Source organism: Rhipicephalus sanguineus, chromosome 1, assembly GCF_013339695.2.
Source record: "Rhipicephalus sanguineus isolate Rsan-2018 chromosome 1, BIME_Rsan_1.4, whole genome shotgun sequence".
In the NCBI taxonomy this organism is placed as follows: Eukaryota; Metazoa; Arthropoda; class Arachnida; order Ixodida; family Ixodidae; genus Rhipicephalus; species Rhipicephalus sanguineus.
The window spans coordinates 170,012,975-170,085,063 of record NC_051176.1 but is presented as its reverse complement, the minus strand read 5'-3'; the positions used below and the strand labels follow the sequence as shown (position 1 = coordinate 170,085,063).

The following is a 72,089-nucleotide window of genomic DNA, read 5'->3' as shown; positions in this document are numbered from 1 at the left end:
GTGAGCACCATGAAAAACGGTATCTGAAAATAAGAACGTGATATGATGAGAAAATGAAATTGCAGTAAAGGTTTGCAAAACCTACACAATAAGTGGTTCACACAGACATAATAAAGGCTAACAACAAAACAACAAATGCAAACAGGCATGGTTAGGAACCAAGTTTTTTGACGTCGAGATCAGACATGTCATATGCTAGAATTACCGCACAAAGCCCCCACAATCACGCACACTCACTCGATTCTGTAATAACGCCCAACGTCATCGCAGTGTATGCAAATCACGAAAACAGCAAACCGAAACGAGGGAAGAGTGCACGGCCGCGGCCGCACCAACGCGCGCCGTCGAAAGTCTAGAGCTTTTTCACTTTACCGGTGAAGCGTGTCCAACTTGAATGACTACCGCGTACGTTCTGGAAGCACCGTACCATATCTGCACCTCAAACTACCGTCTTTAAGCCAACAAAGACCATTATATGTAGTGCGTCTGAGCGTTCTGTGCACAGGCATTTTTTTTTTTTTTTTCACGTTCCCACGCGCCGAAGCACGCTACACATTCAAGGTCGATGGAAATGTTATGAAGTAGACTAAAGTGCATCTCAAAACGACATCTTGCACATTCAGTAGCGCAGACACAACGTGCGATCAGCAAAAAATGACCCTTGATAATTGTTTGCATCGCTCACTATACGGGAGCTTGCACAGCAACGCGCATAGCGGTGGCAACTCGTTAACTGACAGCTTTAGTTGGGCATCCGCAACAGCCCTGCGGACACAGGCTGCTGTTGGAAATGGCTGGCAGATAACTTCCGCAGAGCTGCTGCAGACGCCCAGCTAAAGCTGTCTAATTAGCACCTACGAAAGCAGTACACTCACCGTTAACTGGCGCCCGTTGTTCCTGTCCGCAGCTCCAGGAATATTCCGTCCACCAAGCGTCACCGCGTCACTTCGTGCACGGAGCCGGCGTCAACACCAACACCACCGAAGACGCGCATGAACAGACACACAACCCGCGCAACCAACGCGCAACGCATTCCAAGAGACGAGGACATGACGAGGAGACCGAGAGGAAAACAGAAGCGGCACGCCACCCCGGCGCCGTTGTGGCGCGTTGCCTCGCCTCCGTCGTCGAGCCAACGCGCCACAACGGCGCCAAAGGGCAAGCGCGCGATATGTATGGCGTATACGGCGGCGCCGCCAATCGAAACGCGCTTCAGGAGAGTCCCGTGACTCCAGTCGAATTGCGAACTCTCTTTCTCTGCCTGTACCTTCCAAAAGGGGTCAAATGGACACCCGAAGAGATTCACGCGGCCGTGACCCTATTTTGACTCTTTTTTTTCTTAGAGTGTAGCCCATTAGTTTGTCCTTTTGAGTATTTCATTAGCCGTGTGGTTTCATCTGAATAATGCATGTTGTATTTGAATTTCCTTTTATCGCTTGTCCCTTAAGGATGTAGTAGTAGTAGTAATAGTAGTAGTAGTAGTAGTAGTAGTAGTAGTAGTAGTAGTAGTAGTAGTAGTAGTAGAAGCAAACTATTTTTGTCAGAAATGGGGCTTAGGGAGGAGGCGAGTGGGAGGCCCGTCCACTTCCTCAGGCGGTGGCCAGGCCTTGCGCTTTCGCAGTGTCTTCGGCCATCTCGACGACCCAGAGCTGGATATTAATTTCTAAGCTGATCAGTGTAGTCTCCCATGGCTCTAGGGTGGGGAAGGGACTCACAAAAACTCGGATAAGAAGCAGTCACTAACCTGGTACCTTTTACAGACTCACACTTTCCCAAGCCCAGTGATGTGCAGTCACCTAGCGCTCTATCCTTAACTTAAATGGAGGAATATTCCTTTTTCATTTCGCGTGTACGTGAACGTGGTTTTATATATTCCGATGCACCTGGGAAAATCTATTGTTTCACCGTGTTACCTAAGTTTATAATTCTGTTAGGAAAAGGCGTATGCGGTTAGTAAAAAAAATAAAGGCGTGTCTTGGTGGGTATTGTTTACAAAAAAAAATGTTGGTTATAGTGTATATTTTTGAAGTGCATGTTAGTGTGCCCTTAGCAATGTTTTTCAAAGTATATTTTGTATATCGAAGCACCCCTGTTTTGTTTAATGTATTGATGCATCAAAACAGCTTACAAACTGTCTCCTGCCAATTATTGTAAGGGCAAAAATCCTTTGTCAGGCCGATAAAACAGCGGCTTTTTGCTCCTGTCTCAGCATTTGTACTATTAAGTATCTATTCTAAAATAATGGAATTGAATGAAATTGAACGTGCCTTTAGGGTGAATTGATTTAGGCGCCAACACCCCTGTATGAAATTACTTACTTCTTATGTCAAATTTTCCGTCCAGCGATGTCGAAATCACAGTTTTGTTGGCGATGTCGCAAAGAACTTTCCTCCACGTTATGAATAGGCTTCCGCGCTGATATCCCATGGAGATCGCGTATTGTGAAAGAACACACGAGAGAAAGAGACGCTTAACTGTCACTATCTTAATACCTGGCTAGAAGTAGCGTTATGTTGAGTGAGCCCGCTCTTTTTTTACCTGTCTACCGTAATATCCCGAGTCATCGCCTATTCTCAGGTGCAGGCCGGAAAAAAAATTCATGCTCCTACGCAATTGAAGTGGCGTGGAACAGTTGGTGCTTTCATTCGAAAGGAGTCTATTTAAGGTGCAGTTTTGCTGACCGTATTCCCACTGTCTTCGTCGCTGCCAGCGGTGTTGCTACGCAGTCAAAAAGAAACTGGAGGACATGGAATGGTGTCTTGATGATGGCACGAACGTGCATTTGCACGACGTAAGTTGTGGATTTCACGGACAGCAAAACAGTGTTTTATGAGTCTTACAAGACGATAACTTCACATGGTAAAAGTTGAGTGTATCTGTTGTCAAGTCAAGGTTTATCTAAAGAAGAAATGCATAACCTCTAGTTTTTTTTTCATTCTTTTTTTTTTTTGGTATCCGACGTGGGAGCGGCCCGCTGCGCGCTAATCGCGCGTACCGAAGGACTAAAATAAAGTTGTTCATCCATCCATCCATCCATCCGAGACATCACCAACCTTACTTTTTGTATGAATTTCAGATGGCGGGAAGGTGGGCGATGACTCGGGATATTACGGTAGGTATACATGGTGCAGACTCCAGATGGGTTCTGCATATTCTAGTTTAAATCTGACTAGGGATTTATACGCGAGAAGTTTTATGTCATTTGGGGCGCGACGCAAATAAAGTTTTAAAAAACTGATAGATCTGCTCACTGATGCGCCCAGGTATTTGTAGGAGTTAACTTGTTCAATTGTGGCGTTAGAGATTACGTATAAAAAAAAAAGTCGTTACGCTGGCGCTGAAATGAAGCGAATTCGCATTTAGTGGGATTGAGCTTCATGAGCCAAAGATCGCACCACTGATGTACAAGTTTAAGGTCCTTTTGGAGTGCAGTTTGATCACAAAGGTTAATAATTGTGCGATAGATGACACAATCGTCGGCAAACAAACGGATATGAGAAGATACACGGATGGGTATATCGTTAATATACATTCCGAACAGAAGGGGTGCGAGTACAGATCCTTGGGGGACGCCTGATTTTATTGGGGAGGAGTCAGAACGGTTATTTTTAGACGAACTCAGAATGTTTCGAAACAAATTCTGAAAGCCATTCGAGAATGTTAGCGTGTGGGCTCAGCCGGGCTAGTTTTAGTAAGAAGCGTTTATGTGGTACTTTGTCGAATGCATTTGCGAAATCCAGGAAGATTGCATCAGTGTGAAGGTTACAGTCAAGGTTAGAATGTAAATCATTGATAAGCACTGCAAGTTGCGTTTCACAAGCTACAAATTTACGAAATATATCTGGGGATAATGATGATTAGCTCTGCGGTTTTACGAGCCAAAACCAATATATAATTATGAGGCTCGCCGTAGTGGAGGGCTCCGGAAATGTCGACCACCCTGGGATTTTTTAACGTGCACCTAATTTTAGGTACACCAGCCTCTAGCATTTCGCCTCCATTGAAAATGCGACCGCCGTTGCCGGATTGAACCCGCGTCTTTCGGGTCAGTAGCCTAGCGCCCAAACCCCTGTACCACCGCGGCGGCTCCATGTTGGGGGAAGAAAAAAGTTGTTAGTATGAAGGCATTATGTGAGATTATGGAATATATTCCATGGTTTTGCATGGGGCGCTTGTTAGTGAAATGGGGCTGTAATTTAAGGGTGATTGTTTGTTACCTGGTTTTTGGAGAATGACCTTTCCCACTTTCCAGTCGTCTGGTTGGTTTCCTGTTTCAAGTGAACTCCTGTTTCAAGTGACAGTGGAAACAACATTGAGAAATGACCTGCGATTAGCTTTGTTAGTATCTTTTTAACACTTTGGAGTTAACTTTGTCTAGGCCAGCCAATGATTAACGCTTAACTTTTTCGATGTGGCGTTAAAATGTCAGTGACAGAGAATGTCACTGGGGACATCATTTGTAATGTCGTAGTAGGTGGCGTAGAAAAAGGTACGTCCGCTTCTTTAGTAAACACCAATGACAACGTGATGTTAAACGTGTCGGCACAGTGGGCGTCGCTCACCTTCTCATCTTTATCGTTCATAAGTGTAATCGCACGTCTATTATATTTCGCAGTACGAAAGACGCGCTTTTCTTTGTGTGTTTTTGGGCTTTTTGAAAACCGCGTTTGTTTTGATTGGCAAGCTCATCTTGGGGAAGAATTCGTTAGTTATCTTAGCTATTTTGTCTTATTATTATTATTATTATTATTATTATTATTATTATTATTATTATTATTATTATTATTATTATTATTATTATTATTATTATTATTATTAGATTGAGCAGAGCTATCTGCTCAATAGATATTGTTATGTTGCCGTAAATGGCCAAACGTCTTCTTTGCATAAAGTGACTAGTGGGGTCCCTCAAGGGTCGGTATTAGGCCCACTCCTATTTTTAATTTACGTTAATGATGTTTCTTTTGCCATTCGTAATTCTTCTTTCCTCTTGTATGCCGATGACATCAAGATTTTTAAGGAAATTCATTCAGTTAACGACTGTCGCTTGCTGCAGTCAGACTTGCGCTCGTTTTCCGAATGGTGCGACGGTAATAACCTTTCTCTGAATACCTCGAAGACAAAATTCATGTCTATCACTCGCAAAACATCTAGCGTGTCATTTCAATACTCTGTCAATTCTGTGCCGTTTATGCAAGGTTATGAAATCAGTGATCTTGGTGTTGTTGTTGACAGCGCGTTAAACTTTTCTTCTCACGTTAAGCGTGCTGCTATGCGGGGCCTTCGTTCTCTCGGATGTGTTTGTAGAATATCTCGAGAATTCAGGTCTCCCATGGCCCTACACAAATTGTATGTCTTCCGCAACTTGAGTATGCGTCCGTGATATGGAATGGCATTGCTCAATCCAGCGGTAACACCATTGAACGAGTCCAGAAAAAATTCCTCAGCATATATAACCATCGCTTTGCTAAAAATGACTCTGGATCTCGTTCAAGTACTGCTGGATTAATATCACTGCCATCACTTCACTGCCGACGAAATCGCTCTGATCTCTTATTTCTTTACAAGCTAGTCCACGGTATCATATCCTGCCCTGTACTTCTCAATTGTGTAAATTTTCGAATTCCGCGTAAGTTAACCAGAGAGAACAGACCGTTTCATGTACCCGCCTGCTTCTTCCAACACTCTACCGTTCACAGAATACAAGTCCTCTATAATGTTATTTTCTTGATCTTGACGTTTGTCATAGCCCACAATCATTGTTTTTATCCGAGCTTTGCACTGTTTTGACATAGTGTGGCACAATGTACAAAGTCTTCCCTTCTCAGTCTTTCCACATAGTTGTATATATGCAATCTAATTTTTTATGCCCCGTCAATATTTCTCGTGTTGTCTTATTTTACTCCTCCCTTTTGTGTTCATTCTCTTGTCTACGTGTTTTTGCTCTTTTTATTTCTGAAAACTGTCTGTATTGTATTGTTTATATTTATTGTTTCTTTTTGCGTGCGCCTGTGCAAAGACCTCACGGTTGTTCCTGGGCACGTTAAATAAATCATTGATTGATTGATTATTATTATTATTATTATTATTACTATTGTTGATTGGATGCTTCTATTTACCGCCCAGCATTTCCCTGCCTCGTTTCACGATGTCATGTCTTCTATGAATTGTGATATCTTCTCATAGTGGGCACAGAATTATTGTTCTTGGGGATTTCAATGCACCTGGAATTGACTGGAGCACGCTTACCTTTTCTCATTACAATCATTTCACAGAGAAAAAGTGCAGCTGCTCTTGGACTTTCTGGGCGTTTAATTCCCTAGTGCAACATAATTCAGTCGTCAATTCCAGTGGCAACGTCTTAGACCTGTGTGTGTCAAACGATCAACCCCTTGAAGTTTCCCGCTCCAACATCTCTCTTGTACGTCCGGACAAATTCCACCCACCACTTAACGTAAGATTATCTGCATCAGCCGAAACAACGAGCTACAGCAGTTACGTAAACAAATCTCCAAGATTTGCGTTCAAGCGAGGTGATTACACAGGCCTCTATCATCACTTGTCCACCGTTGACTGGTCACAGGTTACTGACAAACCGAATGTTGATGACCAGGTTGATCAGTTTGCGGAGCTTGTACTGAGCAGCATGCGTAATTTTATTCCCCAATACACACATAAACAACGTAAATATCCCCACTGGTTCTCATCTGAACTTATCAGTGCACTGAAGCATAAAGATCGCGCACACAAGAAATCTAAATGTTCTCCATCGAGCGAGTGGAAGGAAGAGTTCAGCTTTTTTCGAACTCTCGCTAAACGCCTATATAAACGGGATCATAGTTCGTATATTGAATTCTTGGAAAAAAGCGCTTCTGACAGGCCAGCTGAGTTTTGGAAGTATGTACGTAAACGGTCCAGCAAAAGCGGAGAGTCTTTCAGACTACTAGACTCAAATGGGGTAGAAGTGCATGCCGTCGCTGACTGTTTTGCCGCACATTTCTCATCCGTTTTATAAGGCCTCAGACTCTAGCACTGATATCAGACAGCCTAAGGCAGTTCGCTCACCCAGTGCTTTGTCGCTGGATGAAAATCTTATCTGCGAATGCATTAAGTGCTTAAAACCATCCTTATCATGTGGCCCAGATGGCATCCCCTCCGCCATACTAAAAGCTTATAGTAGTATATTTGTCCCAGTACTGACTACGATATTTAATAACTGCCTGGACACTTCCACATTTCCTAGCATGTGGAAAACTGCTCGTGTTTTCCCAGTATTTAAGTCGGGCTCTAAAACAGATGTTTTATCGCCCGATTTCTCTACTATGTGCCACATCAAAGATCTTCGAGCTGGCTCTTCACAAAATATTGTCTTTTAGTGTTAAAAGCTCATTGATTCCTAATCAACATGGTTTTCTCGCTGGCCGCTCAACTACCACAAATCTTGCTAGTTTCATGACGCAGATCTCCACACCTATTTCTCAGAGAGGACAGGTTGACGTACTCTACTGTGACCTGAGCAAGGCTTTTGACGTAGTCAGCCACACACTGATTATGGTTAAACTTGCGCAATTTGATGCTGACTTGTCGGTTGTGAATCTCCTGCAGAGCTATCTGCTCAATAGATATTGTTATGTAGCGGTAAATGGCCAAACGTCTTCTTTGTATAAAATGACTAGTGGGGTCCCTCAAGGGTCAGTATTAGGCCCACTCCTATTTTTAATTTACGTTAATGATGTTTCTTTGCCATTCGTAATTCTTCTTTCCTCTTGTATGCCGATGACATCAAGATTTTTAAGGAAATTCATTCAGTTAACGACTGTCGCTTGCTGCAGTCAGATTTGCGCTCTTTTTCCGAATGGTGCAACGCTAATAACCTTTCTCTGAATGCCTCGAAGACAAAATTCATGTCTATCACTCGCAAACATCTAGCGTGTCATTTCAATACTCTGTCAATTCTGTGTCCTTATGCAAGGTTTATGAAATCAGTGATCTTGGTGTTGTTGTTGATAGCACGTTAAACTTTTCTGCTCACGCTAAGCGTGTTGCTTTGCGGGGTCTTCGCACCCTAGGCTGTGTTTGCAGATTGTCTAGAGAATTCCGTTCTCCTATGCCCTTCCGAAAATTGTACACCGCGCTATGTCTTCCTCAACTGGAGTATGCGTCCGTGATATGGAATGGCATTGCTCAATCCAGCGGTAACACCATTGAACGAGTCCAGAAAAAATTCCTTAGCATATATAACCATCGCTTTGCTAAAAATCTCGTTCAAATACTGCTGAATTATTATCATTGCCATCACTTCGCTGCCGACGAAATCGTTCTGATCTCTTGTTCTTTACAAGCTAGTCCACGGTATCATATCCTGCCCTGTACTTCTCAATTGTGTTAATTTTCCAATTCCGCGTAAGTTAACCAGAGAGAACAGACCGTTTCATGTACCCGCCTGCTTCTTCCACACTCTACCGTTCACAGAATACAAAGTCTCTATAATGTTAATTTTCTTGATCTTGACATTTTTCATAGTCCACAATCATTGTTTTTATCCGAGCTTTGTACTGTTTTGACATAGTATGGCACAATGTACAAAGTCTTCCCTTCTCCGCCTTTCCGCATAGTTGTATATATGCAATCTAATTTTCATTCCCCTTCAATATTTCTCGTGTTGTCTTATTTTACTCCTCCCCTTTTGTGTTCATTTCTCTTTGTCTACGTGTATTGCTCTTTTTATTTCTGAAGACTGTCTGTATTGTATAGTTTATTTTTATTGTTTTTTTTGCGTGCGCCTGCACAAAGACCTTACGGTTGTTCCTGGGCACGTTAAATAAATGATTTATTATTATTATTATTGTTATTATTGTTATTATTATTATTATATTATTATTATTATTATTATTATTATTATTATTATTATTATTATTATTATTATTATTATTATTATTATTTATTTCTAATAATCAACCTATCGAAGTATCACTCTCTCACATCTCTCTTGTTCGTCCTGACAAATTTCACCCACCACTCAAAACTAACACTCTGTATTTCACCAGAAAAACCAAGCTTTCCCAGAAAAATCGACAAAACGCCCAGATTTGCCTTCAAGCGAGGTGACTACGTTGGCTCTGTACCATGACTTGTCCACCACAGATTGGTCACTGGTAACTGACAAACCCAATGTTGATGATCAAGTCGATCAGTTTACGGAGCTTATCTTGACCAGATGCGCAAGTTCATTCCCCAGTATACACCTCATCATTGTAAATATCCCTCCTGGTTCTCATCAGAACTTATAAGTGCACTGAAACATAAGGTCGTGCACACAGGAAGTATAAACGTTCTGCATCAACTCATTTGAAGGAAGAATTCTGTCGTTTTCGTACTCTTTGTAAACGCCTTTATAAACGGGATCACAGTCTATATATTTCATTTTTAGAAAAAAGCGCGTCTGACAGGCCGGCTGAGTTTTGGAAGTATGTGCGCAAAACGGTCGAGCAAAAGTGGCGAGTCCTTCAGGATACTGGACCCACATGGAGTAGAAGTTCAAGCCGTTGCTGACTGTTTTGCCATGCATTTTTCATCTGTCTATAAGTCTCCAGCCTCTGTAGCTAGTAACGGTCGACAGGTTAAGGCAGTTGGCACAGCTGATGCTGTGTCGCTAGATGAAGATTCCATTTCAGAATGCATTAAGCGCTTGAAACATCCTTTTCAGCTGGCCCCAGATGGCATCCCCTCTGCCATACTAAAAGCCTATGGCAGTATACTTGTCCCAGTATGACTGCCATATTTAATAAGTGTCTGCATGCTTCAACGTTTCCTAGCATGTGGAAAACTGCTCGTGTTTTCCCAGTGTTTAAGGTCTGGCTGTAAAAGTGACGTCTCGAACTACCCGCCCCTATTTCCCTTCTTTGTGCCGCATCCAACATCTTTGAGCTTGCTCTTCACAAAATATCGTCTTTTGATGTAAAAACTTCATTGATTGTGAATCAGCATGGGTTTCTTGCTGGCCGCTCAACTGTCACTAATCTTGCAGTTTCATGATGCAAGTCTCCACGCCTATTTCGCAGAGAGGACAGGTTGACGCTATTTACTGTGACCTTAGCAAAGCTTTTGATGTTGTCAGCCATTCGCTGCTTGTGGATAAACTTGCACACTTTGATGTTGATTCTTCAATTGTGGATCTCCTCCATAGCTATCTTCTGGATAGATTATGTTACGTTGGCGTTAATGGCCAAACGTCCTCTTTGTATAAAGCTACTAGTGGGGTTCCTCAAGGGTCGGTACTGGGCCCACTCCTCTTTTAATTTATGTTAATGATGTTTCTTCTGTCATTCGGAATTCTTCTTTCCTTTTGTATGCCGATGACATAAAGATATTTAAGGAAATTCATTCAGTTATCGATTGTCGCTTGCTGCAATCTGATTTGTGTTCTTTTTTCTGAATGGTGCAGGAGCAATAACCTCTCCCTAATATTTCAAAAAACCAAGGTAATGAGTTTCACTCGAAAAACATCTAGTGTGCCATTTTTATATTCTGTCAATTCTGTGTCGTTGTGTAAGGTATGTGAGATCAATGATCTAGGTGTTTTTTTTTGATAGCACCTTACACTTTTCTGCTCACGTTAAGCGTGTTGCTTTGCGGGGTCTTCGCACCCTAGGCTGTGTTTGCAGAATGTCTAGAGAATTCCGTTCTCCTGTGCCCTTCCGAAAATTGTACACCGCGCTATGTCTTCCTCAACTAGAGTATGCATCTGTGATCTGGAATGGCATTCCTAATTCCAGCAGCAACGCCATTGAGCGAGTCCAGAAAAAATTCCTAAGCATTTACAACCATCGTTTCGCTAGAAATGACTCTGGATCTCGTTCTAACGCTGCTGGATTATTATCATTGCCATCACTTTGCTGCCGACGAAATCGCGCTGATCTGTTATTTCTTTACAAGCTTGTGCATGGTATCATATCCTGCCCTGTACTGCTCAACTGTCTTAATTTCCGAATTCCACGTAAGCTGACCAGAGAGAATAGACCTTTTCCATGTAACCGCCTGCTTCTGTGAACATTCGACCATTGGCAGGATACAAGTCTTTACAATGCTTACTTTTTGGAGCTCGATGTTTTCACAGCTCCCAGTCGTTGTTCTGCTCCGAGCTTTGCACTGTACTTACATAGCCTTGTACACTGTTGATATTTTTTTTCTGCCTGCGCATAGTTGTATATGTGCAATTTTGTAACGTTTTTTATCCCTGATATTTTATTATGAATGTTTCCTTTGTTGTTTTTTTTTGTTTTTTTCGTGCGCCAGTACAAAGACCTTACGGTTGTTCCTGGGCACATTAAATAAACGTTTGATTTGATTAAATAAACGTTTGATTATAGATTAGCCAGTTGTCATTCAGAAATCGGGAACCGAGACTAGATTCGAACGCAGGTAGGAAATATCGCAGTGCATTACTAATTGTATCTCAACCAGCCTTACTGTGCGAGTGAAAGGTCTTGCGGAAGATGGGGCGTGTTTTTGGGGACGAAATAACGGTGTAGTATGAATGACTTTGTGATCACTGATTTTACTTAAGTACGAGATAGATTTTAAGTTTTAGGGGTCATTTGCAAGTATCACGTCTAGCATGTTTGCAGATTCACTATTGACGCATGTTCGCTGGTTATACATATCTCATACTCCTTCTTGGTGACGACACCAAGAAGGAGTATGACTAACTCATATATCCTTCTTGGTGACGACAACAGCTTATTTCGTCGGCAGTTGCATCATGGGTATTCGCGCAAGCTCATTCACTGTGCCACGTCTTTGGACTATGTAAGCATCGAAAGCAATGAAAGAAATGGAAGAGGCAGTGCAATTAGCGCTATGGAAAACTGCTTTCCTAGCACTCAAACCACGTATGCCCTTTCCATTCAAGTAACCGCGCGCAGTTCGCAGCGGCTGGAGGCGAGAATCTAAAAATAATAATAATAAACAAAAGATATCAGTGAGTTATTATCTCAACAGATAAGTCGAACAAACTATAATGTGCGTTGTTGGGCTAGTTGCAACATACCGCTCTCACCCATTATCTTTAAAGCCGGCATTCTGCTTCCGTGCACAATAGCGCGAGGTCTTTATCAGGACATGCCACGGTGTCCGCATTTCACTGGCACTCAAAAGCAAAATAGCTCGTATACTTAAATTTCGGTATGGTCACTGTGGTGCTAAGAAATATCTGGAGGCCTCCCCTACGCTGTCCGAGACCGATTATGGCGAATCAAACCACGTAATTTTATTTGAACTTCGAAAACGCTTGTCCATGCTTTTTGCGCGAATGAGACATGCCTCTTGACGATCACTTTGCCGCACCGCACCATTATTGGCTCTCGGTGCTCGCAACATACACCTGAAAGCAACAGTGTGCGCATTTTACAAGGAGTCACTTACCGTCGTCAGTCTTGCTATAATAGCGTACTTACACGGATAGTGCAGCACTTTAGATGGCTATAATGTTCGTACTCTGTCTCACAAAAAAGAAAAATATTAGCCCATTGACGTAACTAACAGACCCACTGCTGGCCATTTGGATTAATGTGGTAAAAAAAGAAATGAACTCTCATGGACATTTACACATTTATTTACAAAACAAGTTCAGTCTTTGAAAGAACAACATCATTTGCGTGTATGTATTTGTCCTGAGCCAAACTGTCGTAGCTGACAGTTAAAATGCGCTATTCCCGCTACTTTACATTTTCATTTATTGAATAAGACTGCAAGTGCATCGCGTGCTGCTTTTCACTTCGCCATGACATGCTTTTGTTCCCTCACCCCTAAGAAAACTTTCGCTTAGTTGCTTGTGTTTGTCAGCACATAGGGAATGAATTCAACCATTCAGACTATACGACATGGCTCTATCAATGACATCAAACACTTTAGCAAAACAAACATACATCGCATTGGAAACAAAAACAACCTCTAAGAAGCGTAATCCAGGTGACGACAGCGAAGATGAACATGTGTTACGCTATAATAATAATTCGTTTCTGCTTCATTTTCAACAGAGGGCAAAACAAGCAACATGCACATACAAAGGCGCATTGGCGCTAACCCCTGGGATTTTGGACCACCAGGTTTCTACTTGCACTATCCGGGGAGTTATGACAAGGTCATCACACACAAGGGCCGCACGGACAACGCCCTGCGGTGTCACCTTACGCATTCAGGTTCTTCACACGTTTGCGCACTGAAGTGAGTAGGTGGTGCGTCATTGCTTCGCGATCTTCGACAGTTCGTTCTGCTTATTCTGCCCACGCTGGCATGCAAGCATTCGAACAAAGCAGATAGATGACTGAAACTGGCCGTCGCTTTACTTGTGCTACATAACACCAGATAAATTAGACAGATGACATGTAACATCATAAAAAATGTTGTGCATCTAGCTTGTGTACGCAATACGAATGATCCGACGTTCGACCGCGACAGTGACATCAAAGTCAGTGTAAAGTTGTCAATTAATGAAGAAAAGTATGGAAGTGAGCGCAGTGTGAAGTCCGGGTGGTGTAACAGCCCCGTCGTAGCGCACTATCAGTATTCTGAGTAGCAATATACAAGCGGAAACCTTTGAATGTACAAGCCAGTTTCTTCCTCAGAGGCGCTGCCGAGTGTTTATGAGAGGCAGGTTGCAGAGGCTCCGCCGCGCCTGCTGTCATCGCGCGTCAGTCTACCGTTGACGGCTCTCAGAGCCTAGATGAGCTGTTCCGCTCGCCTCCCGCTGATCGCTTGTAGTCGTCGGGATAGTGGTGGCCGTTGATGACAAAGTCGACGGGAGGCGACTCGGGCGCGTATGCCGAGTTGGACAGACCGTTCCCTGAGCGGCCCTGCTTCTTGGGCGGGCCGGTAAAAGGCCGCAGGATGATCTTCTCTAGGTTAAGCATGGGCACTTCGAAGAGCAGTGTGCCGATGAAGGCCGCAGCATAGGAGAAGACCAGGTCCGACACCACGTTGTTAGCCTGAGAATGATAGCCAGTGGATGTCAACGGCAGCAGCAATGATCGTTTTACATTAATTCACCTCTAGCGATCCCCCCCCCCTTTTTTTTTTTCAAGTACGGAGTAGCGTTAAATGTACGCATTAAGACAGAGACATTGAGATTTGGAGCGACGGATTACCGCGTTCCCATTGCACTGGACACGCAGCAGTCACAACGCTCACAAAAGAACGAAAGCAGGAAAAAAGTGACTCGGAAAGTGTGCAGTTACTAATTCGAGCCGTAACGCCAATAGTAATTGATATAAGGTGTGCTTTCTAGTGTTTAAATAATTGCGAAAGCCCCATAGAGCGCATCTAGATGCGAGGTGTATAAGGTAGGTAGTTACACATAATAAACACCTTTAATCCTAATAACAATAGTATAGTTACAGAAAAAAAGCTAATCAACAAACAAACAAACAAGCTCGTATAGTTACAGAAAACAAACAAAATTAACTGTTGTTTCAAAAGCATATACAAAAAATGTTTGAAGGCACATCATTCACATTTCCTAGCGTTGGTATACGACAAACAGGGTTGCCAGGTTTGGCTAATTTCGGCCAATTTGGCTACTTTTTTTAGGTCGGTGGCGGCAGAAAAAAACGCTTTGGCTTGGCTACTTCTTGGCTACTTTCTCGTTCTCTCCCTTTTAAATTAATTGTGAATATCCTGCGATGTCGCAGCCGCTGGCTTTTGAGAATTCGGTGTCAAACAGGGCAGCTAAGGCGTGTTTCCAGCTCTCAGAACCCAACTTGCCACTTGCATCACACAAATTAAAGGTCCTTTGGATATATGGCGGTGACCACCTGCATGGCTGAATGCGACTTTAAACCGTAATTGCATGTGAACAAGACAATCAAAAGCGCTCCGCATCCACGACAATCGGCGCTCTTTGAAATTAAAAATCGTATATCTGACGAAATGCCTGTGTCATTTCTTAATATTAGGTACGGACTTCGACTCATGAATATCAACCGCTCGCACTTCAGCATCACGCAAGAAATGATTGCGAAAATGACTACAATTTATGCTTCAAACCCCGCCACTGTGATTTTGAGCACATTCACGTCTTACTCATTTTTATTGTCGCCACATGGCTGTTACTTCTAGTCCTTTTGAGAAAGGTCGCGTAAAACGCGTTAAGAGATTCTCGTTTTTGCAACAGCGTAAGAAACTTCGTCCTCCTGCACGAAATGGTCGCTAAAGTAAACAATTTAAGCTTGAATCTCAGAAATTCTGATTGTGACAGGTTCAGAGTGTATTTACTTACATTTTCGCCAGAAGGATTCTGCATTTAGACACTTAAATAATAACGTTGCAGTCGTTTTCCCACATGCGTGGCTACTTCTGGCTGCTTTTGCGGCCCTTGACTAAAACTGGCTGCTGTTTGGCTAGTTTTTCCAAACTATTGGCTATTTTTTGCTTTTTCGACCTGGCAACCCTGACGACAAACAATGTAAAGATTGACTCGGTACTAAGAACAACCCCGCAACCGAAGGCTTCTAGAGGCCCACAGGGTCCCACTTGGTCAAACATTATCGTTAACGTACATACGTTCCGCAAGAAAACGCCGATCTACGTCGAATGAGCTCAACGTTTCAATGACGACAAGCAGGGTACTTACCATCTCCGGAAAATGCCTGAGGAAGAAGCGCTCCCTCATTTGGCCCTGCTTATACCACATTACCACTGGGTGCAGGAGATACGTCATGAAGGTCAACCTGCTCAGTGGGATCAGTGCCTTCCACTGAAGAAACTGGCCAATCCAACCTGTGCAAGAAGTGCCCCGCGAGAAGCGTCTCAGTTTGGAATTTGCATGAAATATGAGTAAAGAGAGAGCACTCTAAAGGTTTGTCTTCAATGGGCTTCACATAAAACAGTTTGCTAAGAGGTTTTTCTTTAAGACCAAGGTGCCCTGGAGAAACAAGAACCCAGATTAAAAATTTTACGCAGTAACAAGGTGTAAACAGCAATAACATTGCAGACAACTCCTGTCTGTTGTACAGGAACGTACATCTAAGGTGAACACCACATTAGTATTCAAGCCCTCACAGAAGCAGTTGTTTAATATATTATTCGAAAAATTATTATTGTGTTTGTCGAGACCTCGATTACACGTCATATAACGCAAATTTCCCTCGTGAAGTAGATTAAACCATCTTGTTGCGTCGGCCTGAATACTAATGAGGTGTTCACCTTAGATGTTGTCTACCCTGTACATACTGGCCGGTAAAATGAACCTTAAAACTTAAAATGTCACTTTGTGGACAACTGAAACACATGAAAAACTGATTTTAGTGCCAAAAATGTCTTTCTATCTTTCTTTAGTAGGCTGCTCATCGTTAAAGACACTGCAAAGCTTCAATTCCAGGCTCAATACAGTTTGTACAAATACCCCTGTTCAATAAGAATGAGAGTTGGTATCAATGGGGTCTGCAAAAATACTGCTTGCAAGCTCAATCGCAGGTGATGTCGTGTGCGTTTATGTGCGCATATGTGCATGCGTGTTCGTGCGTGTGTGCATCTATTACCGATATAAAGAATAAGGAAGACCGTGATACCAACAGGTGAACAGATGCATGAAAATGTTGCAGATCCCACGCACTGTGGGAATCGGTGTACGTGAAGCTTTCCAGGAGCCAACAATACAGCATGGCGCATTGCTACATGACACAAACTCCGTACACGCATGATGTACGTGCCCCTCAACCACCACAGCAGCCCAGTAAAAGTAAAGCTCTTTTTTAACATGAAAACGTGTTGAATCACAAGAAACGACGTACTTGACCACATAGAAGGGCTACACGGCGCCAGAACACGGGGAAAGGCCGCTTCGCGAATTTCGGCGACGAACACGTTCCGTAACTTGTATGTAGGTATGTTCGTGTTTAGATCGAAAATGCGCGCGTTCACTTCTTATGAAGAAAATGTTATGCGACGCGGCTAACGCGTGAAGCGTCGCAAATGGCTATAGCTTTACGAGTGAAATTCGTTCAGGTGCTTTATTCCGACTTCTAAGCATGCTTCCGGGGCCTGATTCGCTTCTGTGCTGCAGGTCATGTTAGAAGTCATGTGCTGTGACAAATTATAATTGAGCGAAATGGATAACTGGGGTAACTTAGTTTGCATTCCCCTCCAGAACCTATTAAGCACAATAAATATTCGTAATTATCAGTAGTTTAAGTGAAGTCAAAATTGGTGTCATAAGTGACACCGCTGTAAACGAGGGTTTCTAACTAATTTCTTTAGCAACAATCAATATCTAACCACACGAGCGTAATTAATATACCGTACACACAGAAATGCGGTCACTCCGACAGGGAATCAACGCCGCGTCTTCGTGCTTAGCAACAAAACGCCATAGTCTCGGAGCCACCACGCGAGGCTTTCGGCAATTTCGTACCGGCCGTTACATATAGCAATTTTCTTCGCATCCTAAATCTGATAGTTGAGTGATAGTTGAGCGAGAGGAGCAATTGTCGCAGACCTCTTAAAAATGTAGTATGAATAGGCCTTCTAGCTATTACAAATGCAATCAAGCGTATAGTGCGGATCGCGCAAGTCGGTCAGGTTACTGCCGAGGAAGATTGTAAGCGCAGATAACATGCTCATGCTTGGAACGTTTTACGGTTCGTCGCGCAGCAGGCACGATGCGCAACTTGACGTACCTCCGAGGCCAAACTGCGAAGCGAACAGGATGTAGGCCACAGTGGCCGCCCAGGCTGTCCTGTGAGTGATGGCGAACACGTAGCCCACGATTCCCACTGTCTCGTAATGCTCGTGCCAGTCGCGGATCCCGTAAATCATGGCCAACTGAAGCGTGATGGCTGCCGCCCAGCCAAGGATGGCCAGCGCCTGCGAGACACCAAGATGGGGTTGTGACCACAGATCTAGGTGACAACAGCTGGTTCCCATTAGTCACCACGGTGGAGTCATCGCCAGGTTGACTTAAAGCGGATATTTTTTTATTTTATATTTTTATTTAGTACATACTGCAGTCCGTAGACCAAGCAGGAGGGGCGAAAAAAGTGAGCATAGCGAAAAAAATCGAACAAATTATACAGCAATTTAGAATACACACTACTACTGAAAAACAAGTCTTACTAACTAGGATGCTTAGTTATACATCTCTAGAAGAAAAGTGAACAAACTTCTAGAAACAGTTTCAAGCACAAAAAAGTAAAGCTACACGGCTGAAATAATAAGATGAGATAATGTAGCATTGCAATAACAGCAGTGTTGATTACACAAAAAGATGCATGTGTTTTTCAAAGTCGGGAATGCCACGTTCAGGAAAAACATTTGAAGGCAGTGTATTCCATTCGCTAATGGTTCTCGGAAAGAAGGAGTGTTTAAAAGGTTAGTAAGTGCAAAGTATGGCGTCAGATCATGATTGTGAGCATGTCTGGTTTTCCTGGAAGAAGAGGGAGAGATGTATTTGCTGAGATCGATATTAACTGCCGATTACGAAGCAGGAAAAGAAACTTGAGTCTGGCGATAGCTCTACGCTGTTTCAGGAGTGGAATGTTGTTCGTAGCCATAAGCTATGAAGGTGAATCAAGATTCTGATAGGCATTATAGATGAACCTTACCGCTCTCCTCTGGACCATTTCAAGTTTATGAACATCCTTTTTAAATTACGGGTCCCAGGCTACGCATACATACTCTAGACGGAGCCGAATAAATGTATTATATGCAAGAAGTTTGATCTGAGATGGCGCGTTTTTTTAGTTTGTGTCTAAGAAACCCTAGTTTTCTAGAGGCGGAGGAACAAGCGTCGTCAATATGTTTACTCCACGACAGTCGATTGGTAATATTGACTCCCAAGTATTTAAAACTGCTCACTTAGATCAACTGATTATTATTTAAGGTGTAGCGTGATGTAAAATGGGTAATTTTATTTGAGATACGCATAAAGACTGATTTACTAATGTTTAACTCCATCGACCAGGTATGGCACCAATCGGAGAGAGAATTTAGGTTGTTCTGCAGGCACTCTTGATCCCTTTCACTTTTAATTGGCTTATAAAGAATGCAGTAATCTGCAAAAAGCTTTAGGCTTATGGCGGAGGTGTCAACTGATGAAACGTTGTCATTGATAAAGATGAGAAACAAGACAGGGCCAAGGACACTTCCCTGTGGAACTTCCGAGGTTACAGGCAGAACCCCAGAGTTGTCACCCTCGACCTGGACAAACTGTTTCCGGTTGCTAAGGTAGGAGCGGATCCAATTAATTACATTAATGGGTAAACCAATATTTGAAAGTTTGGTGAGTAGTTTACCATGACAGACACAGTCGAAAGTTTTTGTAAAATATAAGAAGATGGCGTCTATTTTGTGGCCCTTATCAAGTGCTATTGCGAAGTCGTGAATTGTGGTGACAAGTTGAGTGGTAGTTGAGAGGCCTTTCCTAAAACCATGCTTGAAAGGAGTCAAAATATTGTTTTCTTCAGGAAATGACTTTATGTAATGCGTGATGATGTGCTCAAGAAGTTTACAAGGACCGGAAGATAATGATATTGGCCGGTAGTTTTCAACATTTAGGCGATCACCTTTTTAAAATACGGGAATAACACGTGCCGTACGCCAATCATCGGGAAGAATTGAATTATGAAACCAAAGACGAAAAAGATGGGTGAGGACACGCGCGATAGGTTCGGCGTAACGTTGCAGAAATGCGTTAGGTATACCGTCTGGACCATCGGAAGATTTAGTCTTAACATTCAGTAACAGCGAAAGGACACCTTCGACAGTTATGAAATCGGCAGATATAGTAGAAAGATGTCTTCAGAAGATGGCGGACATTACATGGCATAATTGTCACGAACAACGCAAGTTTATACACGAACAACGCAAGCTTATGAAATATCCGGAAGGAAAGAACTTGCATTCGGATCACTCAATCGCAGCTAAGCTTGACGAAACCGCGAAGCTATTGGTACTAAACGTTAGATTCATGGCTGCAGGGAAAGATGCTGTCCATTCAATGTCGTTACTTGACTATGTCCGCGAAGTTAGTGTTAACTGGGTAAGCATTCACAACAGTTAAGTGTTCTCACGACCTTGCCACAAAGCCAGGAATTCAGATATGTATGCAGATAATTGTACGCAGTATGCGCTTCTTTTCTTAGATTTTAGTTTCTTTGTTTTTTTCTGATTCGGTGCTCTGAAAACGATTGGTAAATCTGCACTAAGCATTTGCTGAGCATAACATTTCTATCGTGTCTTCTATAGCGCTGTTGCCTAGTCTTCTCCGTCGGTTCACTTGTGCCTTCGGGCATGTAATGTCGACGGGTGATACACCGAGTAGACCAGCGGGAGCCGCATGGCGTGTCGCTTGCACCCAGAATCCACTAATACTAAAAGCGTCGACATAGCGATGGAGAAGAACGTCCCTATAGTCGTCGAGTTGGGTGATTAAGGTTTAGCGTCCGTTAACGTCAGTGTCGCCGTGCTCAGAAGCAATTAAATTGAGCCACTGAGAGTGGAGTGGAGACAACGCTAAGAAATTTCCATAACTGCGGCCGTTCTTATGCGTTACAGAAAACGTACACCCAACCTCAAAAGTTTACGGACAACGCGAGCGCGTGCTAAACTGCCTGTCCGCGCACACCAAGCGGTGCGCCACCTATACCATCGACCGCATTCACAAGGATGGAAATGGGTCTTTTTTTTATTCACAGGCACATCAATTTGTACTGCTGTGCAGCGCATTTGTAGTTCGTTTTTTTGCAAGCAAAGCGCCCATCTGCAGTAAGGCCGTCACACTTCTACTTTGATAGCAGAATCTTGGCAATCACAGCGCGTGTCGAATGGTGTGCCGTTGAATTATCTTTGTATACTTATCTATACTGCTCTCGGAGACACAAGCATACGTAGCCATTACTGCCAAAAAGTGTGTCGCGCTAAAAAGACAAAGACAGGCAATATTCTTGCCCAGTGACAAAATAGACAGACCATAGAAACCCTTTCAGACGCCACCTATAAAGAACTGTCTCTAAATGTGTCAAATCGATACAACGTTATTTCAAGGCACTCGGTTTTCTATTGCAACAAAAATAATGTCAGAATATGTTCATTTATGTGTGTCATAGCAACTAATCCTAATTAAGTTGTTTTAAATATCTACTTATCTTGAAGTCATTGATACTGTGTTTTCACATAACTAGAATGAAATCTCAGGCTAGAAATATTGTGCAAGTTCATTTTTGGTTATGTCCATTTTGAGCAAAGAAAAATGAAACTTTTCACATGACTCGCAGGAAGCGGCACGTCGAACGACTCGTCGATCGTGGTAGTGCCTTCAGCAAAGTGATCATATGCATCAGTAGACTGCAAAATTAAGTTAAATGCAGACAAATTTATTATGTCGGAGGTTTAATTTATCCAAAGCTCGATATATCTTGCTCTTTCTTAGCCCCTAGTTGATACAAATAGCAAAAACAAGTGTTGTACACAAGTGTGTGCATATCTTGTCAGAGGGTTAAGGAAGGGATGCGTCTAGGCGTAGCGCTGCGGTCCGTCGCCGCTGACGTAGCGGAAATGTCGCGAAGTGGCTGTTAGCGCTCGCGCGGTCCGCAGACTTTCGCGATTGACTGTACATTGAAAAGCACACGCGATTACTACGAACTTTCTCACATAACCGGGTTAGGCAGCAAACTCTACTTCGCTCTGTGGAGAAGGCTCGAGTGACAACACGCTGACCGAGTCCCCACGATTAAAAACCTGCCGTTAAAGGTCGGAGAGGATGTAATTGGTGCGAAGGGGCAGTAGTGTAGAATATAAAATGAAAAAAAAAAATGAATACTCGCGAAATTTAAGAAAATGGAGGCTACTCTTTCAAAAGAATCACGTGAAGAAAAAACATTTCTGAGAGACCTTCACAAGCACAGATATGGGAGAAATCGCGTGCAAAGAGTGTAGGGAGTAGTAAAAACTACCAACGATAATATTTGAAATAAGGGAGCCTTACGCCGACGGTTACTTGCGTATAATGGACTACGATATCTCCACGGCTGCGCTATAGTCTTGTAGCCAAAGCAAACATCGCCATTTCTGAGCACTTGTCTGTTGTCGTCAACGCTTTCCTCGTCTGCAAAGCACTCAAGCAAGCGAAATTCGCTCTGTGTGGTAATTTGAAGGAGTGAAGCGACGATGGGTTGCAATCACCGGAGTCAAGGTTCTTTCCTTGCTTTGTCTCCGACGCTCCAGAAGCAAGACCATTTACGGCCCTTTGGCCCCATTCTGTAACACCAGTTTCGGGTCTTCAGGGCATGTTCTCATTAAAGCCTTTAGCAGCTTTGCGAAAGTATGTCATGAGGAGGGCCTTAGCATATTGATCAATTGAACGTCACAAGGACAGCTAATGTGCAGTTCCTCTGGCCCCCTCCTCCCCACTTAAAACACGCGCAATGTATTGAGGGTATACAAGGCTTCGAAATGCGACACGTACCTTGCTGAAACGAATTTTCTGCTTCCTGAAGAAAATGAGGCCAAGGAACAGTCCAACAGCGTAAGGTCCGTAATGTGTGTAGGGCCTCCAATGAATATAGAACGCTTCCTTTTTGATGAGGCTGCAATCAAATACGTACAATTGTCATTCATTTTTTTTTTCGGCGACGTTCAGACGGCGCGGCACTTTTTTGTTTCCTGGAAACTCGACGCGGGTGACCGACATACGAGCCATCAAGGACGAGCAGAGGCCGATAGAGAACTACAGGGCAATTGTTACCTCCTAGAGCGATGTACACCTTAAGCTTGCGCCTCCATCCCGTTATACTCATTTGCAAGCGTAAACAATTTGTACGCCGACGTCGTGAGAGAAGCCAAACTAAAGATTCATGAATTTCTCGCTCTTAGAGCAGCCCAAAATTTTATCATGAAGTTTACAGTTAGCCAATCATTATATAATTTCACCTTTTTTTCTCACCTACAAAAGCAGTTGCATTCTTCCTGCCCTTATAGTATAGTGTCGCTACTCATTGAACGGCTCTTGATGCCTCTGAAATACTAACCTTGTTATCAGTTTGTTCTGTTGTACTTTTGCTTTAACTTAAAGGCAATCGTTCGAAATAGGTATGACGGTCATTTGGTAGATGCGCGTTCTTCGATTCTTATACGTGAGAAAAACAAGAATTGGTTTTGTTCTCAGTTTGTAAACGTAAGCAAGGGAAATAAAAAAACAACACAAAAACTGAAGCATGCCTGGCGCAAAGATACTTACTCGACGTCGGGGTGCAGGAAAATCATGATGGCAGGGAAATTATAATAAACTATGATGACCGCCATTATTATGAAGGACACGACGAGGAACATGAGGTTGATTAGACTTCCCAAGACGGGGTGCCTGCCACAAATAAAGAATAGGGACCCTCGTTAAAACGCAAAAAGTATTTTCCTCGCGTTCAACGTTTGCGTTCTGCTTTATTTTTGCTGTATATTTGGTCGTTAATTTATCAATAAGATGACGAAATATTGATGGATTATTTATGGATATACACGCGAAATACGGCCAAATAAAGAGACATATAATTTATGAAGCATCAAGGCTTAATATACCGCACCAAGTGAAACACAAGATGTGAGTTTACTAGAACTGCTTCATTAGAGGGATGAGTTTGATGTGACATTTTATTCAGATGGACCTATAATCTCAGTAACATTAAAATACAGTCTAATTGAAGTAACTTCACAATGAAATTCGTGATCTAGACAACCGCCAGAGTTTTCTTACTTGTACATTGGTAGAACGACCGCAAGAGCAAGAATGTAAAACTGCATGTCGCACTGAAGATACCACGTGGTCTCCAGACACTGCATGGGAGAAGAGCACGACGCAAAATAACTCGTCAGGGCCGCACTTAATAGCAACGAAAACGATATTCGTCAATCTCCTATAAATACGAGCGGCTTTATAAATTAACGTCCCCAGCTACGGCTAACTGACCCGTGTACTGCTTAAAAGCAACGACGTTTTGCCTGGCTACTAAACTCCGATTGCGTGCACGGGAGTGGGAGCACATCCACCAGAACTGCACATAACACACCAGATATAAAAGCAAACTTTTTTCCTGATAATTTACTTTTAAATATTACAGAAAATAGAATAGAACAACAGCTTTATTTCACTTTCTTTTTATAGAATGCCCTGCCAGACGACAAAGTTATTGAAGCTATCGCGCACAGTCTACACATCAGGCATATCTACAATGCTGCCTTGTCTTTTTTGTTGTGTTGTTGTTGTTGGTGGTGGTGGTGTTGTTGTTGTTCATTTACCGAGTCATGGCGCACTGAAAATGAAATATAAGGCACTCACTATCGAGTCGTAGGTGGTGACAAAGTTAGCAAAGAAAAGCAGGGTCTGCCACCAATTTTGCTCGCACTTGTTCGCCTGCACGTCCACAATTTCGTGCCACACGGGTCCCCGGCCAAACACGGGCAGCAGGATGATGAGGGCCAGAGTAAAGCCCAAGGGCGGCACAATCCTAGAAAAAGAAGGGTGACAGTGAAAACGTTGGCACGACGAGCTAGAGAACGCGACGGCGTTTCACAGAACGAAATCGAGAGGCAACCTCCAACGTCTACGAACACATAGTCGCTCGCGCTGCTCTTGTCCTCACAATCTTTAGTCCATGGCGCTGTATGTTTCTCAAGTATAAACGCAACGAGGTTGCTCTCGATCTACGTTTATTGCTTCACTGGTGGAAAACCTACGAAACAATGTATCGAGATGAAGTTAATGAAAACAACAGGAATGATTTAATACCTTAAAATGCGGTGGAAGAAGTAGATGAATATGTTGAGACGTCCTTTGTGTTCTGCCATATGCCGGAGAGTTGAGTAGGCAAGGGTTACTCCGCTGGAAAATTGAAGCAAAAATAATCAGGCAACAAATATACTTCATGTTTACCGGCAGCGCAGCCACACACACGGACAGAGAAAAGAAGCGAAACGGAAACACATTTGCGCTGCCGGTAAACATGAAGTACAACCAACTGGCCCAAGTTTCCGTTTTGTAACAAATATACTACTCGTGAAAAACAGTCCATCACGCGTGGAAAGATAATACATACCCGAGCATGAAAAATGTGTCCACAGCCAACCAACCATTCATCATAATTTGGAAGGGCCATGTGAATGGATCTTCGTGAATATTCTCCAGTGAGACTGGAAACGACAAAAAGTGATAAACCTCAGTTTATTCCTCGAAACACACTACAAAATCGTTCGACTGTCTAAATGGATTATATCGATTAATGTTCGATTCCCCATTTAAAACGTGTTAAGCCTGAAAAAGAAATAGACCCTGATACAAACTCTGTATTGAACACTTACAGGATACCGCGAGTCAGGCATTTCCACAGGGTCAGTAAAAACTGAAGAACCCGTTTGGGGAGCATTTCTTGAAGCCTGTTTATTATGGCACCTTGGATTGGCAGGTACTAGCCATCAGCATAATTAACACGAACGCTCCGCAGAGATGGTATGGACCGGTTTGGTCTGGCGCCTGCGCCGCGAAGTGTCAGTCGCCATGTTTGCGGCGGTTGACGATAGCTGGAACTATCGACAGTAAGCGCACTCTCCCCGCCGGTCAGACACACGCGAAAGAGAAGTCGACCAGTCAAATCGAGCTGCGCCCCAGCTGTCGTCAGACGCCGCAAACATACCGAGACACACTTCGCGGTACTGGTGTCAGTCCAAGCCGGTCCAGGACACGCTGGGGGCCGTTCGTATTAAGCGTGCTGACGGCTGTAGTACGTTGCACCAGCCTACAGAACACAACATTTTGCTACGTGGAAGTCTCCAATGAATAGAAATCTAAAACTGATAGGGAAGAGAGATGCAAAATTATATAAACGTACAAATGCTAACAAGGTCGAGCCCGGCTGGTTCTCATGCATTGAGAAATAGTAAAAAAAAAAAAGGACGCTACGCAGATTAGCATGAACTGGCGCTCTCAGTATACGTTTAGCTACAGCAGTTGCCTGTATGTGACAATTTTTATCTCTTCAAGTGCTTGTTTAAATATGAGTAGGTGGTCAAAGCGGTGAGCGGTCACAAACGCTGCGAATACTTTCATTCCCATCAGGCGTGTAGGATGTTTCTTTGGATCGAAGGTTTCAGAGTCGGCATAAAGCAGGATTCCTATCGCTTATTCCTGCTCCTTTCATAACGCGCCCGATGTCGGTATAAACGTATAGGCAGACTGGCGATCAGACTAATAACGAAGCGCGGAAGTAAAACGAATTGAAGCAGAAGTGTTAGATTATCATGGGGTCCAAGTTTCTCATTTCTTTGCATCGCGGTTCGCATATTTCCACAAGATTTATATTAATAGTAATGCGTGTCACGCAGTATTTCGAGGTTCAGTTGTGTAGTATCAAACTGCCCTAGTAGACAAAGCGCCAAGGAATAGACAGTACCGACTCGTTCAGGGTTCATGAAGATGTAGGAGTGGCACAGCACCACCCAGCACATGCTCAGGAACTTAATGCCGTGGATGGCGCCAAGCATTCCCTGGGATGACTTGGTGTTGAAGAGCTTCTGAGCGTTGTCGTAGAACGAGAAGCACTTCATGACGTCGAAAAACAAATCTACAAAACAAAGTTCAAAAGAAAACGCGTTCAATCAAATGCAACGTATTAAACGCCGCGAAAATCAATGCCGAACGACTCGCTCTGCATGGTTTACACAAGCACACTCCAATGAAAAAAAAAAATGTTCTGTAGTTTACCTAATTTCAATTGAACTTTGTATATTTTAGATCCTACTTCAGCGTATGCGGAATTTGCGGAAATAACTCACCTTAAGGTGCTGTGTGCCGGTCAAGCACCGGTGCTGCATGCAGGTGACGTCATTTTTCTACGGTTTCACGCGCATTACCCGTCGTACCACGACTACGTCTCAATATCGCGCTAAATTTTATTCGTTTAATACTTTTAGGATCACTTGCCAGCCCTCCGGATTCCCTCGGGAGATTTTGACGAGTGCACTACTTTCCGCAAATGTGTATAGATCTCATTTACTGCCCTGTCATGTTATCGAAGTTAAGTTATTACGTAGCTTTGCGTACTCAGTAGAAGTGAAAAGTTCACGAAACATGACAGGCGAGGAATGGACGATGTCTGGAATGGTACTACCAAAAAATCGCATAAAACGTTCTTTCGCGAAAACAGTTCTTAGAACTAATGGCTAATTATCAGTTGTTAAATAAAGCTTCTGCAGCGTGCCGCGATCTCACCAATGCAGAGTGTACTGGAATAACATCTAAATAGGCATATTATACACGTTTTTCTTAAGTGTTGCTCAATATTGTTGTGATAATTTATTGTCAAAGATATCGGAATTCAGCGGAAACGAATGTGAATAGATTTTTTCATTGAACCTTGTTCGGTGTATGTAAAATTGCTTAGATCAACTAGCACTAAAAAGTGCGAATCACAATAATAGCGCTTGGCAACGCAAATGTCTTGTCATTGCACACGCAGCGTGTTTGAGTAGCACACTGACTTGTGAGTTTAGCCGCGCAATGCACAGTGTACACGCGGGATGGTGTGCGCAATGACAATGTCAAGCTGTTGGAAAGTATCCAGGATACTCACTCGGTCTTAGGTTCTTTGGATCCTGTGAACACATCCGACGGCATGTAGTTAAAATGGTGCCCAGTACACACAGCACTACAACAATGCCCATGACGATGCTGCGTCAGAGAGCACAAAACACCAACAAAGGTTATGTTTCACTGCTATGCTGCACATTGAAGGATTACCCTAAAAATCTAATTTTCAGATATCCAGATGGGGTTAAAGAGCAACTCAAGCAGAAAGTCATTGTGTGCGACGCGAATGTGATATCAGTCGTCGAAACGCAACGCTCCATTGCTGCATGTCATATGCTTCAATATGACGAAATTCGTGGTGTTTTCAATGTGGTAGAGCTCAGTAGAGCTTGTTGATGCTCTAGCTGATACATGCTATACTCCGACTAAGAAAGAAGGCGAACAAGCTCCATAAGAGCAAACAATGACTTAACACGCGAAATAATGGAAACGTATCGCATTAGAGAAAAAAAAAAGGAAATCTGTGTCACTGATACGCCTACGTTTTCGCGTGGTAGTGAATGCGAATATTTTCGATGCTGCCGAATGAAAATCTTTCTAAGCGCGAACGTTTTTTGCGCATACTTGACAAGGCTTCATAGAACGCACTCTTTTTTCCCTTAGAATAAAGTTAGTTGCGAGTGACGACCTGTATTCCTGCCCGTTTCTGCTTTTGTTGCACGTCTTACTTGCTCGGAGTATAGCGTTAGCTCCTTACACCCCTCGCTGACACACTTCGTGCTCCGCGCTTCTCGGGAATCCTAAGAGCAGCTCATGAGAAATGTGCGTATGATGAAGAAAGAAGGCAATTATATGCAAGCAGGCAGTCAGAGGAGGGGCAGAGCAGCGAATGCAACAGCAGCAATGCAAACAGCAGCGAATGCAAACAGCAGTGAGTGTTGTTGCGCGAATGACTAAAAGATGAAGAAAGAACGCCAGGCCTGCACGGGACACACAGCACAGTCACAGCGAAAGCTGGAGGAGCGTTCTTTCTAGAGCCCGTTGTAAACTCTCTTGGGGTGACTACTACAAGTGCAGTTGCGAAGTACCAACTGAGCCATAAATCGTCATAATTTTGCGAAGTAGGGAAGCACCCACTATGCCATTATTCATTCTGTGGAGAAGCGAGGTACACACTACGCGTATTTAAGGCATTATGTGCATTTTGTTGATGCTGTGGCAGATGACGATGAGAAATTATGGCTGAGCACTTTGTAATGGGTGAGCAGCTTTGAACCGCCCAATCGTTACGCAGTTCACATTTTGTGACGCATGGTGTTATCTGACTTTTCTACCAAGCTGTATTACATATATTAACGCGATTTCGTGCCCGGCATGACGTCTGTATAGTCTTTTTGCGAAAGTGTTTCAAGCGGCAGCGTGGATCTGAGGTAGAATACTCGATTGCCGCGCAGAAGACGTGGGTTCAAATCCCGCTCGATTCTGGATATTTTTTTTTTTTTCATTGCTCGCGATAGCGGTTACAGACACCGGCAGCGGCGGCGGACTACTACGCCACCAAAATCGGCTGTTGTGATCTCACAACAGCTTTCGCTGTAATAAGCAAAGATAAGATGCTGACTCACATTATAGCCAAGTGGTTCTTCTTTATGGTGATTGGTCCGTCAACGTCGCAGTTGATCGCAGTAGCATTCCAGTCCATGGGTTTTAGAACTGCGCATAACGAAATGGTACTTAATGAACATATTACACTCCTACTTGCTTTTATTCCTGCAATCTTGTGCGACCTTGATAACCTCCCCCAGCTGTTCCTTCTGACGATGTCAGGCCTAACAAAAGACGCCGCAATTACCGCGGAAGTGCTTTGATATTTACATATGCACCGAATGATTTCGCCGGTTTGGCTACTCACAATGTCGAGCGCTTAACAGCGTCTGCACAGCAGTCGAAACGCTAAACTAAAACTGTCCAACTCGCGCTGCATCACGCGGTATCACTAGACGTATAGCGATAGATGAGTGCATCACCTGTCTTGTGATGGACGAGCGAGGTCATCGAGACGCTTAAATTAAAAGAGTCGCTTGCGCTGAGCCGTCCATGCAATTTGAACTAAACTCGAAGAAAAGATTTGCTACTGAATTAAGAAATAATACCTACGGCGTTTCGCATGTGAGTGCTTAGGCTATCTTCCAATGTGATTAGATAGCTGATTATTTAACGTTAGTTGTGTTTTTACAACGCATTCATAAGTTGATACTGTTGCTTCAGCGAAGCAGACCTCACCCGTCGTTGTGGTTTGTTCGCGGGCCCCGGTGGCTGCATTTCAATGGGAGCGAAATGCAAAAACACCCCTGTGCGCATAAATTTAGATGCACGTATAATAAACTCCAGATGATCAAGATTAACGTGGGATACTTCACTACAGCCTGCCTCATGATCGCATCTTGGTCTTGACACGTAAAACCCCAGAATTTACTTATTTTGTTTAGTTGAATTACACCTCGTAACAATATATTTCAGTACACCTCGTAACAAAATATTATTTGTCCCCGTTTCTTGTCGCGCACTTTTCGCCGTAATGGATCACCAACTCGCCCAGAGCTCAGTTCTTCTAAAATATTTCAGTAAATTCTAGCGCGGTCAGTATGTATCGCCGCACATTCTAGTAGCACGCTTCGGCTGTTGAGACCCATTCGCGCATGTGCGTCATGCCGTTTACACGCAGTTGTGCATGCTTTCTCACTACCATAAGAGCAGGGGGATCAACCAGACAACAGTTTCCGGTTCGCTACCCTGCAGCATTGGGGTGAGGAAAGTTGGTATCGTAAAAAGGGCACAGAGAGATCGACCATCGAAAGGGCACTTTCTGCAGCAGGCAAAAATATAGTTACCGACGTTGATGAGAGACTCGATGTCTTCCCCTGAACAGGCGGAAGGAATGCATATGCCCAGCTTTGGAGACAAGTGGTAGAAATAGGGCGCCCCTCTGGCCATGTCCTCAAGGAGCTGTGGAAGAAAGCGTGACTGCGATCGCAACGCTTTCGTGTGTATCCACGCATCACTCAGACAAGCCAGAGTTTAGGATATTTCATAGTGTATGAAGCCGAGCAGAAGAACGGGCTGAAGATGTGCCCCCATTGCGATGGCGGCACCCTTACCCCTCCTTCGTCCAGCGTGGCATTGAAGATGTTCTGGTGGTAGTTGAGGCGCTCCGGCTTGGGCGGCATCGGGGCGGCAAACTTGAGCGTGCAGTACTTGCCGCGGAAGTTCTCCTCACCCGTGTGCTCGTCCACCAGGCGGATCTTGAGGCACTCGTCGTAGTTGCCGAAGTCGGACAGCGTGCCCTCCAGGGTGCCGGCCGCCGGACGACCCGTTGAGTCGATCACTGCGTTAAGAGCGGCACGCTGTTACAGATGCATTGCGACGGGCACCGGATACTCTTATTTGGGCTACGCGTGAAGCTATGAAAGAAAGGAACGCGATCCAGCTGGTGCCAGCTTAGATACATGTGGCGTAAACGGGACAATTCAAAGGGGAACGAAAAAATTCCGAGAGTCTCTTACACTATATGGCTAAGACGGCTCGTAGGTGAAAGCCTTAGCGGCGATGCATTAAAGACTGAAACGTCACGTCAGAATCTGACAAGCCATTTGGCTCGTACCGTCTCATTTCGTGCTTGGCATTGCGCCTTTTCGGCGTACCACACTGTCCTCTAGGCCTTGATTCAGCGTCCTCCTTCATCGAGCGCCCTTTCCCGCGTTACTCCCTAGTCGTCGGTAGTTAAAGCCACGTGAACGCCACCTTTTTTATTATTTTTTTTTTTGATCACGCGAACGCCGCAAAGACGACGTGAACACGCAACTCACGCGCCTCGAACCACGAGGCGCGCGTGTGGCCATGCGACTTTTTGTACGATTTCGAGCAGACGCCGGCTTTTCGCTCATGGCGGCCTTCGCTTGAGACATATATAATGCTTTCACCTTAAAAATGAACGGCTGGCTGCCCAATTCAGGAGAAATGACATCGACGGAGGTTTTTAGCTAAAACGCGCAACAGGTGTCTGTAAGTAGCCGACATTAAAATGACGTTTTACGAACTCGGCATGTGCCTCGGAAACCTCAGCTATAATTAACAAATACTAAAACGGTTTGTCATCGCAAATATAGGTGACCGTGAGCGTTCATGGTTATGACGATTTCTTCTTTGTCATGAGAGATTACACGCTAGTATTCAACTTCACTTTCATTCTTTTCGATAAGCATCCCCAAGGAAACGTCAAATAGCTAAGCTTCCTTGAAGACTGCAATGATTGAATTCTATCTGGAAGCATAAGAAACGATAATGAGTGTTCCTTATTTTGTTAAGCATAAACCTCGCTGCAGCTGCACATGATTTTTTTTTCTTTTCGTGTGGGTGCCCCAGATGCGCAGTGTACTCATAAAACAGCATTCTAAAACTTCTGCGTTACGTTTTAGAATGCACCGGTATTCAAGTTTGAAAGATCGCCAAAGGACTTCTTTCAAGTTACGTAATATGCCATGTGTGAAAGCTGAAGGTACGAGTACTAAAGCAGTGGTCATTTTTCTGGAGCATTTTTATGGCTCCGTTGTTGTGCTTACTCCCCTTGAAGGTTTTCAGTAGCGTACAATGTGCCCCCGAAAGGTACGTTTCAATCCTTTTGGAAAACACACCGTTTTCGCCGAAGTTCTTGATAGAAACATATCGCGAACGTCTGAGGCCCCGAGGCTCAAGTTCAGGCACCGCCACATGCTCATTATTCAGCTGAATTCCTTCCTCTTTTTTTTTTCTTTCCGCTGCCGCCAGCGCAATGCGTGCACCTGTGCCAGCGAGTCAGCGGGGAGGAACGTGCCGCTCGACAACGGCCACAGCGGGAAGGAAGTGGTGCTGGCTGCTGAAAAGAGCCGAGTTACTTCCCCCACGAGACCAGCGGTCGCTTCCTCTTTGTGAAGCACGTTCTCAGCCGGCGAAGCGGCGGCATCTCGGGCACCGGGTGGTTGGCCGATTCTTGGCACGCGCGCCCCCTTCTGCGCCACCTAAGCCAGCGGCCGCACGTTTCAAGCTGCCCGGCCGGCAGGACAAGCTATAAACGGCTCGGCGGGAAATGGCCGGTACATATCTCAGTTGTTAATCGATGCCAGCCGCACGCCTCTGCTGGCGCAACGGAGGATTCCCGTTCTCTCATCTCGCTTGGAGAGGATGCGCTGCCGTCTTTCAATTACTGCGGATTCCCGTTATTCAACATTGGCGCCGAGGGGATATCACACAAAAAGCTCATGAATGTGGTTCTCATGTCGCGCGCACTAGACGCTTAATTTTATGTCTCAACTTGGTGACGGGAAGGTGCGTATGCATTCAAGACACGAATTCGCGCAAGCAAATATCATTCCTTTTTTTAGTTTATTCGACACTAAAATAAAAACAGCCTATCAAAGTGGGAAAGCAAGGACAAGACACACTGGCGAGTCACCCTGCTTCTCTCCGTACTCTCTCCCTCTCACTTCAATCTGAAGCCTCCAAATGTTTGTTGTTTGTCTGCTTAATTGTTTGTTTCCATGGCAGATTAAACAGTACTCACAGCTGAAATATCAACGGGATTTAAACATTATAAGAATCTTTGAACCAAGAAAGGAAGACAACCATGGCCAGAGGCAAGTCAGGCAGCCTAAGGTCTGTAATGGGCCGTGATTACGAGTTGTGGTCAAGTCATAAACATACATCGGCCGCGCGGTCAACGACCGTAAGCCGGGCAAAATGAGATGCGGTTATCGTTATTACAGATTCGCGAAATGATGGGCATAATCGAGCTCACGCTGTTCGCGGCCCGTGCGATTAACGCTTCTCCATGCAGAAGCCGGGCGGCGCAAGGAGTGCCCGCGCCGAAGAAGCAACTGAAATCGTTGCAGACTCTTCGCGCCGCGCACCCGCCAAGTGGCGCAGCTCGAACATCTCCGAAAAGAGTACACGCGGTGGCCTTCCCACTTCAAAAAGAAAATGGGGCCACTGCACAGGGCAGGGCGTGCTGCGGCGATTGTTCTTTATTTAGCGGGACTTGACCTTATCTCGCCCATTGTTCCCCGATCTCAGCTTGTGCATGCCTTCCAGCCTCGAAGGCGCGGGTGCCAGCAAGGTAACACGACGCATTCTTCAGTGTACGTGACACTGTCGCCACGAGAGTCCACGCGCCGCTGAGAAAATTGTGGACCCGCATGGTGTGTTATACAACCCGACGGCCACCGTTACTGCGCAACCCGGCGGAGAAAGAAAGAAAATAGTGAAGTACGGTCAGCACTTAAAGAGCGTGGTCACTGTACACTCGTCATATATAGCATTAGCACGTTAACGAGCGGCTTTCTTTTTTTCTCTTATTCTTCGTTTTTCTTGCGGTTCTGTCTTTCCTGAGATCGCGTGGCTCGTAGAATGAAATGTGAAGTTCGTGAAATAGGCGAAGTAACGCGAATTAGAAGATTGAAAAAAATGTTTGAAGTAGTTGTAATACTTCATGTGCGTCTGGGACCGCGTTCGCAAAAACAGAAGTGGTTACGCTAGAATGCTTCTTTGGAGCAGAAGCTAGCGAATTGTGGTACTTCATATATTTAGCGATATTGGCTGACGAATAATAAATAACACTTGCAAATTGGGAACTTTGTGAATGAGGCTCCTGAGGACTGCAACCGCGAGAAACAGCAATAAGACGTTCGATGGGTGAATGGGCTTTGTTTTGCCAAGTGTGGTAGCTTGAAGACCCCCGTCGGAAGAGGAGTGTTTCATATTCGAAATTTTATATTACCTATGATTCCTCGTTGGACTCTAAAAAAAAGTTTATTACCTACCTACCTATGCTTCTCACATTGAGATCGTAATAAAATACAGCTGCTGGGACCGAGCCTCGAGTTCTTTCTTTCTTTGTTAGGGTTGAATAAAAGCAATGGTCCCGATGGCTGAATAATCATGCCCAGTTCCCCTATCTGCTGGTGATGAAGGATAAGTTGCCCCCTTAATACAAGCAATGCTCTGATGCCGAGATGGACATATTTTTCATACTAACAACAGGCAAAAAATTATTCAGGCAGGGACAGGCGACAAGAACACCTCCGGTGGCGTTTACGAGAGTTTTTCTCATGTGTGCTGCGAAACAGATAGAATAAACGGCTCAATGTCGTTTTTTCGGCCGAGCTAGAGTGTACTAGGACAGGGGAGTGCTCGGAACGCCCGCAGCACCAATGAATAGAAAGTGAAGCCCAAACAGGGTCAATCCACCTGCGGCGCTGCGATCGGTAGTCGGAAACGTGTCGTCGTTTAAGAGTGGCGCGCGGCTCCGCCAAAGTGGTGCAGGGCTAGAATGGCCGCTTCCCACTCAAAAGGCCCGGGTTCGAATCGCAGCTGCAGATGGTGGGCTTTTACTCTTAGTGTAACGTTTTATAACTGTGCTGGTTTCCCTTTGTTTCATAAAACTAGCTTCTGTGGCTACGTATTGCTACAAAAAGTAACGTAAAATGTGAAATCTCGTTAATCTCGTATTCGCGAAAATCTCGGAGGCCATACTTTACGTTTTTGTTCAATCCAGGGCGGTGGTGCTGCAAATAACTGCACTCACTGTCAAATTTCTTTTATTTTACTTCACATTGTGCGTTACTTTTTGAACCAACACATAGCAACTGAAGCTAGTTTTAAGAAACAAAGGAAAACCAATACAGCTATAAAAGGTGACACTAAGAATAAAAACCCACCATCTACAGCTTTTGGAAGCTCGTTCCGGGCACTCCCCTGTTCTAGTACACTCTAGCCGAGCCATGCTCTGAACGACGATGACGATAACAACGGTGATGGCCGTCGAAGATGATGAAGGATGAACGCTGATTGTCAAAGTATTAGAAAATGATGTACTAAAAAACTCGGAGAAATCGCTGACAGTACAAAACAAGAATCAAGCGTCTTGACGTGATCCCACACTTTCGGTGCACTGTTACGTCGTACGTCTTGCACTTCGTAATTTTCCAAAGGCTTCCAGTTGCTCGTGCGCCAAATATACGGCTCACGCCTTCGGACATCACTGGCAGGGCGTTATAAAACGCAAATTTCGCGCAAAATGCTTTTCATAATTCCCAATCGCTCTTCGGTCGAGCTCAGCACTGGTCGTTTTTAATTAGTAAGACTCGTTAGACGACACTAATTACCAAGACACTTAGAATTAACGAGTACCATTTCCATTAACCGATTAATAAGTTTTAATCGTGATTGATTATTGTGTCTCACAGTTCAGTGGGTTTCACATGGGCGCAACGAGCCGTGCTGGCCTGCTTAAGGTTATAAGTTATTATAGATTCTGAGCTCCAGCCGAAGCTCTGAATAAACGGCTCTGCGAAGCGCCCATTCGAGACGATGGACATACCCCAGGCTTCGGCTTGGCGGCTCTGTAAATGACAAATTTGCATCGCTTTCCAATAATTGCCTAGGTATCCGTTACTTTCAATTTGCGACGATCAGTTTCTGTGCAAAACTGGTGTTTAAGATGTAGAACGACAGTCGCTATAACGTAAGTCCCATTAGATAAATTCTTTTATTCAGGAAAGGGAGTACCGAAGACCACTGATGAGGAGATGGGCAAAGAGGGAAACGCGATGTCCCACAGGGACTGATATGAACGGTGCAATCGTCCATTCGGCGGATTACGGTGAACGCATCCAGTCAATAACGCGTGCTGACCCGGTAAATCATTTCACTCGGTCTCACTCGACTCAAGCTCATTGTGCTATAATTTCGATAGGTGGGTTTGCACTGAAGTTTACGCCGCCCATGATGTAACTGCGAACAAGGCTAACTGCACTGCGTGCAGTTTTAAAGAGTTTGTGAAGCACCCGTTGCATTAGCCATTCCTTCAAAGAGCAATAGCATTCCCCTGAGGTCATTGGCGGGAGGTCATCTTTAGACTGTGCGTCGGCCACGTCAAAGACAGAAGGTGTTTTTGTTGATATCTGAAGAGCTATGGGAATAGTTTGGATGGAACGACACCCGCTCGAGTTTGTGTGCGTGCGCAGGTCTATTTTATCATGGTTTGTTAACGTAACGTCCTCCGCGACGGTATAGGTCGCTTGCTGCCACTTGGCCAACAGATTCACAGGGTTGGTCATCCAAACAAAACGATGCAGTGCTCCGGATGCTTCATTTCTCCATCTTCTCTTTTTATCGTCGTTACGTTTCTGTCCACTACTCTTGCGACCGGGTTGCGGAGATGAGGTGGCAACGGACCTTACCGTATCGTACATTTTCTGTGGGTTGTGCGTAGTCAACAAAACACAGTGCGAGAAAGCCAGCTTCCGGCCTTCGTGGCTGCCTCCAGCGGCGTGATAGGAAGCATTCGCCACTTGCTGATGCGTCGCCGTCGTCTTATCACCGACCGGGATTAAAGTTGCGCAACTGGGTCGGCCGGCTCGGTCACGCGCCGCCAAAGAAAGGGAACGCGAAAATCCCCTCGGTGTGGCCGACTAGTGTCTCCCAGCTGAAAAGCTGACTGCGTGCCGTGCGCTGATCAGGGGCGTGATAAACGAATGCGACGGGCCAATTTGTCGCTGCTCGAGGCATGTGTCAAGTTGTCTCTTTGCGTCCCGGTAGTCGGCAACCCCCTTTTTTGTTTCCTCCGACGCTCATATTTGCATTGCAAAAGTGAACGCTAGAAAGACCACGCACTTTTGTATGAACTATTTATTGAATGACGGATGATTTAACTCCGAACAAAACAAGCAATGAACGAGCGAAAGAAGCGCTTTATCAATGTAAAAAATTATGAATACTTTACCGACAGTCCTACGATGATCGGTTTACGCTTAACCGAGCGAGAACAAAAATGCCAGTAGGCGAAATGCGACGTAACGAACACGATTTAATGTACAGTTTAATCGTATGTATCATCGGTTTTTAAGAATTATTTTGCGTATGCGTGCTTACGTAACTCAATCTATAGCGGACTTGGGAGGTATTCAGAACTAACGCCGGCATAAGTGTGAGTGAATAACTTTATTCTGTTCCTGCAGGTTTCCGGGCTGGGTTCCCGCCTAGGAGCCGGCCGAGAGACCGTGTCTCTCAGCAGCTTGCTTGGCCTGCTGGATCGCCCAGAGTTGATTGTCTAGTCCTGAGCTGAGCAGCGCGGCCCACCAACGCACCCGAAGGTCCTCATTGGAGACCGCGTCCCTAGTTTTGCGAATTAGTGCTGGACACTCCCAGAGAATATGCGCTAGTGTGGCCCTATTGGTGTAATACTTACATGAGTTGGTTGTATACAAATCAGGTAAATGGGCTTCATAATTACGGATTAGTGTAGGTGGCTGTTTGTAATTTGCACCATTGAACAGACTGGTCCCGGCTAAGTTTGGGGTGGGGCGGGGGTATTCCCTTCGCTGTATTTTATAGTGTTGGGTAATATCGCTGAATTTGGTTAGTCTATCCCCCCCACTCCCATTCGTTCACAAGGGAGTCCTTGCAGGTATAGTGTCAACCGCAGACGCAGCTCGGAACGTGAGACCTCGAGCCACGTTGTGTGCCACCTCGTTAAGATTGACCTCCGTGCGGTTGACGGGTGCGTGTGCGGGAAACCAGAGGATGCATGCATGTTGTTCGTCAGAGCGGGTTTTGCCTTTAGTGAGGACTTGCAATGCCACTGAGGAGATCCTACCATTTGCAAAATTTCGTACTGCCGTTTGTGAGTCACTGATAATATATTGGGCATCGGTGTGAGCTATGGCCAGCGCGATAGCTACCTCCTCCGCTGTTTCCACGTGCCTTGTGTTGATCGAAACACTGGTCATGCATTTGTGCGTATGGTCTACAACCGCAACAGCAAAACGGCGACAGTCTCCATAGCGCGCTGCATCGACAAACACTGCCTCCTCATTGCGTAAAGCTTTGGAGCATAGCTCTGGCTCTACTGATTCTTCTGCCTTTGTTGTGTTCAGGATGCATGTTCTTTGACAATGGTGGTATTATGAGTTTAGTACGGATATCGCGTGGTATGTCGTGTTTGATACCGTGTTGTGTGTGATAAGAAATGCCAAGACTGTCGATAATGTGGCGGCCCGCTTTGGTATTGCTCAAGCGCTCGTACTGCGAGATCTATTGCGCTTCAATTATTTCTTCAAGCGTGTTATGAAGGCGTACTTTCTCTTTTCTACAAAATATCAACCGGACGACGCCAAATTTTTTAATGCTTTCCATAATGCTACAGGTACCTGGAATGTGACGTTAAACTTGCTGGTATAACATTTACCTAAAGTTTTAAAGAGCTATTATATCGAATGAGTGGAATTTGATGGCTAACTAACAAACTGTGTTATCTGCTAAGTGGGGCATCTTTATTGTTTGCCTGAAACAAGGTAAAACAGCATATATTTGAACATTTAGGTCCTTATATCAAGTTTCTCTTTTATTTTTTGCGTGTGCATAGCGTGAACTTTGAAAGGCTTCATCGACTACTAGGGCTTCATCAACACTCATGCGGTTGCTAGCTTTGAAACCGCTCTTACCTGCCTTTTTTTTTTTTCGCCTCACCTTCTACAAGCTTTCCACAGTGAATCCCATAATAAACGGATGACGAAACAAAGACAGATTCTGGACAGTGAAGAGAGACTTTACGGTGGCTAGAGTTTTGGCTCACAGAACGATGACAGTATACGTTTGAGTAGCCAAGTCTAAATTATCCACCCCGCCAAAGCTCCCCGTTCATAAGTATCTGGATACCTTTTCTTTCTTGTTCAGTTAGTTTACCTATAAACCAAATTCGCTGTCCCTTACCGCTTTTCGGTAAAAGACCTTCTCATATATTTAACCGTTGCGTCAGAGAAACACCAGGTCGCTTATAGGTTATACAACACTATAACACTCCAGAAATGTTAAGCTATGAATTTATAAAACGCTAAATGAATGAAGGGTGAAGAATGGCGAAGCTGAATGTTGCAGCTATACAGCAGTTCGCAGTAAAACGCGAAGCAGTCAAATGTAATGTAAAAAAGAAAACAAATACAGAACGTAATTAAATCTTATTGAAGAAATCGGCAAATATATCTATTCATTCCCCGAACTCTAGCCTGGGGACTGTTGAAAACGGTCTTCTATTGGCCACACAAATTTTATCGTCACCGGAAATGTCACAGCTGATTGTTTGGCACATGCAGCGCATCAAGATCACGATTTATCTCTATTACCTCTCGCGGCGATTGATGCACGATGTTTCTCGAACAAACTCTGTGGTCGATTGTCCAAAGAGACTTGGATCGCGAATGGAGCTCAAAACTCTCAATTATATACAATCGATCCTGGAATGGAGTTTCAAATTCCGATTAAAGTTAGCCGTTCTGTAGAAACAGTAATTCACAGACTTCGTCTAGGCACTGCCTACACTAATAGCTTCCTATATAGGATAAGAAAAACTAACTGCGCTACATGTACATGTGAAGAGGCAGAAGAAGACATAGAACACCTCCTTCTACACTGCAAAAATTATGCTGTTCGCCGTAAAAAATTCTTACAAAAACTAAACAGATTGGACAGACGGCCGCTATCATTAGCAAAAGTGTTGGGTCCATGGCCAACACAAACTCTTCAAAACATTTCTGCACGCACCCTAGCACAGTTTTTAGAAGAGTCGGGAATATCAAAAAGATATTGATTCACATTTGTAATTATTCTTCCCATTGAGATATATCTCAATGTGACCAGAAGTATACTTCTGGTCACATGTTTCGCGTTGCCTCTTGTGATTCAAGACAGCTGTGTTTAAAGTGCGGGCAATGCCCAGTGACTTTGGTGTGATGTGATCGCATTCTACAAAGGACTGTGAGATGAAGTCTTCGGCAAAGTGCGAACGGTTCTTGTGTGTCTTGTGTGTGAACATTGTTGTCATCACGTGGACATTATGCATGACGTGTGAACATTCCTTTTAAAAGGACATTGCCGTGAGTGAGTCTACTTTTATTTATAAGTTCGTGACGCTAATTAATAAGTAAGGGAAGAGGAGTAGCCGGAGCCATGTATAGGCACCAACCTCTCCTTAAACACATTTAATAAAAAAATCATAAGGACAAAGAATTCAGTTTTCGCACAATGTTGCAGCACCACGCAAAAAATATGGCACATCATTAAAGACCACCCAATACACAGGTAAAAGCAAAAGCGTAGCGTTGTTGCACAGTTTACGTTGAGAGGAACGACGTATAGAATTGCCGAATGGCGCCAGTGGTACGGATGTGCAGATCATGCGCATTACTGCGGAACAGCGCAAACACCACTGGCCCAGCTTACTCGCAACCCAACCCAACGAAACCCCCCAGCCCAACGGAACTACGCTCGTGCGCATTGAGAATCAGTTTATTGTGATAATTATAAAGATTACGGGGAGATAAAGAGCAACAGCTTTAATAAAATGGGGCTCACTCTGAGTGTAGCTCCTCTCCCAGGGCCCCACTGACTACTGCGTCTCGCCAGACCTGGTCAAGGGTCGCCAATTGGCTTCCCAAGTCCAGTTTGGAGAGTCGCGCCTCCCACTACCAATTGATGAGTCTGTCCTTAATTAACAGCAAGACGGCGTCTGCCAGACGCTCCGTGCACTGGTAGGTTGTGTGATCGAGTGTCGGGGTGTAGTCGCACCACGCACATAGGGAAATATTTTGTGAAGTCTATGTAAGCACAGGAAGGTGTTTGTGTTCGTGTATCGGTAGCAGTCCCTCGCCTGTTTGTGTTTCGTATGAGGTGGGACTTTTGTTCGCCCTGTTCTTTGTGCCTCGAGTGTGTCTCTCGGTGTGACGCCGGGTTTCGGAGAGGCGTCCGTTCGAGCGGTATGCATCGCGGATCGGCCAGTCATGCCTCGAGCCAGGCGGTCCGCCCTATCGGCGCCTTCCACTCCGGTGTGTGCCGGTTGGTGTGAAGGGATAGGGTTGGTGTTAGGGAAGGGGTTGGTGTGAGCCTGGTTATTGGGTGCATCTACAGCGTGCGGAGGCGGGTGTTACAAGTGGTGAGCTTGGACAGCACATTAGGCGCCGGAGGCCATACAGATGTACAGACGGGTCCACTGTTAAAGGGAACGCTTGCGCGGAGGGCATGTTTGAATTTCGCTCGCTTGCAAAAACATAGTGGCTTAGATTTGCAGAAGACTACTGGTGGTTGACAGTTCTGCCTCTTCTTGACAGACTCGCGCAGTGCATGAACAATGTTTCCCTGTCCACTTGCTGTTAGAGGGCTAGCAAAATGAAAGGTGCTCATTGGAGTGGTCCCTTTAACAGTGGACCGTACTGTACCTCGTATTACATGAAACGGTTATTGAAGAAAGAAAGTGGCGCTGACTGCGACAACGCTTGCGGGAGCACGGCTCATCTCGTTCGTTCGCTATCTTTCTTTGCGCCTTTTGCGAAATTCTTTCCTACGAAATAAGCAAATTAGCTACCATTACTATTTACATGCAGATACACTTACAATGGACAAATGCTGAACGAGCTCATGCCAATACAGTTAATGGTGAGATATGAAAGCCGACCACCAAACTTCAGGTGCCGGCGAGGCAGTGCAGATGCTGCGTTGTCGAGAAATCTGCTGAAGCGGGGGCTGCGACGCGTGCCGCACAAGTCCTACGCGCGCACAGGCCTTCTACGTTTTTACGTGGTGTACGAAACGTTTGAGAGCAGACCGCGAGAGGGCGGCCGCGTATCACTTTCCGCTCCACATTCTCCACGACCGCGCGCAGATAAATGGTCGAGCCAGCTGAATTTCCCTGACGTTTCTTTCTTGTTTCGTTCTACGGCACCACGCTCGGTGGGCGCGCTTTCATAGCGGCTCCGCATGCTGGAATCTTAGAGGAACCACGGCAATCTGCATTCGGCATCTAGCCACCCTCTGCCTGTACTTTCATTTTTTTTTAGCTCGCGAGCCTTGCAACAAACACATTTAGAAGACAACAAGCACACGCACAAGTGGAAACGTGGGGCAAACGAATAAGCGAGGCAGCGGATGGCGGAAGTCCGTGGCTGCGGTATCACGAGCGTACGCCCCTGAGAGCCCTTCGCGCTCGCTGCCCGGCGTGCGAACACGCACTGCCGTTTACGCTGTAATGGCTCCTAAAAATACGCGAGTTCCCTGGTGCCGAGCGTGTAACCATTGGTCGACGCTTCAAACTTCTCTTTGCGAGGCAAAAAAAAAAAAAAAGCAAGGCTGTAGATGTCACATATATCGGCTGGCGCATGCAGCATCGGCGGTCCGTCTCAGTGTCTAAAGTGCTTACACTATGTTTTACAGCCCATACTTACGACTGTGCAGCGCTCACACAAAAAAAAAAAAAAAACGAAGGATGAAAGAAGTGCACACGACGTACGCTGCAGTGTGCACTTATTTCGTCATTTGCTTTCTTTTTTTTTTGTGAGCGCTGCACAGTCGTAAGTATGAATCCATACCAACTAGCTCAGTTTACCATTTTAAGTCGATATGAGCTCACTGCAACAGCCGATTTTGGTGGCTATGTTGTGTGCCGCCGCCGACGCCGCTGCCGTTCTCCGTCGCACCTATAGTGTGTAATGCGCTATTTCACAAAACGATGATGAATTATGGCGTACACTGTAAACATTTTCACACGCATAAAGGTGTTTCGATCACTTAAACAACATTCGTACACCAATATTTCTGACAATTTTTTGTCAAAGGGTGTAAATACGACAAAAACGCCCCTTGCACAGCCTTATTTCAAATAAGGGCGCATGAAGGACATATGTTTAAATATAACACCCTAGTAACCTGTAGGGTGTGAGGGTGTTTCTTGAAATGTTACACCTATACATTTTGTGAAGAAGTTTCGGTATGCTACCCTGGAGAACGTTTTAAGCTGTTAAGCCTCAGTTACATTTTACAGCTGCGAGCAGCGACATACCTTCTTTTTTTTTCTCTCGATTCTGATCGTTGTGCGCGCACACCCACTGCTACAACATGTTACGATATGGCACGCATGCACGAAATAAGCACAGTTGCATCTGGTATTTTCCCATAGTGGGTGGGGAATTATAGCTATAGTTCTCCCCTGGAAGAACCAGCTATGGGATTTGCTTATAGTGCTTCAGAAGGAACGGAGGAAAGGGGTGCGGAGGGAGGGGGGGGGACGCTTTATTTATATTGCTACGATACTGGGGGAACGCGTGGAAGAAGAGGAGAACGACGCGGGGCACGAACTGTGATCTGCTTGATCCCTGGACTCTCGCATCCATCATCTCTTGTAAATAAACGCATCTCACCGTAACAATATTTTTTAAAAGGACCAGCCTCGGTGCTCTAATAGTTATGGTGCTCTACTGCTTACCCGAAGGTCGCGGGATCGAATCCCAGCCGCGGCGGCCGCATTTTAGACGGAGGCGAAAATGCTTGAGGCCCGTGTACAAAGGCGTATCTACCGGGGGTGCAAGGGGGGCGCTAGCACCCCCACTGAGAAAAGTTAGGGGGGCGGAGTACCCCCACTTTCGACAGTGGTCACTGCCGCCTGCACAGTGGGAAACCATGACCTGGGGCGAACTTTCACTTCTACACAGCAATCACTTAATTATATAATAAAATTTCTCCTGCGCTTCTGCTGTGGAGAATGTCTCCAGCGTCACACGACCACGCACTGTAAGTTCTCTGCGGTGCAAGCCGCCTGTGCGACGCTTTGCGCTACAGCATTACAGAGAAGGCTGACTAGGGGCTCTTAACGTTAGATAACTCTGTCATGATTTTATTCTGCTCTGCCTGGCCTGAAATTTACATAATCGACGACGCAAATACGGGGAAAAACAAGTAAACGTTTGATGGACCGATGAAACGCTCTTCCTGTTTCAGGAACTTCATTTTCTTTCATAGGAAAGGAATAGCATCACCGCTGCTCTATATCCAGTTTGCTGTGAGTCGATGAGTGTGTAGAACTGTTGAATGTTTTAACGCGATAGCATTAAAGAGCCCGTGTCGCAGAAATTACGGTGTTGGCTTTGGTTGTGAGCGAAAAATCGTCATTGTGCGTGACCAAAAAATCGCCATGGATGCAAATAATAAAAAAAAAATGATGTACCCGAGGTGGAATCAAACCTGGGCCTTCGGCGTGACAAAGGAGGCGTTCTAAAACAGAGCCACGCCACTGCTTGGAACTGCACAGAAAGTATACTTTCCTGCTTCACAAACCTACGCGTCCTGTTTATAGGCGTCACAGTACGAGATGTAATATCGCAGTGAAACGTGGTGCAAGCGTACATTTCCACCGGGCGTCACAGCATGTGCATTGCATAAAGAGTTGTTGATTTAAAGCCGGCCACCCATTACAAAAGGCACACACATTACGGCGCGTATTCGCTTATGAACACGTTACAAAGGGCGCACACATTAGTGCGCGCATTCTTTTAACCACACGTAGTGGGTACACTGCAGTCATAAAAGTGCTGTTGAAGATGGTGGAAACTTTTACGTTTACTATAAGTATGACGCGCGCGCCGCGCGCGTGTGTGTGTGCGTGGGGGGGGGGGGCGACTGAACACATTGACAAGCGAAACAGAGCGCGATGAGGACTGGGCCGAATATCGCGTTCAACCGTTAAAGGCGGAGCTTAAGCGTGCCCCATATTTTAGTTGGGCCGCATTGGGGAAGCTAAAGAATGTTCCCGCTTAAGTTTCCGATTAATCTGCTTCGCCTCGCCAACATATTTAGATTAATCTAAAAACACATAGGCGCGATGTGATGGCCGTGCGATGGCCCAGGGTCCTTAAAGGGCCCAAACTCACTCCCCCCAATAATGTTTTTCCTTCTGTGGCCTCCCTTATCATATGGTAGCTTGCAGTGATCGCGGCGGCTCGAAACAAGGCGAGGAATAAGGCAGTCGACTCGAGTACATTGGGCAGCCCATCTTTCGAGCTTGTCCCGCAACTTGATCTATATACCGACCAGGGAAATCCTCAAGGTCCACGGTTTTCTGGACTAATAATTGTTGGCATTTAACGTCCCAAAATCATGATATCATTATGAGACCCCGTAATGTAGGGCTCCGGATATTTTGACCACCTGGGGTTCTTTAACGTGCACCTAAATTTAAGCACACCCGCTTCAAACATTTTCGCCTCAATCGAAAGTGCGGCCGCCGCAGCCGGAATTCGATCCCGCGATCGGGGTTTCCAGGAGTAAGGAGACTGAAGTGACAGCCGGGCTGTTTGTCTTGAGTAATCTCGAATTGACTTGTACAAGGCAAAATAAAACTCGGAGGGCAAAGAAGCACACACGCGCAGCGCAGTTTCTCTCCCCCTCCTCCTCTCCCTCTCAGCAAGGATGAGTTCACAGAGTTATACACGTGCACGAACAGCTCAATATCGTTATACTACAACTGAAAATATTTATTATACTCATATGAATCCATCTCGCCAGCTGCTTTAAGGAGCCGCTTCCAATGTGATCGGCGGGCAGCCTTCTTGAATTACATTCAGAATGAGACACTGTCCGGCTATTCCAAAAAAAGGTTTAGGTATTGTTCAGCATAGTAATGCGCTGTTTAGTGTGCGCACGTCATTTTAACACCATGAGATTTCACAGATTTGTGACGTCGCGTAACAAGCACGCGATTTCAAGGCACACCGAAAATTTTTGACGAACGGCAAAAAACCATGCAATGACCAAAAATATGCGGTAGTGAAAATAGCCTACTTTCTTATTTTTTATGCAGTCGTGCTTGAGCGATGATTACCCAGCGGACAATGTTGGGGTCATTTGTTGCATCGCGTTACGAGCAGGTGCCATGTGTACGACCCAGAAAATTTCGGCCAATCATAAACAGCTAACGACCGATGCAGAAGGAAAAAATGCGAAGTATCTTTACGTTATAATCACCCATATTTGTTTCAAAGAAAATTTGTGCTTACACGGTTTGCATAGGCGTATTTACTTGGAAGGGCCGGAGGGCCTTCCAAGCAAAGTAGAAAACAGCTCAATACAACGAAGACAAAGACCAAACAGGACCAGCGCTGTTCGGCGCCGGTCCTGTTTGGTTTTTCTTGTCTTCTGTTATTGCGCTGTGTTCTACTATGAAGTGTGCACGCTCCAAGCAAAGTTCCAAATACAAATACGATTAGTATAAAGAATTTACTACGCCCCTAATACCACAAATTCTTGCTTAAAAAGAACTTGAGGTTGACACGTTAACATTTATAGTAATATAATAATAGTAATAATAATAACAATGCGCCAGAAACACTATTTCGACTAGGAGCAAACAAGGCAAAATATAAGATACGCAAACCTCTATATCTAAAAAAAGTGTAGTACTAAACACGGAAAAGAAAATGTTCGTCACTGTTGCCTACACTACAAAACACAATTATTAGTGAGCAGCTTGTGGATGTTAACGAAATTGCATTGAATGATACAAATCTATACGACAGGGGAGGCCGCCATCGGCATAATTGTATTTGTGCTAAAGTTCAATAAAACTTATGTTGGGCCTAGTTGGTATACATAGCTTTTTTTAAGATGAAAACTTCGCCGCACACCCGGACGGACCACAACGAATAGATGAGGCAAGCACAGCGCCAGTGCTTGTCTCATCTATTCTTTGTAGTCCGTCCTCGTTTGCGCTGAAGTTTCCAACAAGCGTAAGGTTATGTGGGTAATGTATAAAAAGTGTTGCTTGCAATACTATTACATGCATATCATGTATATGTATGGCTGTCCAAGTGTATGCTACGTAGAACTGACATTACTTTTCCTGTAATGTTATTGAACACTGCTAACCATAGGCCAGCCCCCCCGCTCGCGAACAAGTTGGTACGCCACGTTAAAGGACCCCAGGTGGTCGAAATTTCTGGAGCCATCCACTACGGCGTCTCTCATAATCATATCGTGGTTTTGGGACGTTAAACCCCAACAATTATTAGGCCTATTACTACTAAACGGAAATTAATGGTCAAATACACCGACTATGAAAACCATGCAGTATGTCATCCGCTGCTAGCGGCTGACCGCGCAGAAAAACCAGGTCTTTGTTTATCACGGCAGGCCAGAGCAGTGCAACACTCCCCTGTTCCACCAACACACTGAACTCCTTCCACGGGAGTCAGGCCAACGCGTTACGAATCGCCTCGTTGCAAAAGCGCCGTGAGCCACTCGCGCCAGCGTCCCGTGGAACGCGTAGTTACGTCAACCTAACGCTCGATTGCGTAGCCTCCTCTCAACCGCATCAACACGGGCGAAAAAAGAAAAAAAGGAAAGAAACAATCGATAGCTATCAGCTGTCCAGTCCCTATATCGATTGAAAACGAGCAGGCTGAGTGCCTGCCGAACGATGAGCACCGCGGCTAGCGCGCTTTCCCGGTTATAGAGGAACCGGACAGACTCCGCTGGCGTCGTGGCGGCCTTCGCCGGCGGCTTCCGGGTCGGCGCACGAGCACTACGAGGCAGCCCTCCGTCGGCGCACGAGGCTGCGCGTGTTTGAGGCCGCCGACATTGCGAGCGAGGGTCGCCGCTGTAGGCGCTTTGCACGAGATCGGCCGTTCGCGTTTCCCCCGACTGGCTTCGCCGATTTCACCGCGCGGCCCCGCGAGAAGCGGGCCAAGCCGTAAAGTCGACGCCTTCGCGCCCACTGGCAAGCGCCTGGTGGCGAAGATGACTAACTCACTGCCATCGTTTTCCTCTACCCTTTCTCTTCAGGCACGCGTGAGCTATCCGCGCTTCTTTTATAAGCTGCGATCTTTTCCGGTAGCTTTTTTTTTTTCATTCTTCTTCTTCTATTGCCCTCGTGTTTTTTTTTTTGTTTTTTTTTTAGAGTAAAAACCAGTGGATGAGCTCCTCACCTTGTTTCACTGCTATGCAAAGAGGAAGTAAAAATAATAAAACAGACTTGAGCATTCATGCATACCGAATAATTCAAACTTTGAGCATGTCCGTGAAACAAAAGTATTGCAGCTTTAGGAATACCACTGATGATGATGACGATGATTTTTCTTGTAATCCTCTTGGAAGTGGGTTGGTCGCCAATAGTTACCTAACCTGTGCGACATAATTAGCTGTGATTACATCCGTTATAGTCTACAGTCATGGCTGTATCGAGCATTTGCCTGCTAGCGCAATGGTACTGGTATAAAGACTTGCATACAATGGCTTACGTCTTCCCCAGTGTCCTGCCCCCTATCCCTTTTTTTTTTTCTTTTTTTCATGTAAGACACCCCATACTACACAAAAGCAGTCGTAGCCTGTTGTTAAATAAAGTTTCACGAGATGCAGCTCCATCAGTGTTCCGGTATTCAGCTAATGAGAGTTATATATACGGACAAAGCTTATCAAATGAGCTCACTTTGCTGCTCCGTCTGTTTATCTCTTACGGCAGTCCTGTAATCCTCTCTCATTAGCATTCCATACGCAACTTATCGTTGTAGATAACAAGAAAGGAAAAGAATGCGAAACTCTTTACGCCAGCGCGTGAGCGAGATGTGTACTGGCGATATCCGAGGGTGCGTTTGCGTGGCAGGCGCCGTGGTAGCGGAAGTATTTTTCGTGTCTCCAGCCTCCTAAGGCCCCGACTTCTTTCTTTCCTTCTGAACTACAAGCGCTGCTGCGCACGCAAGAGATCGGCTTTTCTTTCTTTTTTTATATTTTTTTTTTCTTCTTCTTTTGTCGGACTACTCTCGCTCGCGCCGGCAATTCTGAATATCCGCGCGACGCGTTAGAGACAGCTGCAGAAATAATCGATTTATTATGCTAAACTGCATCTTAAAACTGTTACCGCGAGTGTTAACATCTTCAATGAGTGTTCAGAATGTGTGTAGCGGGGCTAAGGCGGTGTCTTAAATCAATCAGGCTATAAAACAAAAAGCTTTTGATAATTGTTTTGCATGTACAGTGACGCAACAACTGGCATTTGGACCGGCTTAGTAGCGGCAAGTATAACAAAAAGAGAAAAAAGGAAGAATGTTGTGGGACTGGTTTATTTTTGTTTTGCGCACGAGATCACGTGACGCACCGATGCTTTTACAGCGCGAGTTTCGCCAGTTCGTAGTTGACTCATTAATTTGGATCATATCTTTGTTTACTTGTTTCCTTCCACAGGACAGGGGATGACTGCCCCCCATTAAAACGAAATCAGGTTAATATATTTCGATAATCAATCACGCTGTTACAATTCACGCGATCTTAATTGTTGCCATGATAGCTAGCAATCCTCGTATACGGTGGTAAATGCGGATGATGTATAGAGTTTTGCTACAGAAGGACAAGGGATGGCCAAGGAGCGCCAAACATGCAAGTGTTAGTTGGTACGCAGCATGAAAGACAGGCGCCATGTGGCAGCATGCAACCGTGCAGTCTTACAAACTTGCCTTATTCTTCTTATTCTCCAATATTGTTCTGAATAAATAAGCTTTTTTTCTCACTTGATCACTATTTATTCAATAACAGCAAATAAATTCTACTGCCACGGAAATCAACAAATTGGACGAAGAATACGCACGCCGATATAAATGTGCCGATATATAGCGTTACGGACGGTAGTAAATACATAAGAAGCAGCAGATCGAATAACTCGCCATGCCAACGTTTCAAGCCTCGTTAGATGGGAAGGGTATTGCTGGTTTCCAATCGCCGATACCAGGAACTATAGGCATGTTACCTCAAAGCAGGGGTACCAGTGTTAGGCTTCGTACGTAGAATACAAGATTTTTAAATGTACGAAGCCAAAGGCATGGTCGCTCAATGACATGTACTTTTCTTTTCTGTGGTTCACACTGACAGCCACAAAGAACATACAGGTTTGACCCTACTCTCGGCAGGATGTAAAAGTACTGAGCTTCGGGAACACCTTCCAACGTTGCGCGATGGCAGCGTTGTTCTTGGGGCGCGAATTGCGTCTTACGTTTACCGATCAAAGCTGAAGAAACAGAGTGAGCACCACAGCTACGACAGCAGATTAGTTCCGTTGCACGACCGAAAATATTACGGGACAGCGTTACGCGTGGTTGTCGCTCACGTAATCGAGAGCCGCAGACTTGGCTTCTCAAATGTGTCGTTAAAATAAGTGCCCACGACCTCCACTCTCGAGACATTGAAAGCTCGACTGCGTACAAGGCACCTTCGTTCATTCCTACGACTATATACCGTGGTGTAGTCGAAGGACAGCCCTTGGTGCGCTTGCGCGCGTAGAGGCTCGGGCCGTTCCGTCTTACAGGCCGGCAAGTTGCGCGTGCGTCGCAAACGAAGATTATTCGGCTACTGGTCAACGAACTGGTCAGAGAACTCCCGCTGCTCTTTGTCTGCCCCGAGACAAAGCACGGACGGCACGGGTCCGGCCGAGGTCAACAAACTCATTTGTCTGGCCTCCCAAGCACGGCTACGTACATCGTGGTCCGTTTTCACGCTTCAGATGGCCCAGCCGAGCGAACGGCTGCAGCTACTGCAGTGGCAACATTGGCGACGACGGTAAATGCGAAACTGTCCCGCAACCCGTCCCCGTTCTTTGATCTTGCGCCCCCCGGTACGCATTCTGCACGCCGGCTTGTAAGGCGCGCGTGGACGCCTTACGCAACGACCGCGACATGCGGGTCGACATGGCCGCGCAGCCGCGACGCGAATCGGCGTAATCATCTGCGGGCCTCGTGCGCGGCTCTCCGCGATCGGGCTTCACCTTGTGCGAAAGTTGTTTCTGCCGCAACACACTCACCGTGACCATCTTTTGAACTTAGTTGAGTGAAAGACGTAAAACAAAAATCACCAGAGCAGAGTGGTTTAACGAATGCGTGGGCCTTAAGTATACTTTGAATTTACCGCTGTTCTTGCTACAATTTCATACATACGGTTTATGACCATCCCCACTGATTGGTGAGCGTATGTAGTGAGCGTATGATGTTTTGTGCTCGTGAGCACGTAACCAGTATGGTGGTCAGCAGGTGTCGTTTATTTTTGCAGCTTTGAAAAATAAAGTATAAATAAAATCACGAGTGAAGAAGCAGTTTCATTCTCGTTTCACCTGTCACGGACGAAGCGCCCCGGTCTGCTCGCGGCACAGTGAGGCTGCACGCTACATGTGCCCTTATTGCTCGAAAATCTAATTCTTTTTTTTTTCTTTTTTTTTACCATTGTAACGCCCCGAATGAAAAACGGAGATGACTCAAATCCTCGAATGAGTGCTTTCAGTCCGACACTCACTGAACTTGTCCATCGGAGAGTGTTACCAGTCTGACCGTAAAAACGCTGAAGCCGTTCAGAAAGCCATGGGTCACAGGCGCCGCACGCGAATTGTCAGCGTTTCGTTGAGGAACGTCCCCAACTCAATCGAATTTTCCGTTTTGCCACGTCATCAGTTTACGTACGTGCTTGCTCTCCGACACTTCAGTATCGCCTCCTGCGAGACGTGAGCAACACAGTCCGGCCAGCTGCTCGTCAGACTTGAAGGGGCACTTCAGCTAAACAGCGCTCCCCGAAAACAGCGAACGGGGCTACGAAGTATCGTTGTCTCTGCAGCACCTTTTCGACGTCTACTAGTGGCGCGAAGCGAGAAACAAAGATTCACACGCCGATGCTATTCACGTCGGCCCACCGAAGGCGCAAACAAGGACACACGCAATTCAGGCTGACGGGTTTATATCATCGCGAAGTAGCCGCGTTGCGATCGGTTTTCGGTGAGAGCATAGAAAACTGACCGGCCCCGTCGCGAAAACAATGCGCACGAAAAAAAGCAGCGGCAGCAGCACCGCCCAGCAGAACGACCGCCGAGAAAAGAAAGCCGCCCACTGCCTCCCCCATGACCACGGCGAGCTCACGGTCTAAGGAGCGGCCGGGTTCTTCCTCGGCCAGCTCACTCGACGGTTCCTCGTGTTTAGCGGAGTCAAAGCCCGCTTGAAGGAAGTGTGTGGCGGCAGTGGCTGGCCCTTCGTTCCCGCTGCCGCCCGTGCTCGCCCGACATGCACGGCAGGTGCGCCGGACTGCCGGATGGACGAAGCGCCGGGGGGGCAACCGCTCTTGCGCCGCCCGCTCGCTAATAACAACTGCGCGTGACGCTTTTCCCGTTCGCGGAGGTGTCGGTCACCGGCGCCGCACGACCTGTTAGGGAGGTAAACACAGGCTGTGAGGTGGCGCCTACGGAGGCGTGCCTCACCTCTCGCTGCTTTAGCATCACGCTGCTGTAATTCCGCATGTTCGTGTATGCTGAGAGGCAAGCGCGCTAACGCACACCGAAAAGAAAGAAAGAATAATAACACCAACACCGGCTAAAACATGAAATGTGCTGCAACAAAACCGACATTTGGGCTAGTTGTACCCGCCACGGCGGTCTAGTGGTTATGGTGCTCGACTGCTGACCCGAAGGTCGCGGGATCGAATACCGGCCGCGGCGGCCGCATTTCGATGAAGGCGAAATGCTGGAGGCCCGTGTACTTAGATTTAAGTGCACGTTAAAGAACACCAGATGGTCAAAAATTTCCGCAGCCATCCACTACGGCGTCCCTCGTAGTTATACCATGGTTTTGGAACGTAAAACGCCAACAATTATATCGTATTATTGGGCTAGCTGTTATGTATTATACCAACTCGTCGTCGTTCCTTTCTTTGATGCGTGTGTGTTTGAGCGCATTTTCCACGAAGATGAAAACCTGGAAAACAACGCACAATGGCGGTAAATGTACGAAACTTCTCTGTGCATGTCCCAAGGGAGACAGCGCGTGCCCGTCATTTATGGGTACGCGAATATTTTTTTGTTAGCTTTATACGGGACTGACAATATCGCTGAGTCATTCGACAGCAATAGAAAGGAAGGGCAAGCTGCAAAAGCTGTGTGGCTAACTATATTCTAGGTATACTGAATTGTTTTAAAACTGATAGAGTAACTGTGTATCCTGAGTAAATGTGGCGTAAGTGATGTCACTTTTTTCGCAAAGAATTATTGGGACTCCTGGGCCAAACGTACGCGTTTCCGTAGCCAGCAGGCCCGTGAACTCTTTTTGCCCCGCTCTCACGGCACATTCTGTTCGCGGTACAAACTGTGTTTGTGGTTTGCAGTGTTGCGATCTTGAAAGTTGTGTTTTGGGTCTCTGAGCTGCGAGTGTGTTGCAAGCGAGCCATGCTTGCGACACCTGCTCTCATTCAATCAACACGAAATATGTATTATACATGCACTTTAAAACAAGATTATTAGAGGATGCAAAAGCCATGTTCGTTGTGCAGCGGATCGTTTTCTTTTTTAAGCCGCTCCTACGCAAAACGTTCGCATAAACTCTCCTAGCTATGACGTCACTGCGCGTTACCTAGCAACCACATAGCACATCTGCGCCTGGCTTCGCCGAGCTTCGAGCAGGTGTCTAACCATGACGTCACTAGTGCAACCCCTTCTCCTAGCTGTGCCTAGCCGTGTCGTCACTCCGCTTCTCCTAGGCGTGTCGCTCGCACCCAGCCGAGCTCCCGCAGCTGCGTATGCGAAGCAATAAGCGTGACGTCACTGCGCATTTGCTTCGTTCACGGCCGGCGTGGGCTTCGCCTAGCTGTGCCCAGCAGGTGCTTGGGTGCAGCTTAGCCATGACTTCACTCGGATGATATAGCTAAAGCTTTGCCATACTGGGATAAAATTTCTCATTACCTAGCTATGGACTTCGTAACGTCAGCAAAACTTAGTTGAACTTAGCAAAAGCTATAGACTCACAGCTACGCTGTTACCCCAGTTTTGCACCGCTAGTGCAAGCTGGCCACATTTTTTTTTTTTTAAGGCGATTGGAGTTCTCGAGATTGGTCGTACTTGTAAAGCATCAGAGGAGATGAAAAATGACTTAGTGCAAGAACCAACTAGGCCAACCAGTGCACCAACTAGGCCCTCAAAAAGTCCTATTACGCCAGAAGAGACTGTGTTAGCGAAGAATATGAAGCGCAGGAGCATCGCAAATATATAATGTTGACACTTGTTGGAAGGTCCTATGAAGCACGATCTTCCTTCCTTGTTGGAAGGAGGTATCTTAATTTTCCAATAATGCCGACTGCATATAATAATATCTGGGGTTTAACGGCCCAAAACCACGATATGATTATGAGAGACGCCGTAGTGGAGGGCTCCGGAAATTTCGATCACCTGGGGTTTTTTAGCGTGCACCTAAATCTAAGTACACGGGCCTCAAACATTTTCGCCTCCATCGAAAATGCAGCCGTCGTGGCCGGGATTCGATCCCGCGATCTTCGGGTCAGCAGTCGAGCGCCATAACCACTAGATCACCGTGGCGGGGCTGCCGACTGCATAGGTCAATTCAATGTGTATATCAGCATGCTCATTCCTGGAAATGTTTGGTGTTCTGAAAAAAATACATCCAGTTCTCTTGAATTCAACAATTTCTATACTTTCAAGCCCCATATATTCGTAGTAGTTTTTGCAAACTATCCTCTTCAGTTAATACAAGGTGGCTCTTGTTATCCTCTACTTTCCGCATGAATACATTTATCTTTTGTCCATATTTTCACGGCCAAGTCCATAGTGCGAAATATGGACTTCTTATTTGCGTGTTGCTTTAGCGTAGTCTCAGATGAGCCCCCAGAAAAAATTGATGTGCTGCTTGAATCTAATAAACAAATTTCGAAATTTTTGTGCATGCAGCGAAACCCTTATTGAATATCATTAGCGAAAAGGGGCCCAATCGTCTGTCTTATTGCATACGAGCTTTTATTTGAATTGTGAAAGATGTAACTGCATTATGCCAATGCACTGCGTACTGTGCATAAGACATAATTTTATTAATTTTTGGGCTAATTCACAAAGACCGCACGCATTTATTGAATTAGATCAAGGGCTTGTGAAAAATTTATGTAAATTCCAATCCCGATCCTTCTTCTTTTTTTGAAAATACATGAAATGAAATAAGATAACACGTATTGCCACATCGTAAACTGAACACACAGAAGTAATAAAAAACATCTAGAACGATGCGCGAAACAGTACGTAAAATTGCCTCTAATATTTCGAACACGTGTCCGCTCTAGTAACATAAAAATAGTGCTTTCCTGCACTCGAAGCTGTCTTTTTGGGGCTTCCACCTTATTTGTCTCAGACCGAAGGAACCGAAGAATACCGCGAAAGAAAGGGACTCGCATAAAAAATAAGGCAGCCTGCGCGGTTACTGTTTTCTATTTTTTATTATTATTTCTAGGCTGCAGAATGCAGCTTCACCATTTGCGTTATCGCTTGCCATTTGTGCAAAGCAGCGCCGCGACAGTTGCCAATCGCGAGTCGCCGACGGGAAAGACGGATCGCTACTTTTGGCCAGCGAGAACGGTTCATTTTTATTGTGACGCGCGAGTCGTGATCCGAGGATCGTGGCGCCCTTTAGGTGACCGCGAAGCTGACTCGTTCTGGAGCGCACTGTACCCGCGGCAAAGGGCGCCCGTTCACCCCAACTCCGCGACCAATTCCGATGCACCTCGTCTTCCTCGTGGTCCGCAAGGCTCGAGACTTTCGCACGAGAGAAGCCCGCGTCGCGCAGAATCATTTCGTTCTTTTTGTATGAGCCCGAGTTCCCTCTATTATTATCCCGACCTTAACGACGCTGTTGTCGTTAAGAGCTGCACTCCACGTCGTGGGCCAGCTCCGTATTTATATACATATGGAGGTCACCGGCGGCAGCGTTTCTCCCCGAAGTTTGCTGTTCGAGTCACATGTGCGCGCGCGTTGCTTTGTTCCTGTTTCCGCGAAGGATGTGACCTCGCTTTCGCTTTCGTTAGACCTATCGAAAGAGCGCGACATAGTCACGAATTCTCTCAGCGGCTATTCATTTTTCTTTCTTTCTTTCTTTCTTTCTTTCAGGTTCCGAAAACAGAACATTCTTAAGGTGTGAAATGATGCATCGTTAAACAACTACAGTAAAACCTCGGTGATACGATCACGGCTCGTACGAATTTCGGGGTGATACGAATTTTTCTGTGGTCCTGTGCAAAGCCCATTAGCCTGCAGTGTATTGGAGTACGGTTGTTGCCAACCGATTTGCACCCCGCGACGTTTGATACGAACGTACGCCAGCGCACATGTACGAAGAAGTGCTTCCCTGGCTGTCGCGGAAGACCCGGCAGTCACGCGCTGGCGCGGGCATGCGCACTGCGCAACCATCAACGGTGCGTCGTTGCCTCCGAGAGTGTGCGCCAATATTGGAGGCCTTTAGGCGCCTTCGCGTTTAGATTACAGATGACGTTGACGTTGCGCCTTTTTTTTCCGACGCGTTGACGCGTGTTCCTGTGCTCGAGGCAGCAGCGTCTTTCCACAGTGTTAACACGTGCCTGCCACGTCGATGCAAGCCATGTCCCCGCAACCAGACGTTCTATGAAATAAGACTGAAACTTCGTGTGCGGGTTCGCCATGAAGTCCCAATAAAGGTGGCGAAGACCCCAAGAGACGAAGCGGACGGTCTTGACGAGGGAGCTTGGCCTCTATCTATATCGTGTGCAAAGCGCTTCTTAAGTCACTTTCGCCGTAGTACCCTGGTGTCAAGCAGAAAAGCGTAGTAAGATTAGGAAGGGGGCTACTAGTGGTGATGGGGCACAACACATCTAGTTCATTAATTGCGCACGCGCGCATGCACAGTATATCTACGAGTACAAGTATGATCGTTGACGACTAAAAACTTTACTGGCAATCATTCAGAGCTGGTCATGACGTCGATACGGCCCTGAGAAACACTAAATCAAAACGTATGCCAACTTTCTTTTATCGTATACTAATTTTCCATGTTTTCTGGTGATACGAATTTCGGATGATACGAATATTTTTGGCAACCCCGCGAGATTCGTATCACCGAGGTTTTACTGTATTTTTAAAGCAGCATTTTAATGATGTCTTTTTTTCTCTCCACGCCTTTCGCGTGTTCACTCATTCCTTCCTTCCTTATCTTGGCAGCGTGACAGCTCAGGTGTTTATTAAGAGGCGATACACTTACGAAGGCTTAACGAATATATTATCAATATGCCTGCGTTTCTGTCCTGAATCAACGAAAAAACTTTGTGTCCGTCACGTAACACGATCGCCCCCGTAAAGAAAACAATGAACAAAACAAAATAAATTTTCTTGGTGGGGCTGAACCTGGGCAATACGCTCCGAAGGCGAGTGATTTAACCGCTGGGCTACACGCCCATGCTTGCAGCACGTGAATATATCTGTATCATACGAATGTGTTGTACCGGCGACGCAAAAAAAAAAGGAAAAATGAAGAAGAAGAAGAAGAGAAGCAGAACGTTTTCTATGGAAGCTTTGTTGAAATGTTTCGGATTGATCGAGCAAAAGACCTCTGTAGGACCCCGAGTAAAGTCGACAGGGAGTGTTTCAAATAGCCCGCAAATTCCGACTTTGAGAAAAATCTTAATTCCAAACACCGTTTCCACGATCGCGGGATGGTCCTTTCGTTGGGCCGTTTCAGACGCTGACGAACGATGGAAACAAGATGAAAAGACACCATGCCGATGCCGCCGGAAAACAGCGTTCTAGGCATAGCAGCTACCTACAATAAAAATTAACGCTTACGCATCACTAAGACAACTTCCAAAAAGATTCTGCGTGGAGTTTTTTTTTTCTTTTTGTAATATGTCAATCCTTTCTTTTCAACATCCACTTTAGGGCTTAATGTGCATTGGCACGTGCATAGTCACTGCTCGTAAACGCTCTAAGAAATTGTGGATAGCTGAGGAGGGTACGCAAGCGTGAAGTGCGATGCAGCTACGAAACGAAGGATGAAGGACAACATGCACTGAGTGGCAGACGCTCCTGGGCCACTGTAGTCACCACTTCTATTCATTAGTCCGGGCGTAATCCTGAAATCGTTTTCGCTGAAGACTTGTAGCTCGCCGTAGTTTTTGCGGTGTCGCCAGAAAACTCCTCAAGTGGGTATGCGCGACAGGAATTGGGCAAGCCCCACTACCGTGTACAGCAGGTGCGAGCGTCAAACGAAAACGAGCACGTGAAAAAGAGAGAGAGAGAGATAGAAAGAGGAAGGGAAAAATAGAGAGAAGCAAAGGGAATAAAGAATTTAAGAGATAGAGAGACAGAGAAAGACATAGAAAGATAGAGAAACATTTAGAAATAAACAGACAAGAAAAAGAGATTAAAAAAAAACAGAGAGCAAGGCAGAAGGAGAGAAATAAAGAGAAACTAAGAAAGAGAGAGAAAGAAGCAGAAAGAGAGAGACAAAGGGAAATACAGAGAAATAAAGACAGAAAGATCAAGAAATAGGGAAAGAAAGAGATACGAAAAAGGGATACAAGAAGCAGAGAGAAAGAGAAAGAAAGAAAAAAATGAAGAGAAACAGGGAAGTCCACACAGCTGCGCTCTTCCTTCAGGCTTGTCACCACTAGTGCACAGCTGCCATGGTTTTTAATTTGCTTCCGTGGATTAAGTTGTTTAATTAAAACTATCAACCACTGTCAAGCAAGTAGATGGATGACCAGTTTGTGGCACGTAAGCTATGTTTTTTTTTTTTATATGTGTTGAATAAATGTTGGATAAAAATCACCAACGACGTATTCTTGTCGGTATAACCTTAAGCAAAACTTATTTTCCTATTAGTACTAAATAGGTCTAGAAAAGGATGGTCGTGAGCAATGTCACCAACTCCTTTTCATTTTAATCAAACAATATAGTGATAACATTGGACGGCTTCAAGAAAATGTAATAAAAGCAAAGCAATGTTGAAACCGAGGCTTCGACGGACGCCCGTCTGGTCTGGAAGAATCATTGAATAAAAAAAGACGAAGACGCTGACCACAAGAGAATAAAAATGTAATGACGTTTCGGCACCCAGAACGGGAGTTGTGAACAAGGCTCCCGTTCTGGGTGCCGAAACGTCATTACATTTTTATTCTCTTGTGGTCGGCGTCTTCGTCTTTTTTTATTCAGTAAAGCAATGTTGTACCGCGCTTCACGTTGTTGACGAAGTTTAACCAGGAATCTTGCGCACTCTCGGTGTATTGTTGGTAGTGCTACTAATTACTGATTTAGAAAAAAAAAATAGACAAAAATAGCGTTATACTTATTCGTAAGAGCGAATTCTAGCAAATCCTAATACAGGACATTTGATTAAGAAACGTGGCCGGCCAATGACCCTATGCAGGCGTCATTCAGAGCGAAGAGTCACGTTCGCATACATAATATTGCGTGGCAGACGCCTATAGAATCGCACCAGGCGTCACACCACGTGAACTGAGTAAGGTAAGCTGTCCACACATTGCAAAGGGATCAGCTATAATTCATGATCATCATCAGCCACAGCATCAACACAGTGTGCAGCTACGCAGGTGCGCGTTTCGACTGCACACGCTGCACACGCGTAACGGGTACTTCGCCAATTCGCAAAATGGTGAACAATGTCGCAGCGGATACTTCGCAACTGAACTTGCAGTAGGCGCCCTAGGAGAGTTTACAGCGGCAAATGTCACGAGCACAGACGTTCCTTTCCTTTCCTCACATCACGGTTGGGGTATACGTCGAGAATCGAAGCATAGCGAGCGAATGAGAAGGCGATGCGAATGGAGCCCGAAGCGCTATCGCGTTCCACGCTGAAAAAGCTGAACTTAAGCGTCCTCTCACCATGAATACGTTTTACACCATGAAAAAACAAAAGCTGTGTTCTTCAGTGCGCGTCAAAGTTCACTTATTTCGGAACCAGCGATTCAGTTCGATAACTGCAACATCGAAATAGTTGATACTGTAAAAACGCTAGGAATACTTTTCAATAAACAGCTGGGGCCCGTCATGTTAGCTCAGTTATGTCTCGCCTAAATAGGTGTGTTGGTGTTCGAGCGAAATTTCGCGCATACCTTCCCGTATCCGTAAAATTGTTAATCTATGGCACACTCTTCTTATCACATCTCAACTACTGTTTCCTGGTTTGGGAAAATACCACATCATCTAACATTAACAAACTGTATGTGCTACAAAAGAAGGCATTACGTCATATCGCTTGTGCTGAATACAATGCACACACTGCTGAACTGTTCCGTCAGTTTAAAATTGTTCCCGTGCCCAAACATTACGAGTATTTTTTTATGCATATGCTACAAAAAATCTGTACATAACTGCGAGCATGTTTTTCTTAGCATATCATCTCTGAAAACCAATGCCATTGTATATCAATTTCGCAGCAAATAGCATTGGCACGTTCCATTTTGTCGTACTCAGCATGGGTGGCAAATGTTACATCATGCACTTGCAGTTCTGTTAAACAGACTAATTTTCCGAGACATTCATGTTGAAAAGTGCAGCATACGTAACACACGAGAGTATTTCATTCCATGATGTCACTACTTTTTTCCACTGCTATTAGTGTTTTTATGTATTTGTAATTATTGTCAAGATGTTCCTATTATATTACACTGTATAAGACTAGAGGTTGACCTGCAATGTTAAAGAGTTAAAATGTCTTGTTAGTGTATAGTTTGTAGCCCCTTTTGTGTGCCTCGTATATGGGGACTCGGGCGCTTATCAAGTGAATTGATTTTCACTTTTTGCCCGAGCATTCCCGCATTGTGATGATGCAAATAAACTTCAACTTCTCCTTTTTAGACAAGAGCATTCGGCTAGAGGAGTTCTCTCGTCCAGAAGTGCCTTCCTAAATCCTCAGAGATCAAGTATGCGTTAGGCGTTCTATGCAATTGGCAAAGCTTTTATGTGGAACGTCTAACTTCATATTTGCCATGCTGTCAGCTAATCTTAAGCATATCCAGGTTCTTATTATGGCTGGCATCCCTCGCATCTTTCTTGCTCATAGCGCTTCGAGCTTCGCCCTGGGCACATGCTGGAAATGATCTTGCTCTCTCGTAATAGCAAATTCGTTGTCCTTTTTTTTAAGTCTAAACTAGCTCTCGATCATGGGCTTACTCCTTTGGTCGTTTCGAATTCTGCCCGTGCCGTCGCTGGAATCCTAAAATGCTTTGCGAAGAAATTGCGAAGACAAACTCTCATTGTGCCGCGAGGATTCGAACTTATATGACCAAAGTATTAATCATCCACGATTCTACCTGTGAGCCACGTTCTTTTTTATCATTTTATTCGGGGTATTCATTGCGGCGAATTAACATCATTTGCAAACACTGCACATGCAAAGTACAACACAGTTCCCATCAGAAAGACTCAGTGATCACTATTTGTATAATGAATAACATACCAAGAAAACAAGCATATATTTTCCCCTAGAAGGTAGGCAATGCCAGACAAGGCTACCCATGAGAATTTACACCGGACTTTCAACGACTCTGCCGACTCTTCAACAGTGGAGAATACTTATCTCGGAGGGCAAGCAGCAATGACTGGCTAACTTCAGCTCAACATCTGTTAACTGGATAGCTCTGGCGTCCGCTCAATATTCGTGTCGTAGCAAGTAGCCTTTCCAACTGCATGCAAAAGCGCTTTTAAATTTCCTTCTTCTACACCTATTATAATGGCAGCGCCTGCATCGTCTTCACCAATCTTCTTCAAGCACTATATAGGCTTGACACCGAGTTGTTTTCTTCAAGGATAGTGTGCCATAAATTAATGTACTTACTCAAATATGAATTTTAGAAATGCTGAACGAATAAAGCATGTCAGCAGCTACAGAGATGGCTCTGGTAGGGGCTAAATCCGGGTAGGTAAGAGAAGCAACAAAAGCCGAGTCTTTCACTACCTGCAGTCGAACCTTACAAAAGAATAGGACTCGCACTTCTTTTGCTTCTCGAAAGGAGATCACCGCAACAAAAACTGCGCAAGGCAGTCTTGAGGCTTACCGAGCATTATAGTACAGTTCGCCAGATAGTATCGCGTCACTGCTTCGCGTTACGGCCGAAACTTTCTTTCTTCCTTCTTTTTTCTTGTTCACTCTATCTTGCATACGAATGACACAAAGTGCCTTAATATTGAAATACGCGTTTCGTGGCAACCGATCTATCAACGTGCACGGGTCGACATGAAAGAGCGCCTCCGGTGAAGCGGGAATCGCGCGGCAGAATCGCTTCCGCATCCAGTCGGCGTTTCTGCTGGCAAACACGAGATCCAGGGCACGAAGGAATGTCAACGCCACTTGTCAGGAACGCGTCAATGGCACGGTGCCGTGCCGCAGAAACAAGTGACCGCTATGTGCTCTGGCGTCCCGCTCTTTCGTGTTTACCTTAAACGGTTACCGAAATAGCGGCACCGGTTCGACATCTTCCCATGCGTTCCACTTCGCTAAGTCAAAACAGAGCAACTGCATGCAGCAACTCTCAGTTGGACGCTCCTTGCATGTGAACGCTACTTCAAGAGAGCGCCCTGAAAGAAAAATGCAACGAAGTAGGCAATAAGTAGGCGCTCTCGACATCTCCGGTTCTCTCTGGCAGCAAAGGGCATTTTGTTCCACTCGGTCCGGAACGCTGTCTTCTCGGCCGGCCTCATTTCCTCCCCGCTCTGTCAGCAGGGACAGAATGTACGCGGGAGCGACTTCAGTGGTTCGGACTCGTCGTGCCTAAGAACCGTCCCGGATCGCTTGCTCCACGCTCACGAAGAGCCGCCGACCCTGCTGCTCCCTGCACCGTGCTGGGCGCAACGTGTCCGCTTGTGTAGGAAGGAATTCACAACCAAATTACTGCAGTCCGGTCGAGGATTTTTTTTCTTTTACTCGTGTGTCGAAATGTTCTCGTGCGCGTGAAATGAGTTCCTGGCACTTAAGAATGCTGGGTCAGACTTTTAAAGCGCAGACAGTATATGTTGCGCAGTCTGCCTGTGTCTACGACCGTTGGGCTTGCCTTGCCTCAATATAGTTTATCGTGTACCACCAAGAAGCCCCCCCCCCCTTTTTTTTTTCTTTAAATTTTAAGTGGATTAACGCTAGACCCATCTTGCAACAAGCGCCACTTCGCTGCTGTCTAGGTATGCATATGCTTTACTATTATCCACTTCCATTTGTGTCCAGAATTTCAAGAACTTTCTCCACAAATACATGTGGACACACTATATTAAACACCCATTAAATGCCTATAATTGCAGGAACTTCTCGGGTATGCGCGTGGTATGTTTAGGAAATTTTAAGTGATTACGTTTGACTCAAACAGAACGTGCGTCTGGTCAACCTTCCTGTATTTCCTATCTTATTTCTCTCTCTCTCTCTCGGTCTGGACCACATTGTGTCGTTGTTGCGAGTCATCGAAATGTAGACGCATAATAAACTCGGCATTCTTGCGATTCTTTCATTTTAGAAGAAATCTCCTTGGTGCATTTGTCGCAATGCATGTGACCACGTACACTGTCACACTCCTGCAGCTACAGCAGATACTTCTAGAACATTGGTATCACTTGAAAGGTGAAACTATTCAAGAGTGACTACCTTTCTTTGGCTGAGTAGGCAATTAAAGTATTGAAACAGTCTTGATACGTGGTGGTTTTCCGTGAAATGATTATTGGAACGAAGAGTGGCGCATACACAGAAGCAAAAACTAGGGGCGACACTGTCGCGCAGCCATTTTTCTTGTCTCGCGCAGGCTGTTGAAAGAAAAAAGCGTCAAGTGCCCGGCGGCGCTGTCAGTGTTTAATTGCAGGCCGAGGCAAACGTTAAAAATGATGAATGACGGCCCCTTTCGCAGTCAGACGCACAACCCCTTGTCAACTTTAACGGAATACCAGCCGTCAGTCGAGTGGGTGAGCACGCAAAGAGAGAAGACGAACCGCGCGCACGGTGTTTGACATGATGAAGAAAGGCCAGCCCCCCGTCGCGGGGCCGGCGAGCAAAGCGCCTCGGCTTGTTTGCTCTTCGAAGCGTTCCACTGACCGGAATCGCCGGGGCGCGATACCGAGTGCGCTCTCGTATAAATGACCCCCTTGCGGCGGCCGGAACCGGGGTGGAGGCAAGCAGCAGCGAAACCTGCAGCCGCAGGCGCCGGTCGGTTGCCCAACGCGTAAGGATCGCGCCGCACACGCCCAACGTCCGCGCCGAATTCTCTCGGGAACGCGCCATCTCCGTTGGCACGGGGGCGGCCACATGGCACTTTCGCTGCTGCTCGCCATCCTCCGCCGATCCTCGAACTATTTTTCCACGTGAGCATACCGTTGACACGGCCTACCGCGTAAGCGTGCGTGTGTGCATTCGGCGTCTATATAGAGAGGGAAGACGGGCGCCTCCACGGTGGAAGCGACGTTTTCGCCAAAACGTGTTGAATAAGACGTGACATACCCTCTTGTCACATCCTTCCCGATACGATCTATCTCTTTTGACGTTACTTATAGGGTGAAATAGCAATGCTTCTATACCTAGAATGCCATGTCTTCCTGCCACACATTTAACAACGGGCCCCATTGTTCTCTTTAGTAGAGTTGTTTTGTTATGATGTGTAGAGCGAAACAAAGAGAAAGAATGATAACTTGTAAGCAGGGAGGGTAACCTATAAGCATGCGAAAGAGATGTAGTAGTGACGATGCTGTACATGATAAAACTTACGGTGAGCGTACATCGGGTGCGAGACATTTCCTTGCAATGTGGAGTTGCTCGTCGTCGTGAGGCGAAGATCACTGAGCGTAATTCGTGCTGCAATCGAAACAGCCCTTAGGCACTCGGCCTTTGGCATCACCATTTCGTGCCATTTTTTCTTGATGTAGCACTGCTCGTGTTTCCTCCAAGCAATGTAGCGAAAAAATATTCTTCCAATGCTTTTTCTATTTCTGTACATTAAGACTTCGGAGGCAATCAGTGCACCATAGAAGCTGCCACGGTGACTCAGTGGTTACGGTGCTCGGCTGCTGACCCGAAATACGCAGGTTGGATCCCGGCATCAAAACCAGCAAGCTTTTATAACCATGGCTGTCAAACGCTGCAAATGTTGAGATATTTTTGTTGTTTTTTTTCCCCCGACTGCTGGCCGCCGCGGAGGTACAGTGGTCACGGTGCTCGGCTGCTGAACTGAAGGTCGCGGTTTCGACCCCGACCGTGTCGGTCGCATTTTGACAGAGGCGAAATGCTATAGGCCCGTGTACTTTGCGATGTCAGCGCACGTTAAATAATACCAGATGGTCGAAAGTTCCGGAGCCATCGGGAGCCTCATAATCCTATCGTGGTTTTGGCACGTAAAACCCCTGAAATTATTGTATTATTATTCCCGGCCGCTGCGAATCGACAAGCGCTCAGAACAGTTTAGTGTTTCACTTCGGCCGAACTCGCCCAGCCTAAGCGAAGCATAAGTGGCTGAAAGATCCGTCTGCGCCTTCGATTAACATACCTGCGATTAATATGCAATAAAACTAAGGTGATATAGTTTCCACCTCGAAACAACATTGGTGATACTGTGTTAAGTGATCTAAACAACGTAGATGTAGAGCTAGTATAACACGCATTAGGACAATGATAATGTGCTTTGAAGAACATGAACACGTTTTTTTTTTCGTTTTTTTTTTTTTGCTATGAAACGCGTGGTTTTGTACTCAACATTCCTTGCGATGGTCCTAATTCTGTCAACATGCTTCTTTGGGATGCACATTTTTTACCCGTTCTAAATGCGGATAGCTAATTTGGGGAATAACGACCGATGAAAATATCAACAAGGCCGGGCTGTTGCGAAAGCACCTGGTTCGTTCAATATGTAAACTGCCATGCTTTTCTACACCATTGATATTTTCATAATACACAGTATTGTTCAAGTGGGTGCAGTTCGCGCTTACAGTTTGCGCCGGAAATACAAACGTGAGCCAGATTATAACAGCAATGGATCACTAGAAATATTAGCCGAAATAAAATCTATCAAGACAAAAGATAACACATGCAAACCTGGAGACTGTCAATTAAAAAGTGTCGTGTTAGTTATTCAAAACTAGTGTTACAGTTTTTGCTACCGCGATTACTACGCTCATTTAACGGTCCAGCAGCTTCTTTGATGTTAAACAAATTTCATTCTGTGATTTACGAAACGTACACCTGGGAAGGGTGCTATCAAACTGATTCGTGGACGAAAACTGTAAGTGAACTCAAGAATAGGAATCGTAGAGGCCGATGCCCTTTTGGAAAGAAAGCAACGGCTCTGATAGCCGCCTTACATTCCCGCGTCTGGTTCTGGCGACCTGCCCCTATTTACACATCAAAAGTGCTCGCGCAAGCAGAGCGGCCAGCCACGAGCGTGAAGGCGAGAATTCCTGCAAGGAAGAAAAAAAATGTGGCGGCTTTCTCCGCGCGTAAGCGACCTCATTCAGTGAGTGATTTCCGGAACTTGACATACGAAAGAACGAAATTCCGGAAGCGAAAGGTTAAGCTGTGCAGCAAAATGGCGCGAAAGAAGAGCTTTAGATGAGAAAAAAAAAAAAACCTACTGGCTCCACGAACACACTGAACGAAACACAAGGAACCTTAAGAAGAATAAAACCCGTGTTCAAGCTTCGTTCTCGAATTCCTCACGCGGAGGCTGTCCATCTCCATCCGCTACTGTCCGCGCGCGCAGTTGACGCCAGCCCGCGCAGCTTTCCCCTTCGCTGCGCAGCGTCCGATGACCGCGTCTTGTGCGTGGCCACGAGGCTGCTTTTGTTGTTGTTGTTGTTTTGTCCTCGCAGTACCGGCCGCGCTCCACGTGTAATCGTTGCGCTCAGCTTCCGGATTTTCTCGCGCTGGCCGCCGTGCGCTGAGCGAGCGCGCGCGGTCGCCCGGAGCCCCGCGGTGTCTTGCTAGTTCCTCTCTTTCTCGCGGCCCTCCGCGCGGTGTCCGCGGGACACCGATATCGTGCTTTCCGGTCGGCGTGTCGGAAGCTTCCTTCCTGGTACAAGACAGAGCGCGATCCCAATCAACGCCGTCTTTCACGGGCGTGACTTATTGGGCACCGTTCCATTTAAGCGAGCGCCGACAAGGCTAGACTCTGCTCGCCGAACTATGGTATGCACGACCTCCGTCTCGTTACCGACAATGGCGCTCTTGATTGGGCCTTTATTTGTACTTGTCTTTTTCTTGCTGTATTTCTTTCAAGGTGCTGTTGGTTTCCTATTTGATTATTATTATTATTATTATTATTATTATTATTATTATTATTATTATTATTATTATTATTATTATTATTATTATTATTATTATTATTATTATTATTATTATTATCTTACGAATGAGTGTTTGTGGGCGCAGCACGGCCCTTTGGGCATTCCTGTCTTCTTTGCCTCTCAAAAATATATCGTGTGCTCGTGAGTTACAGCTTGTAATAACGCAAGAGCTGATCACACAAGAGTGAACGCTTAAGAGCGACGAAATTCACCCGCAGCCCTTCACTACATACGGTGTCAAGTTAAAAACTTCGAGACTTACGGGCGTTTCAAGGTGCAAAACAGCACAGCTAATTGTAAAAGCGAACTTTGCACAAAGTCACGACATTTCGCGACGTGAACAAAAAAAATCCACGCATCTCCACGAAGTGAATCATGACAAGTGGGCGAGACTCTGGGTATCGTATGGGTAAGTACCCGTACGTTACCCGAGTTTTGCACCATATAATGTAAATTGAGTGACATAAAGTGACAAAGAGTCGATGGGGACAAAGCTAGGTCCTGTGGCGGCTAGGTGCGGCGCCGCTTCTGCGCCTGCGCGCAGCGTCGACGCTACTAAACCGAGCGCCAGTGTGATAAGAACACTCTCGCCCTCAGAAGACAAAAACTGTGTGTGCTCCCGCAATCAGTTCAGTTGTTCAGTTGTTGCTGTTAGGTCTTTTCGTGTGGACGCATTAAAGTTATATGTACCCACAGTCCTAAGGTCCATAATGTCTACGTTGAAGTCGCCGACTATTATAAAGGGTTTGTGCTTGTAGGTGTTTTATATTGTTCTGTCACAATTATGATTGATATTAGTCTACTGTTAAACCTTTTTTTTTTATTCACATACACACATATATGTTTCGACTATAGCAAATGTTTTCTGTATACCGTGACAGCGGACAGTGAGAGTTGACGACAAAGCTAGGTCCTAAGGTCCATAATTTGTACATTGAAGTCGCCGACTAGTGATATAGTGTTCTGTCACAATTATGACTGATATTAGTCTGTTGTTAAACCGGATGTTTCGCTTTTACACGGTGCTTTACACGGACGGACAAACCTCGGCCTTAAGGTGCTTCGCCCCCAAAAGCCAACAAATCTGGACAACGACATTAACGAAATCCTTCTTACAAAAATTTTATCTCTGTCACGCAGGTTCTCCGGACAAGAACGTTGTCTGAACGCACCAAGGGATGCCACCTCTCAGAATATATGCGAGGTTAATGTTAGATTGAAACAGTCCTTTGCATTTTCAAACGCAATTATTGAGACATACTCTCTCCATTAAGTGGACGGATTCCACGCTTTGTGAATCGCACTTCCGGAAAATAAGTTTGTAGGGGACGACGTAGTGCTGCGCCTGCTTGAAACGCCGGTTCCACATCATGTCCCAGTCGTAAAATACCAGTCTACGAAAGCCTCGCGCATGCAAACTGACTCACGTAACTTTTCGTAACCGCACTCAAAGCGAACAGTGAGGCGCAAAGCTTAACCACCGACAGCCTATGCCATTACTCTCGCTAAACGACTGTCACTTTTGCAAGGCCTTACGAGAACCATGACCACTTACTACGCCCGAGACACTGCCGCCTCCACGTCCTTGACGCCTGATATACATTTAGCTAACCTACTGTCGCCTTAGCGTGAAAAAAGAGCAACAAACTACGAAATCATACAGCCAGTTTTCAGTTGCACGATTCTTGTTGTGGTCCATGACTTTAACTGGCTCACTTTAGAAGGCAGCCGCCCACACTACTTGGCATCTTTCTAACGGCTCTACAGAAAGCAAGCTCTGTAAAAGCTTCTTACCGTCTATGTAGGCTGAAAAAAATAACAACTAACTAATACAGCACAAATGCAAGAACGCAGTATCAAAGCTAATGTATGGAAATCTGCATTTACTGTTTCTTAAAAACAAACAGCATTGCTTATCTCCGCTGTTTGTTCGACTGTTCCTCTTCCTAAGGTCGCATATACAATCTTGCCAAGCACAAGCTACGAACGTTTCGCATTCGTGTTTACAAGACTTCTCTCACTGAAAAATGTTTTCACGGTGGCCGGTGTTCGGGCGCGCGCCATCCATGAGAGCACTTGAGTAACGAGAACCACGGACGGAATATAAGCAGGACGAGTTTTGTAACCAAGGGACTCCGAAAATATACAGAAGTATCAACCTCCTCAGAGATGGTTCTGACAGCATTTGGGAACTACACTGACTGCATTTAACATGTATCGTTAGCGGATAGGAAGGAACACGGCTTGGATTAACAGGGACAAAGCCTCAGAAAAGTGGGTACACTGGAACCTATTTTGTTTGTACATCAGCTCAATTCATCATTCGCGCTCGCCGTCAATCCACCTATCCGGAATGACACCAGCGCGCACAACGAGAAATTTAACTGTCATCTTGAGCATCGTACTCCTCCATACAGACGGTGCATTCCATAAATGACGTAAACCGTTTGTCATAGCTACATCATAAAGACAGTTGTTAGCGGGCACACGTGCTTGGAACTGGACAAACATTTTGAAGATGCGCTCTTTTTTTTTTTTTTTTTCACGGGACGATCACTGCAGTCACCGAATAAGCGTTGCCATCTCAAGCGGGGTGTGCAACGAAAGGAAAAGCGACATTTGAGGCAAGGTGCCGAAGACGACGAGCAGTGTCTGTGAGCCAGTTCTTCGTACACGAATATGAGTGCCCTGCAAGCGTTGAACAAGGCTGCTTCTTTATATTTCTGTTGTCTGTGAAGTCCAAGTTACTTATTTTTCCTTTCTTTTCCTTTTCTACGGCAGATAATACCATGCAAGAGTAACGTGCTTTCTATGAATACCCGCATATACAAAGAAATAATCATATTTCGTAGATGTCCGAATTGTCACTGTATGTAAAAGCCCTCAGCTTTTCAAACAAACGTGGATATGCTTCGCCGGAAGTACGATTTATAAGCGCCATGAAGAAGTTGACCTCATCATGAATGGCAACCTGTCAAACTATTTGAATTTTATGCCTTCTCTGTTGGCGGGTTCATAAGTACCAAAACCACCAATGCACCTAGAATATATTCTAGAATGAACTGGAATATATTCTAGCTCATATCAAGGGTAGAGGGTGAAAGGACGTCTGTCACTCTGTGTCAAGCCTTGAAACAGCGCGTGTGCATCGCCATTCGCGTACTCACGTCTGATGGCCCAGGACTTGAGCTGGCGCAGTCCCAGCATGACCTTGAAGTTGGCTGCCTGACACTCGGGCGACATGCCGGCTTCGCCGCTGGCGCGCAGCATCTGAGGCAACAGCCGACGCAGCTGGGTGTCCACTGTCGACTTGAGCATCGACTCCACCTTTGCCCACGACCGGCGCACGGCTTCGGCCGCATCCGGCGTTGTTGTCGGCGGCTCGTCGGTGGTTGGAGGTTCAGTCGTCGTCTCATCCGTCGTCGTCTGAGCGATCGCCGCCTGCGCCATGAGCAGCAGGAGTGTCATCTTCCACGGGCTGAGCCCCATGCTTCCAGAGGCCGCAGATACCGGGTGGGCTAATAGTAGTACTCCAGCACGTGCAGGCGCTGTCGAGGCGCTACGGAACGCGACGCTGGTGGCTGGACCGACGGTGGCTCAACGTTCCGTAAAAGCCGGCGGCCGCAGCTCATGACCCGAAGGCAGCGAGTGTAGACGAGCGACTGGCGCTGGCCACCCGTGGGTCTCTGGAGCGTTGCCGGGCCCCGTGGAAAGGTGGTGCCGGTGGACCGGGCCAGGTGCACGTGCGCGCGGCAAGGAAGAAACGCTGACGTCGGCCAGCCAGCGTTGGCCGGCGCCAATGGCAGACCCGTTTACGTGACCAAGGGAAAGGGGAGGGGGCCACCGCGGGGGGAAAGCACAATTCGGGGAGGAAAGCGGCGACCAGCGCGGGAGTCGCGCGGCACCCACACCACGCCGAGGGAAGAAAACGCGCAAGAAACTCACGAGGGTGACCTAAATTAGGGGACCCTCGCTGTCGCACCGAGGGCACAGAAGGAAACGTGGACAACGAGGCGGCCGACCGCGTGTGTCTGTGTGTGCACGGCCATCTTCAACAGAATCCGCAGGAACCCCGCGGACGCGCGTTAATTTCTTTCTTTCTTTTTTTCTTTCCTCGACGCGTAGCGGAGACGGTCTACATTTCGGTCGTGCCTCTCCGGCAGCCGTGGAGCGGAACATCGCTGCTGCTATTGCCGGTGGCAGAGGCTGCCGGCTTGTCCCTGTGGCTGCTGCGTGACATCCATATTTACTGGCATTTCTCTGCTTATATTTGTGAGCACACCTGCGAGCGAGCTCCACGTACAAGCCGGTAGTTCATCTGCGGCAGCCAATTAACGCCAAGCGCAAGGCAAGAGTGCGCTGCCAAAAAATATTTTGGTATCGCTGATTGCTGCATCGCCACAGGTTGCATGAACTAATTTATTAATCTTGCGTTGCCTTCGTGAGGCTTTGACGCAATTACATAGTGCGTAGTCTTTTTTTTTTTTTTCCGCTGCCAAATCAGCTGCCAGAGAAGGCGAGAGAAATATCATGCAGGGAGGTGGTGAG

General features: G+C 45.7%; 1 protein-coding gene across 1 annotated transcript; it reads right to left on the bottom strand.

Annotated features, from left to right (window-relative positions):
- Window positions 1–12,595: 12,595 nt before the first annotated feature.
- LOC119402140 (nose resistant to fluoxetine protein 6) lies at window positions 12,596–71,366 on the bottom strand. The gene is made up of 15 exons (XM_037669263.2): window positions 70,709–71,366; window positions 30,721–30,947; window positions 30,454–30,568; window positions 29,188–29,275; window positions 27,606–27,703; window positions 26,427–26,597; window positions 25,077–25,170; window positions 24,770–24,862; window positions 24,320–24,488; window positions 23,738–23,817; window positions 23,228–23,350; window positions 22,457–22,577; window positions 17,673–17,859; window positions 15,629–15,774; window positions 12,596–13,985 (listed from the first exon to the last, which is right to left on the bottom strand). Exons 1-15 carry the CDS (start codon window positions 71,028–71,030, stop codon window positions 13,713–13,715), a joined length of 2,307 nt encoding a protein of 768 aa, XP_037525191.1. The 5' UTR covers window positions 71,031–71,366; the 3' UTR covers window positions 12,596–13,712.
- Window positions 71,367–72,089: the final 723 nt, after the last annotated feature.

Coding starts and splice junctions, on each gene's coding strand:
- LOC119402140 (XM_037669263.2), bottom strand. CDS start 71,030: ATGGGGCTCAGCCCGTGGAAGATGACACTCCTGCTGCTCATGGCGCAG. Junction 30,948..70,708: donor CAAGTCCTGGGCCATCAGAC/GTGAGTACGCGA, acceptor CTCTTAACGCAG/TGATCGACTCAACGGGTCGT. Junction 24,863..25,076: donor GACACATTTTTCATGCTCGG/GTATGTATTATC, acceptor TCAATTTTCCAG/CGGAGTAACCCTTGCCTACT.